Genomic DNA, 72089 nt, shown 5'->3' on the forward strand with positions numbered 1-72089 from the left:
ACTTTGTAGCGATCCTGGCCAGGTTGGGATCGCTGGTGGGATCGCTAGAAAGTCTGTATGTAAAGGGGCCTTAACTGTGTAAATAATGTTGGAAAGGTTGCAGTCCATAATGTCCAAGTCCCTTTATTTAGTGACATTGTAAGATACGTCAGGACCAATATGCACCCAGAACCACAAGCAGTTCTGGGTGTATATTAGTAATTTCTACCTAACAGTCCCTGTATATGTGGCGTCCCTGAGACTTCAGTCGCCAAAGAGTATTTCATCTGTTTTAAGATTGTAATTCTCTCCCGAGTGAGAGGAGGTTAATCACTGGTTTGTTTCACTTACACTAAATTCTGAGCTCATAACTTACATAAACACCCAGATAGTGAGCCAGTCACCACACACAGGAAACCAGGCTGGGGAAATCCCCCAGCACTGCTGAGTCATTCCTGAGGTGGGGGCCACTCTCAGAGAGTAGCAAGACAAGCAGTTTCACTTTTATTCATAGAACAGCCCAGGACAGAGAACAAAGCAGACAGCCTTGAGGGAGCAGCGTTCAACAGGTTAGCGCTGGGACGGAAAACAGGTAGAGATAGTCCCAGGGCCAGGGGCCACAACACTGCACTGATTCTGCAGGAGTGAGACTGAAAGAGGGCGAGAGACAGAGGCAGCAGATGGAGATGTTGAGACAAGAGGAGATGGTAGTTGAGGTCGAGCCTAACCGTTCCCACAGTGACAGCGCAACACAGGGTGCAGGACCCTTGGTTGGGGACACCTTCACGGACTCCAACAAATCTGCAGGAGATGGGGATTTTATGTCCCAACGTCCACTACACACTTTCCCGGAGCACAGTGACATATATGATCCGGGGTCAGGGCTACGGTTGGACCCCATGGCGAGGACCCGCGTCACCTGCATACAGGATGGGACACTTAACACCGACAGTGGGGTCCCCAAATTGCTTCAGGCTACGACTAACCATGTGTCAGCCAAGGAGGAAGGTCTCACACATTTCCACAGACTCCGGTGATTGCCTCTGATTCACCCGGGATCAGCTGGAGTCCATCCATGGCGGCGGAGAGCGGCACTTCCGGGCACCTTAAGAACTGTGAGTAAACGGAACTTTGAACTGCAGCCCCCTGTGTCGTTCTTGTCATTGCAGGCGCAGCCACCTCGTGCTTCGGTGCCATCAGCCGTCTCCATCGTCCTCATCCTCCCTGAGGCTCGCTCCACCTGTGGGGAGCTGAACTTTCTGAGCTGCATTAACATCAGCCAAAGAGGAGAGCAACAACTCGCAGCGGTGGCTAATCCCTGGCCGCACACCACAGGTGCTGCTGCAAAGCATTCCCCATTCCCATCCAACACTGCCCCTGGAAGAGGAAAAGTCACAGGAAGGGTCGGTGGCGGAGGAGGCCGAGACCCTAGTCACCGCTGCAACCGGTGACATGCTTCCCAGGGACCCTTCGCCCTCCTTCCATCCCCCCTTTACACTGGACACCTTGCATCTGTTTGTTTGTCATTTACATGTAGCCCACGAGGCCACAGAGCCGGGTCAGACAAGTCACAGCAGATCCCCCAAAAAAACACTGTCCCGGTGACGAGTAACCCCTTAGGCCCCGTGGGACGTGACATATACACTAGCATAGATGTGAGTCAATGCCAAACAATAAAATATTGTTTAATTTGTCATTTGTTTGCTGAACTGCATGTAGTACGACCAATATAGATAACTTAGGGATATTATCAAAAGTAGTAGACCCGAACCATATAACTAACCCATAATTTTTTTTTTTACTTTATTTGTTAATACAAGATTCACAATCAGACAGACAAACAGTGCTGTGTGTGAGAAGTACATACTGGATGTACAGTATAAGGCAGGGGTGGGCAATTAATTTTCCCATGGGGCCGCATGAGAAATTGGGATTGGTTTAGAGGGCCGGACTAATATAATTACCTCAGTTCTACCCAATATACTACATCACTACACCCCCTCCATATACTACACCTGTAATAAACTACACCACTACACCCCTATATACTATACCTGTATTATACTACACTCCCTCCATATACCTGTAATATACTACACCCCCATATACACCTGTATTATACTACACCACTATATAATACACCTCCGATATACTACATCATTACACCCCTATATACTACACCTGTAATATACTACATCACTACACCCCATATACTACACCTGTAATATATTACACCTCCATATAGCACACCTGTAATATACTACATCACTACATCCCATATAGCACACCTGTAATATACTACAACTCCATATAGCACACCTGTAATATACTACAACTCCATATAGTACACCTGTAATATACTACATCACTACACCCCTATATACACCTGTAATATACTACATCACTACACCCCTATATACACCTGTAATATACTACATCACTACACCCCTATATACACCTGTAATATACTACATCACTACACCCCTATATACACCTGTAATATACTACATCACTACACCCCATATACTACACCTGTAATATACTACACCTCAATATAGCACACCTGTAATATACTACACCTCCATATAGCACACCTGTAATATACTACATCACTACACCCCTATATAGCACACCTGTAATATACTACACCTCCATATAGCACACCTGTAATATACTACATCACTACACCCCTATATAGCACACCTGTAATATACTACACCTCCATATAGCACACCTGTAATATACTACACCTCCATAGAGCACACCTGTAATATACTACGCCTCCATATAGCACACCTGTAATATACTACGGCTCCATATAGCACACCTGTAATATACTACATCACTACACCCCTATATAGCACACCTGTAATATACTACGCCTCCATATAGCACACCTGTAATATACTACACCTCCATAGAGCTCACCTGTAATATACACCTTCATATAGCACACTTGTAATATACTACACCTCCATATAGCACACCTGTAATATACTACACCTCCATATAGCACACCTGTAATATACTACATCACTACACGCCTATATAGCACACCTGTAATATACTACGCCTCCATATAGCACACCTGTAATATACTACATCACTACACCCCTATATAGCACACCTGTAATATACTACGCCTCCATATAGCACACCTGTAATATACTACACCTCCATAGAGCACACCTGTAATATACACCTCCATATAGCACACCTGTAATATACTACACCTCCATATAGCACACCTGTAATATACTACACCTCCATATAGCACACCTGTAATATACTACACCTCCATATAGCACACCTGTAATATACTACACCTCCATAGAGCACACCTGTAATATACACCTCCATATAGCACACCTGTAATATACTACACCTCCATATAGCACACCTGTAATATACTACACCTCCATATAGCACACCTGTAATATACTACACCTCCATATAGCACACCTGTAATATACTACACCCCTATATAGCACACCTGTAATATACTACGCCTCCATAGAGCACACCTGTAATATACACCTTCATATAGCACACCTGTAATATACTACACCTCCATATAGCACACCTGTAATATACTACATCACTACACCCCTATATAGCACACCTGTAATATACTACGCCTCCATATAGCACACCTGTAATATACTACATCACTACACCCCTATATAGCACACCTGTAATATACTACACCTCCATAGAGCACACCTGTAATATACACCTTCATATAGCACACCTGTAATATACTACACCTCCATATAGCACACCTGTAATATACTACATCACTACACCCCTATATAGCACACCTGTAATATACTACGCCTCCATATAGCACACCTGTAATATACTACATCACTACACCCCTATATAGCACACCTGTAATATACTACGCCTCCATATAGCACACCTGTAATATACTACACCTCCATAGAGCACACCTGTAATATACACCTCCATATAGCACACCTGTAATATACTACACCTCCATATAGTACACCTGTAATATACTACACCTCCATATAGCACACCTGTAATATACACCTCCATATAGCACACCTGTAATATACTACACCTCCATATAGGACACCTGTAATATACTACACCTCCATAGAGCACACCTGTAATATACACCTCCATATAGCACACCTGTAATATACTACACCTCCATATAGCACACCTGTAATATACTACACCTCCATTTATTATTATTATTATTATTATTTATTTATAGAGCACCATTAATTCCATGGTGCTGTACATGAGAAGGGGGTTACATACAAAATACGTATACAAGTTACAGTAGACAGACTAGTACAGAGGGAAGAGGGCCCTACCCTTGCGGGCTTACATTCTATAGGATTATGGGGAGGAGACAATAGGTGGGGTGTAGGTCAGGCGGCAGCTCCGCACGGTGGTCGGGCGGCAGCTCCGCACGGTGGTCGGGCGGCAGCTCCGCACGGTGGTCGGGCGGCAGCTCCGCACGGTGGTCGGGCGGCAGCTCCGCACGGTGGTCGGGCGGCAGCTCCGCACGGTGGTCGGGCGGCAGCTCCGCACGGTGGTCGGGCGGCAGCGAGTTCATTGTAGATTGTAGGCATTTCGGAACAGGTGCGTTTTCAGGTTCCGTTTGAAGTTTGCAAGGGTAGGGGATAGTCTGACGTGTTGAGGCAGCGAGTTCCAGGAGTTCCATATAGCACACCTGTAATATACACCTCCATATAGCACACCTGTAATATACTACACCTCCATATAGGACACCTGTAATATACTACACCTCCATATAGCACACCTGTAATATACTACAAGTCCATATAGCACACCTGTAATATACTACACCTCCATATAGTACACCTGTAATATACTACACCTCCATATAGCACACCTGTAATATACTACACCTCCATATAGTACACCTGTAATATACTACACCTCCATATAGCACACCTGTAATATACTACACCTCCATATAGCACACCTGTAATATACTACACCTCCATATAGCACACCTGTAATATACACCTCCATATAGTACACCTGTAATATACTACACCTCCATATAGCACACCTGTAATATACTACACCTCCATATAGCACACCTGTAATATACTACACCTCCATATAGTACACCTGTAATATATTACACCTCCATATAGCACACCTGTAATATACTACATCACTATACCCCCATATACTACACCACTATATACACCTCCATATAGCACACCTGTAATATACTACACCCCCATATGTCACACACCCTGCTCCCCATACAGCCTGCACCCCCATATCACACACACTACACCCCATACAGCCTGCACCCCCATATCACACACACTACACCCCCATATGTCACACACCCTGCCCACATATCTCACCCTGCCTGTACCCCAACTTACCCCTCTCAAACACTCTGCACCCCTTCACATCCTTCTGTCAGTCTGCAGCCCTCATATGCCACTCACCCTGCAGCTCCATCTTCCCTCATATGCACTCACCCTGCAGCCCCCCTCCCCCTCATGTCCCCTCTTTTCTTATTACCAGTCATCATGTGTCCACATCTCCTTCAGGATTCAGTATCTTTGCTTTCTGCCCGGCCTCCTGTGTCTCCTCCCACACAGTCACATGGGCGTGACATCATCGCAGGTCCTGCAAGATGAATTATTCCGTCTGCTCTGCTGTGCTGCTCCTTCTCCTGCACTGACTGTGCGGACCTGCACAGGATCTCTTCCTGCTCGGCACGTTGCAGCCCGGCTCCACTGCACCGGCTGAAGACAGGCGGGCCGGTCACAGAGAGCAGGCGGGCCGGATGTGGCCCGCGGGCCGCCCCTTGCCCAGGTCTGGTATAAGGTATCCTGGGTTCTAGGGACGTGAGGTGATGTAGTCACAGATAGGATATAGTCCTCAAGATTAGGGCAGCAAAGGGAAATATCTGTCCCTCCACTATATCCTGCCTAACAATGGGGTTTAAGCACCCAAAATGGAGTGGCGCCCCCATTCAACGGTGGCTGTCCCTGATAGACTCTGTCTACCCTCTAATACCCTTCACCAACCTCTATAAAGTGCAAGACAATAAAAACACTTAAACACGCATCCACACCAATAAGGAGGGGAGGGGGTTTTACAAAACCATGAATAAAAACCTCCCGTCAAGGTGTTCTAACGCAATGATAGTATTGCATGTTCAGAAATCGTTCATAATAATGATACAAAAGGCCAATCTCAGAGCAATAACCATATATAGAATATAGCTCTCAGAATCAGATCATTGTCAATAAATATCTGATAAAATAAACCAGTGTACTTCACGGTTTGTTGGTAGTCCTCCTGGGCTACAGGGAGGGTTCGCACGTGAAGGTATGTTCCTACAATCGGTACGGACGGTTGAATGTTGGTACCGCAATAGCAATAGCAATAGGAATCAACAAAAAACTTCCCAACGCGTTATATAAATACTATTTCTAAGGATCTCTTTATCTATGCTAGTGTATACAGGGACAGTTAGGCAGGGATTAGCAATATGCACCCAGAACTGCTCATATGCACCCAGAACTGCTCATGGTTCTGGGTGCATTTGGCACCTGACAGGTTCCCTTTAAATATCTTTTACAAAAAGGTGTCTGAACCCCTCTATTTTTTATATCTAGTCAAAGTAAAGCTAACAGCTGAGGTTTGCAGCCCCCAGCTGTCTCCTTTTCCTGCACTGTTTATCAAAACTAGGCGGGAGCCCACATAATTTTTTTTCCATATTTGTTCACAGCAGCGTATAGGCAACTTCCGCATCCAATAAAGCTAGTCAATTGGCTGTGCTGCAGCCTTTCAACAGCATTTATTAGCGTACGAACAGTACTCAAACTCCGACATGGACTATTTTTAAAAGTTTGCCTTCAAGTCTGAGACCTGGACACCCTTTGTCTGGTACTAACCCTGATCTAACCCATTCACTCATCCCTACTGATAGTGTGACGCCCTGGACCAGCCAGGTAGTCACAGATAGAGCCCCGCACAACACCAGTCCCCTAACAAGGTGTCAGCAGCCAAACCATTAAAACTCTAGTCACCTCCCTCAGTGCTGGATGGACACACCAGGGGGCGGAGCCAGAGGAGTTCAGAGAGCCTGAGGCAGGAAACACAGTCAGTTCCTAGTGAGAGTCTGCTAGTGGAGGTGAAGTTAAGTGGAAGCAGGCCTGTGTGTCAGGCCTGAAGCTAACTGACAGGTGCCAGGGTAGGAGCCCTGGTATCTTTGGCTAGGAGGCATACGGTGGCCTAGCCTGCAGGAGCCGGGAAGACGGCTCGGTGGAACCGTGGTGGACCGGGACAGGGTAGTGGCTCGCCGGTACCGACCCGGGGAACCGACTGGAAACTGGAGCACAAAGGGGGGTACTCAGACCCTGAAGCTAGGTCCAGAAGCTTCTGGGGGCAAGCTAATTAACTGATTGCGGCCAGGACTACAGGTCCTTTCCCACCCAAAGTCCCGACTGAAGACAACAGCCCAACGAGGAGGATTGAAAGCCACCGCCACAGCAGAGAGATCCTACGGGCCAGCGTCTGCGGGCAAAGGGCTCTTCCAACATCTACAAGCCGGGGATCGGACTTCTGTATTGCAAGTTCAGGTAGTCTATCATCACAAACAGGTGCAGGAGAAAGGCAGAGACCACCAACCGGGTGGGGGACCAGACTGCAGCCGGCTGTGGGCGCCAACCACCATCACCTTGGTTTACCAGAGACTTGTGTGTCTTTCTAATCGTGAGTACACCAGTGCCCTCCGGCCGCCCATCTCCCTGCACCGCCAAACACCCCCCCAACGGGTCCCGGGGCCACCATCCCTACCTACGGAGGGGTTAACAACTTGCTGCGTAACATCTCCCCCGGGTACCCCGTAAACCGCACCGGTGGTGTCCACCTTCACCACATCCCATGGGTGGTATCACAAACTTAACCACGGCTCCGGCCGTACACCTACGTCCCCTAAACCGCCAGCCCCTTTCAGATCAAAGTGACCACAGGGCCCCCGGGTCCGGAGACGCTCGAGCCACCCACCAGCGAGCCCGGATCCGAGCGGCTTGGCTGCAGCCGAGCAAGGGGCGGTACAATAGCATAATATTATATGGGGACAGATTGATCTACTGGTGATCGTTCTGTACCCTTCATTCTTCGTCAGCCTGTGTAAAGAGTCCATTAAAAACGTAATGATAGACTTCAGTTTTGTCAATCACGCTCGTTTAATGGCCTGAACTCAGCAAATGTAGACGCAACTTAAATGTTTGTGCAGGATTCTGCAATATTTGGGGCCCCACTTTACATTTTTGCCCACAACTCCACTTTTGACCACATCATCATTTTTAAGATTTGCCAACTCCAAAATGTATTTGAATGCTTGTTGGATGAAGCACATCATGTGATGTGTATTTGTGTAATGATGGAGCTTGAGTCCTAAGGCTATCACCACCGTTTATCACAGATGCAGAAATATTAGGCAGCTTGTTTTTCCTGAGTCTAATTAATGTGCCCAAAAAAAGATTTCACTGACTCTGAAAAGTCAACAATTGTTAAAAGTCTTACACAGGGATGAGCACTTTTGGAATTGCTAAGATATTGGGGCGAGATCAGAGAACCCTCAAAAATTTTGTTGCAAATAGTCAACAGTGTCGCAAAAACTGTTGAGAAAAAAATGAAAATTAACTGCCAAAGGTTTGAGAAGAATCAAACATGAAATGACCAGGAGCCCATTATCTTCCAGTGCTGTCGTATTCCAGAACTGCAACATCCCTGGAGGCCAAGAAGTACAAGGTGTTTAGTGCTCAGAGACACGGCCAAGGTGAGTAGAGTCAAACCGACCATCAATGAGCAAGACACAGAAGGTGAAACATCAAGACTGGGCCAAGAAATGTCTGAAAAGAGATTTTTAAAACGTTTTATGGACTGACGAGATGAGAGTGACTCTTGACGGACCAGATGGATGGGCAAATGACTGGATCAGTGACGGGCAGAGACCTCCAATTCCACCAGCAAGGGGGAGGTGTGTACTGCTATGGGTTGGAATTATTAAAGACCCTTTCGGGATGAAGATGGTCTCAAAATCAATTCCCAAGCCTGCCTACTTTTCAAAATACATTTTCTTCAAGCACTGGTACAGAAACAAGTCTGCATCTTTCAAGAAAACTATGGTTTAAATGTAGGATAATGCTCCAAAGTCTCCACTGCTTAGTAAAAGGCTTAAAGATGAATGGTGACCCAGCCTCTTTCTCACCTGGCATAAACCCTATTGAGAATTTGTTGGCCCTTCTTAAACTGGAGATTTACTGTGAAGGAAAACAGTCACCTCTGTGAGCAGTATCTGTGAGGCTGTGCTTGGTGCTGTCCAAAAAGTTTATCATCAACAGATTAAGAGATTGAGAGACTCCATGGATGGAAGACGTATGACTATTATTGAATAGAAGGGAGGCTATATCGATTACTCATATTTTTTTAAATTTCAGAAATGTATTTTTGTACATGTTTAGTTGTTTGGTTACTATTCTCACTTGAGGTGTCGTGCAGACAACAGTATTTTCAGTCTGAGTGCAAGCCATATATTCAGTTGAAACCAGAAGTTTACATACACTATCTAGAAAGACACATCTGCATGTTGTTTTTTCACTATCTGATATGAAATCAGAATAAACCTTTCATGTGTTAAGCATACCAAAATTATTAATATTTGCCAAATGCTAGTGTGGCGCCCCCACGTCAATAGCAGCCGGGATGCTCGGATCGGGATCCGCTGTGTGGCTCGAGGGATTCTCCGGACCCGGGAGTCACGCGGACACTTAAAGGGGACGTATTTGTACGGGATTTGCCGTACGCAGTCTGTGACGCCACCCACGGTGTCTGGTGAAGTATGGCACCACCGCTGCTGTTGTGGGGCACCCGGGGGCGATGGGATGGCAGCTGGTTGTTAACCCCTCCGTGGGTAGGGATGGTTGCCCCGGGGCCCAGTGACTCGATGCAGGGGATGGTGATGGAAGGGGTCGGCGCGCCTGATCAGACCAGGGAGTCTCAGTTTACTCATGATTAAATGAATCAGACAAGTCCAATGGTTAACCAAGGTGCTGGTTGCCGGCTGCCGTGGCCAGGTGTATTCTGGTTCCTCACCTGGGGTGATGGTCAGTGTTACTTTCCTCTGCACTGTGTTTTTGGTGTGGTGAACTTCCTGGTGTGGAACACGGGAGTCCGCTCCCGGTACTTCTGCTGGGAGCCTTCCCGCTGACGCTGACCAGTGGGATCTACCGGGCCCTGGCGGATGCCCTATCCCTCTGGGTGGGTGGTTGTCTGCTTTTGGGACTTTGGTTGGGACAGGACCTATAATCCTGCCCTCAATTGGTTAATTAGCTAGGCCGTTGGTTCCGAACCTGGCTTCAGGGTCCAAGTACCTCCTCTGTGCACGGTTTCCGGTTCGGGTCTCTGGTGTCGGTAGCGGCGGGCTCCAACCCTGTCCCGGTCTACCTCAGATCTCCGCCTGTCGTCTTCCCGTCTCCTGACAGACACGGACCACCGTCTGCCACCTAGCCAATACGCCGGGGCTCCAACCCCGACAACTCTGCTCTCTGTACTGGAGCTTCAGACTTTCTCTTCGTGCTCCTCTCCAACTCAACTGAACTCAAAACTCGACTTAACTGACTCCTTTTCCCGCCCCGGGTTCTCTAGACCCCTAGGTGGGCATTCTCCATCCGCCTGGTCCCGCTCACTGGTGTTACTTTCCTACCCTGGGGGGAGTGTGACTAGGATTTGGTTGTCAAGGTTTAACCCTGTGAGGGATGGTGTTGTGCGGGGGCCTACACTGTGTGACCACCTGGCGGTGCCAGGGCGTCATACTAGAATAATGAGAGAGAAAAAATGTTTTATGCATTTTTATTACTTTCTGCCAAGTCAAACGTTTACATACAGTTTATTAGTATTTTATACCATTGCCTTTAACCCCTTAACGACCCATGACGTACTAGATACGTCATGGATCGTGTGCCGGTAAGCCCCGCCCCCTGCCGCCGGCAGGCGGCGGCGATCGGCGCACATATCAGCTGTTATCAACAGCTGATATGTGTGCCTGCTAGCCGCGGGTGGAATCGCTTCCACCCGCGGCCATTAACCCCTTACATTTCGCTGCCAAAGTCTTGGCAGCGATATGTATATGGGCGCCGCCATGACAGTGACTTACCCCGCCCCCACCGGAAGTCACGTGACATGATCACGTGACTTTCGGCGGTTGCCATGGTAGCAAAGGGTCATGTGATGACGCCTGTAGCTAACATGAGTCACTTCCTCTCAATGCTGGAATACAGCCGGCATTGAAAGTGAAGCAGCAAATCTGCAGTTCTCAGCTCTGTAGCTGGGATCTGCAGATAGTGCAGAGTGATCGGATTGCTGATCGCAATAGCCCCCTAGGGGGACTAGTAAAATAAAAAAAAAAAAGTAAATAAAAAAGTTTTAAAAAATTAAAAAAAAATAAAAAAACCTAAAAGTTCAAATCACCCCCCTTTCACCCCATTGAAAATTAAAGGGTTAAAAAAATAAAAAATACACACATATTTGGCATCGCCACCTTCAGAAATGCCCGATCTATCAAAATATAAAATCAATGAATCTGATCAGTAAACGGCGTAGCGGCAAAAAAATTCCAAACGCCAAAATTACGTTTTTTGGTCACCGCAAATTTTGCGCAAAATGCAATAACAGGCGATCAAAACGTAGCATCTGCGCAAAAATGGTACCGTTAAGAACGTCAGGTCAAGACGCAAAAAATAAGCCATCACTGAGCCTCAGATCCTGAAAAATGAGAACGCTACGGGTTTTGGAAAATGGCGCAAAACGTGCGCCACGTTTTTTGGACAAGCTTGTGAATTTTTTTTAACCCCTTAGATACAAGTAAACCTATACATGTTTGGTGTCTACAAACTCGCACCGACCTGAGGCATCATACCCACACATCAGTTTTACCATATAGTGAACACGGTGAATAAAATATCCCAAAAACTATTGTACAATCCCACTTTTTTTGCAATTTTTCCGCACTTGGAATTTTTTTGCCGTTTTCCAGTACACTATATGGTAAAACTTATGGTTTCATTTAAAAGTACAACTCGTCCCGCAAAAAACAAGCCCTCATATGGCAAGATTGATGGAAAAATAAAAAAGTTACGCCTCTCAGAAGAAGGGGAGCAAAAAACAAAAACGCAAAAACGGAAAGTGCCCGGGGGCTGAAGGGGTTAAACTGGATGACTTGGATCAAACGTTTTGGATATCCTTCCACAAGCTTCTCACAATAGTTGGTAGGAATTTAGGCCCATTCCTCCTGACAGAACTGGTATAGCTCTGCCATGTTTGTAGGTTGCCTTTTAAACTTTGCGCATACATTTTCAATAGGATTGAGATCAGGGCTTTATGATGGCCACTCCAAAACATTGACTTTGTTATTCTTAAGCTACTTTGTAACCAGTTTGTCAGTATGCTTCAAGTCATTGTCCATTTGGAAGACCCATTTCCGTGCAAGCTCTAAGTTCCTGGCTGATGTCTTGAGATGTTGCTTCAGTATTACCACATAATCTTCTTTCCTCATGATGCCATCTGTGTTGTGAAGTGCACCAGTCCCTCCTGCAGCAAACTAGCCGCACATCATGATGCTGCCACCCCCTTATATCACAGTTGGGATGGTGTTCTTAGGCTTTATAGCTTCTCAATTTTTATTACAAACGTAACAATGGTCATTATGACCAAACAGTTCAATTTTAGTTTTGTCAGACACCAGGACATGTCTCCAAAAATTAACATGTTTGTTCCTGTGTGCATTTTCAAACATTAATCTTGCTTTTTTATGTTTCTTTTGGTGTAATGGCTTCTTCCTGGCAGAGTGGCGTTTCAGCCCATGTTCATACAGTACTCGTTTCACTGTGGATAATGATACAATCTTACCATTTTCCACCAGCATCTCCACAAGGTCTTTTGCTTTTGTTCTTGGGTTGATATGCCCATGTTTGACCAAAACACGTTCATCTCTGGTACTCAGAACCCGTCTCCTTCCTGAGCGGTATGATGGCTGGACATTCCCATCTTGTTTGCACTTGTGTATAATTGTTTGTACAGATGAACGAGGCATCTTCAGGTATCTGGAAATTGTACCCACACAAAGAAGCAGTGCATTTCAGGTGTGCATTAAAATACATCCAAAGGTGTGTCTCTAATTAACTCAGATGTTGCCAATAAACCTATCAGAAGCTTCCAGAGACATGACATCATCATATGGACTGTCCCATATTGTTTAAAGGCATAGTACTCTTAGTGTATGTAAACTTGACTTAGCAGAAAGTAATAAAAATGCCTTAAACATTCTCTCTCTTTCTCTCTCTCAATATTCTGACATTTGGCAAATATAAATAATTTTTGTAATCCTAATTGACCTAAAACAAGAAAGGTTTATTCGGATTTCATGTGTATGTGTGTGTGTGTATATATCTATATATATAATTGCCTTATTCTGTCTGTCTGTCTGTCTTGCTCCAAAATTGTGTCCTTACGGTGACACAAAGCTGATTGGCCGCTGGGCTCGCCATGGCCCCGCCCCCCGCACGGATTGGCCGCTCGCCTCGGCTCCGCCCCCCACGGATTGGTCGCTCGCCTCGGCCTGGCCCCGCCCTCCGCATGGATTGGCCACTCGCCCCGGCCCTCCGCACGCATCGCCAGACATAACCTTGCGCTGCTGGGATCGTGACGGAGCCGGTGAATGCTGGTAACCATTATACACATCGGGTAACTAAGGTCCCTTAATTACCCGATGTGTATCATAGTTACCAGTGTACACCGGCTCCGTCACAATCCCAGCAGCGCCAGACATAACCTTGCGATGCTGGGATCTTGACGGAGCCGGTGAACGCTGGTAACCATTATACACATCGGGTAACTAAGGTCCCTTGGTTACCCGATGTGTATCATAGTTACCAGTGTACACCGGCTCCGTCACGATCCCAGCAGCGCCAGACATAACCTTGCGATGCTTGGATCTTGACGGAGCCGGTGAACGCTGGTAACCATTATACACATCGGGTAACTAAGGTCCCTTAGTTACCCGATGTGTATCATAGTTACCAGCGTACACCGGCTCCCGGTACACATGTGCAGGGAGCCGGCATTATACTCCTCTCCCCCCAGGACTACTCCTCCTATTATAGTCCTCCTATTATACTCCTCTCTGAGTATAATAGGAGAACTATTATAGCATGGGGGATGGAGCACGATGGGGTGCGCAGCATGGGGGATGGAGCACGATGGGGGGTGCGCAGCATGGGGGATGGAGCACGATGGGGAGTGCGCAGCATGGAGGATGGAGCACGATGGGGAGTGCGCAGCATGGGGGATGGAGCACGATGGGGGGTGCGCAGCATCGGGGATGGAGCACGATGGGGAATGCGCAGCATAGGGGATGGAGCACGATGGGGGGTGGGCAGCATGGGGGATGGAGCACGATGGGGGGTGCGCAGCATGGGGGATGGGGCACGATGGGGGGTGCGCAGCATGGGGGATGGAGCACGATGGGAGGTGCACACCTCCCCCCAACACACACACACAACACACCACACACACACTGGGAACCACAAACACCGCCATACACAGACACCCACACACACAGACAACCCCGCACACACACAACACCCAACACACAAACACCGCGGCATACATAAATATACGCACATACCGCACAACACACACATTGCACAAAACATACCTCCCCCCAAAACACACCACACCCACACAAACCGCGCAACACACACACACACAACGCTACAGACACACAGCGCTCCACAAACAACGCAACACACGCAACACACATACAACACCGCTCTCACCCCCCGCCACACCCAGAAAACACCCAGAACATGTACAGCGCCCTACACAAACACTTGGTAACTACACACAACAACATCTATATATATATATATATATATATATATATATATATATATATATATATATAACAAAAATCATACATGAACTACACAATACGTAAATTCTAGAATACTCGATGCGTAGAATCGGGCCACCTTCTAGTATATATATATACATATATATATATATATATATATATATATATATATATATACATATATATATATATATATATATATATATATATATATATATATATACACACTAGCTTTTGTATCCGGCATTGCCTGGGATATTATATTCATAGTACTTATTTTTTCGTAGGTCCTATTTTATAGAATTATCACAGAGGGTATCTACTTTAAAAGGTTTTTATTGTATTATAGACTCACTCAACAAAGAAAACAAATGCCTGTGTATAACCCACCCTTCGTGACACAATCCCTGTGATTGTAATAACCCTAGTCTTTCCCTTTGTTTCTGGTACTGCCTATCTTGTGGGGGTCGGCACCCTAGATTAATGAATTGGTGCCCCCACTCCTCGATGGCTCGCCCTTCCTACTTATTCCCTACTGCTGTATGCTAGGGATTGAGGAGTAGGTATAGGCACCTGTGCAGACTAGATGAAAAGATGTGACAGGTATTTAAAAGGTTTAGAATAGTTTTCTTCTCACCACCAGTATAGAATAGATATAGGGTAATTTAAAACAAGTGTTGACCCACTTAATGAGTTGACCCAAATCTGTAATGAACCAACGCGTTTCTCCCTACACTTCTGGGGTTCATCAGGGGTTTATTTTAATTCATAGACAACACTCAATAAAAGGATCTTTTCTGTGGATTTTTCTTTTTTAGTCCAAAGCGTTCTATTCCTTTTATTCTTAATATTTTTCCTTTGTGTAGATATGCTTATTCTGTCATGTTCAACTCCTTAACTTAGTATGTTCCTCTCTTTGCAGTGGGAGTTTATGTTTGTGCCCTGGTGCATAGGATTGTTTTCCGGAATGGTTTCTTATGTCCACAGAGGAGAATCCCTCCTTTTGTTAGAATACCTGGGGTCAAAAAATCTTCACTTTCTTATCCCATGAAGGGTAGTAGGTTCCAGTACTGTTTGGTTGTAGATGTTTTCTGCGTTTCCTTGGGGTTTCCAGGTGTCGCTGTCCACTGCAGGGACATAAACCCCCACTGTAAAGAAAGGAACATACTAAGTAAAGGAGTTGAACATGACAGAATAAGCATATCTACAGAAAGGAAAAATATTAAGAATAAAAGGAAAAGAAGTGAATCACGCTATCAACGCTTTGGACTAAAAAAGAAAAATCCACAGAAAATATCCTTTTATTGAGTGTTGTCTATGAATTAAAATAAACCCATGATGAACCCAAGAAGTGTGGGGAGAAACACGTCAGTTCATTACAGATTTGGGTCAACTCATTAAGTTGGTCAACACTTGTTTTAAATCACCCTATATCTCTCCTATACTGGTGGTGAGAAGAAAACTATTCTAAACCTTTTAAATACCTATCACATCTTTTCATCTAGTCTGCACAGGTGCCTATACCTACTCCTCAATCCCTAGCATACAGCAGTAGGGAATAAGTAGGAAGGGCGAGCCATCGAGGAGTGGGGGCACCAATTCATTAATCTAGCGTGCCGACCCCAGGATAGGCAGTACCAGAACCAAAGGGAAAGAATAGGGTTTTTAAAATCACAGGGATTGTGTCACGAAGGGTGGGTTATACACAGGCATTTGTTTTGTTTGTTAAGTGAGTCTGCCTCTGTCTGTCTCTTTCCTGTCTGCCTGTGCCTATGCTCTCCGTGCCTATGCTGTCTGTGTCTGTCTCTTCACAGAAATCATATTACCTCACACATAACTCTCTCTCTCTATATATATATATAGAGAGAGAGAGAGAGAAAGAGAGAGAATGTCCTTTGTTGCCTACCTAAAAAAACAATCACAGCTCCTATGTAGCTACCCACTCCATTGATTTTAATGGGGGCCGTTTTTTGGAGAGTAACTGTAAAGCACGGGGTTAAAAGTTCCCCTCAAAACATTTTCTTTGACGTTCCCTGAGTCAAATGGGGTGTCTTTGAAAAATTTCGTGATTGTTCATGCGACGGTGCGGATTCCCTCTGCGGACATACACACACATACATACACTCAGCTTTATATATTAAGCTGGGTTTACACACTGCAACATCTCAAACGACATTGCTGTAACGTCACCGGTTTTGTGACGCAATAGCGATGTCGTTCGCGATGTTGCAGTGTGTGAAACACATCAGCGACCTGGCCCCTGCTGTGAAGTTACTGATCGCTACAAATTGTTCAGGACCATTCCTAGGTCCTTTGTTTCCCGCTGTGCAGCAAGCATCGCTACAAAGTTTCAGTGTGTGAAAGACTTTGCAGCGACTTTGTTAGCAACTTCCCTTTCAAAAAGCTGCTTATCAACGTCCCCAACAACCAGCTAGGTCGCTCTGCAGGTCCGGATCGCTGTTGCGTTGTTGGCCAGGTTTGCCTGTTTGACAGCTCACCAGCGACTTAGCAGAGACTTAGGGAGGTCGCTGTTACGTCACAAAACCGGTGACGTTACAGCGATGTCCTTTGCGATGTTGCAGTGTGTAAACCCAGCTTTAGAGGTAGACACAGAAATGCTTTCTGTTTAACTTTCAGCTGGTTTATTGACTTCATAAACCAGCAAGCACAAAAAGAAAACACAACAGCCTTACCAGCATAAAAGAAAACAAAAGAAAATAAAAGAACAATACACAGTCCGTACACTGCGGGTTCCACTCTATTCACCTCAGAGCAACACAGAGCGGGGAGGATCTGCTTCCTCCAAAACACAGAACAGTGAGTGTGTCCAGAGGCCTGGCTTTTACCTTCTGGACCACACCCCGAGGTAGAGATATGGTGAACAGCCGTCCCACCCATCTCTTTAGCTGTTCACAAAAGCCTGGCCCTGTTAAAAGCCATTTAATCGTCTCAGCAGTTAGTATGCATTACATCCAGGTTCTCATCACTGAATTTAATCATCTCAGCAACAAATACCTCCTCTCTTGTACTTTACCAGTGATCATATCACAATGTATGCATAGACAGGACCCCTGATCACACACAGTGAGTACTGTCAATATTAAAGTGATTTTCCCTCTAACAAAGAACATTTTAATCAATGGATCTTGGAATAATACTGTAATACTTTCCAACATGAAAGAAGAACGAAATGCCACTCACCATAGTAAAGCCAGCTTTACACGCTGCAATGTATCTTACAATGTGTCGGCGGGGTCACGTCGTAAGTGACGCACATCCGGCATCGTAAGGTACATTGCAGTGTGTAACAGCTACGTGCAATTGCGATTGAACGTTAAAACGTTCATTGTATACACATCGTACCTTTCTCTAGAATTGCACGTCAGGTTGTTCATCGTACCCGGGGTAGCACACATCGCAGGGTGTGACACCCCGGGAACGATGAACAGATCTTACCTGCGTCCCCGGCTCCTGGCCAGCAATGCGTAAGGAAGGAGGTGGGCGGGATGTTTACATCCCGCTCAGCTCCGCCCCTCCGCTTCTATTGGCCGGCTGCCGCGTGACGTCGATGTGACGCCGAACGTCTCTCCCACTCCAGGAAGTGGACGTTCGCCGCCCACATCGAGGTCGTATGGACGGGTAAGTACGTGTGACGGGGGTTAATCGTTTGTGTGGCACGTTCAACAAATTGAACGTGCCACACATACGATGGGGGCGTTGCAAATCGCATACGATTTCGAATGCGAAATTGCAACGTATAAAGCAGGCTTTAATCTCAGTGTTCCAGAACTGCCGTTTTTTCGCTTTGATAATACTGTAATAAGTTCCACAATCAGATGTGTGAATTTTTTTTCTTGTGCTGAGATAACCTTCCTCTACTATGCACTATGTAATGGCCGTGTATGACCGTACAGGAACATGGTGTGATCATACCACATCTCATGGGCCGGGGAGGAAGCAAAAGAGACAATACAGACAAGACATGATGGGATCACAGCTGATTCTTTCTGTGAGGTAAAACATTTCTCTGTTTTTATACTTTTTTTTTACCTCACAGAAATCATCATCTGCAGTCCCATGCAGTCCTGTCTGTATACTCTGTTTTGCATGTTCCCTAGCCCAGGAGATGTGGTATGATCAGACTATGTTCCTGTACGGTCAGACACGGTAATTACACAAAGCAGGGGCACATATGTAAGATTATCTCAGCACTAGAGCTGTTCGGACTCGCAAAAAAACGGCAGATCACTGCTCAATAAAAAAAAAAACGATCCGCTCCGGATTCTAGTGCCCAACTGCCCATATCAGTCAATGGAGATCAGAATCCGGAAATTAAAAACATTGGTGGAAGGGATAGTGGGGTAGGAGCGCGCACGGTATACTCATCGAGGCTGTGTCATGGCGGCAAACTTCCCGCTTTTCCCTTCTGGTATTATTATTATTATGGAGCCAACAATTCAATATTCACTGTTTTGCCTGCCCACCGGTGCTTGTAATTGGTTGCAGTTAGATGCGCCCCCACCCTGAGTGGCAGCGTGGCAGCTGACAGCAACCAATCACAGGCGCCAGGATGGCCAGTGGGCGGGGAAAGCAGTGCAAGTGTCTGCGGGTCAGTATGGTGAGCGTGCATGTAGACAGAAACACATGCGCCCCTGACAGAAGAGTGTGTGGCTGTGCCGGTGATGCGATGCCAGATCTGGAATGACATCACCCGGTACGCCCTGCCGCTCTCTGAATATGAGTGTGCATGTACCTAGAAACACATGCACGCTCCTGTCAGAAGTGTGTGTGGCTGTGCCAATGATGCGATGTCAGACTCATGCGAGTCTGGCATGACATCACCTGGCATGGCCTGCCGTTCTCTGAATATGAGCGTGCATGTACCTAGAAACACATGCATGCTCCTGTCAGAAGAGTGCGCGGCTGTGGAGGTGACACGATGTCAGACTCATGCGAGTCGGGCATGACCACCCGGCACGGCCTGCCGCTCTCTGAACACGAGCATGCATGTACCTAGAAATACATGCACGCTCCTGTCAGAAGAGTGCGCGGCTGTGCCGGTGATACGATGTCAGACTCGTGCGAGTCTTGCATGACATCACTCGGCACGACATGCCACTCTCTGAATATGAGCGTGCATGTAGACAGAAACACATGCACGCTTGTTATGACTCAGTGTCCGAGGAGGATCAGAAAGGGCACAAAAAATGCGGAAACCCAAAAGTAACCAGAGTGGCTGGTACCTCAACGGACTGCAGACTACTGACACACAACTAGAAGTAGCCATGGGGCGTCCCTACGATGACTTGGACGCCTCGACAAAGCCAGAGAACTAAATAATCTTAAAGAGAGAAATATTAGAAAAGCTAATCTGCCTCGGAGCAGTTCTCAAAGATATAGATAGCGCCCCCCACAAGTAAAGACTACGATGATATAAGAAAACACAACACACAGCTAGAGAACAGATTCAGCAAAGATGAGGCCCAAGCTAGGAAAAGGATAGGAAAGAGCTCTGTCTGCAGCCGTAACCCTAATAAATCTCAGCACGCCAGATATGAAAAAATGCCCTGAGCCCACTAAGGCTCACCCCCACTAAATCAGGACTCTGGTGTTACTGAGATCCAAAAAACACTAATCTAGTGAGGAACTGAATTTAATACCAAGCATGACAAAACACAATACATAGCAGAACATGGAGCTAGGTATACAGACACTCCCAGCAAGGAATGATCCTACTCCACCAAGAACTCCACACAGACAAAATAGGAATCAAGCATTAGTATCAAAACAGAAAAAAACATAAGAAAGTGAAAACAATAAGCAGAGGTACAAAGACCAACTTATCTGAGAGGAGTTCTGGCTGTGAGCAGGGCTGGTTACAGAATGTCCTTTAGCACACAGGAGACCATTGGGCACCGGCAAGTAACAGGAGAAAACTACTCAGTTATATAGCCCAATCTGAATGGCCTGATTGCCAGTCTTCAACAGGTGTCTGGCTCTCATTCCACAAATCAACTGCACTTCCAGCACTGACCACAAGAGGGAGCCCTAAACTGGAAAATGTATTCACAACACACGCTCCTGTCAGAAGTGTGCGCGGCTGTGTCGGTGATGCGATGTCAGACTCGTGCGAGTCCCTCGCAAGTGTGATTCTGGCCTAAACCGCATGTGGCTTTTTTTATTTAAATAAATCATTTTTAAAAAAAAATTACATACAGTCCCCCTTAATTTTGATTCCCAGCCAAGATAAAGCCAGCTGGGGGTTGGTATTCTCAGCCCTCAGCCGCCCCAATTTGCCGCATCCATTAGATGTGAATCCCGGTGCTTTACCGGCTCTTCCCGAATTGCCCTGGTGTGGTGGCAATCGGGGTAATAGCAGGGGTTAATAACAGTGCACAGCTGCTACTAAACCCTAGGTTATTGATGACACAGGTGTCTATAAGATACCTGCATCATTAATCAGTATATGAAAGTAAATAAGCACAAAAAAAAGAAAAAAAATCCTTTATTTGGAAAAAAAAAATACAAAAAGACGCCCTCCTTCACCACTTTATTAACCCCCAACACACCCCTCCAGGTATGGCATTATCCACACGAGGTCGCACGGTGATGCATCCAGCTCTGCTACATTTCACAGCCAGCGGCCATAGAACACGACCGCAGGCTGTGATTGTAGACAATGACTGAGCCGTGATGAGCTGTGATGAGGATGTGTTTAAAAAAATGTTCCAATTGTGGAACTTATTATTACTAGATCTATTAAATAAAATGTACTTTATGGGAAAACCACCCCTTTAAGTAATAATGTAGGCACCATAATAAATGGACTAAAAAACGAAAACTTTAGAACACGTCATTCCTAAGTAACCCTTTCCTTGTCTCGCCCCAGCCAACTGCGTCATTGACCAGGGCTCTGTGGGAGAAAGGGCAAGTGAAGTTCCCCTCCGAACACACAGGCGCCGGCCCCTGAATTATTTATAAGGAGATTTGACATTCCCCAGAGAATAATGGACAAGGCTCGGCGTATGAATAATACACAAGAACTGCAGTGTCGTCCCTGTATCATCAGGAATGTGATACATGCTTATTAGCTGCCGCCCCGCGCACACCACTCACACAGAGGGCTCACTGGGATGACATGTCTCGTTTCGGCAGCTGGTGCCTGTGGAATTTCTGGAGCTCACACACCCTGCATGTAAATATTGCATTTGGGTTTGGGTTAGTGTGGAGATTTCACCATTGGAGAGAGAGAATCAGTGGCATATGTGGGTCACTTTACCCACAATCCAACAGGCATCCTATGATTTTCGGCTAATTAAAAGCAATGTGAAATTACATATGGAAAATTGATTTTTTTTTAAACATAACGGGGTTGACCCCAATCAGAACATTCTGGTCCCCGAGCGCAGTGTATTATAAAAATATAAACCGTGCTTCATTCACCTTCCCCAGGTCCAGCGCTGAGTCTCTGTGTGATATTGGCTGCAGTGCTGATGTCACATTGACATTGTAGCAACCAATCATTGAGCTCTCTGCGTGAGAGGTTTCATTTACATGGGCAGAGCCGCTAAGCCTGAACAGTGTTAACGTGATGTTAGCACTGAAAACAATATCAGATATCTGGAGCAATGGTGGAGACTCAGCACTGGACCTGGGGAGGTGCAAAAAGTTCAGATTGCTGTTATATAACAAAATGCAACAGGGGACTAGAATTTTCTGAACAGGGCAGCCCCTTATAGATCTTTTTCTGGACTTAAACTTTCTGTTCAGTACAGATTACTTTTCAGCAGTTTCATGATCATCACAGACAGAATTGCAGTATTAGATAACACATCTATATACAGTACTAGCTGTACTACCCGGCTTCGCCCGGGTTAATAACTGCTGTTAACAAAATAGAATGTATTAACAAAAATGTATTCTGCACACAAAAACCACAAAACAAATAGATATAAATGTAATTATAATCTCTGTCTCCCCCTCTGTATATATCTCTCTGTCTCTCTCTTTATCTCTTTGTCTGTATGTCTCTTTCCCTGTCTGTCTCTGACTGTCTCTGTCTCTTTCTCCGTCTGTCTCAATCTCTTTCCCTGTCTGTCTATCTCTTTCCCTGTCTATCTCTGTCACTTTCCCTGTCTGTCTCTTTCCCTCTCTTCCCGTCTGTTTCTTTCCCTCTTTCCCTCTGTCTCTTTCCCTGTGTCTGTCTCTTTGTCTGTCTCTTTACCTGTCTTTGTCTGTCTCTTACCCTGTCTGTCTCTTTCCCTCTCTTTCCCTGTCTGTCTGTTTCCCTGTGTCTGTCTCTGTCTCTTTGTCTGTCTGTCTCTTTACCTGTCTGTGTCTGTCTCTTAACCTGTCTCTCTCTTTACCTCTCTTTCCCTGTCTGTCTCTTTCCCTGTCAGTCTGTCTCTTTGTCTGTCTCTTGTGTCTGTCTCTTTGTCTCTGTCTCTTACCCTGTCTATGCCTGTTTCTTACCCTGTCTGTGTCTGTCTCTTTCCCTGGCTGCATTGTGACATGCCAAAATTCCATTTAAGGGCATGGCTGCGCATTCTTCTGAAGTTCTGGCTGCACTGTGGCTCCCAGCTCCATTCACTTTAATGGAGGCAGGTTTATTGGTGAATAACTGTAAAGCGCGGGGTTAAAAATTCCCCTCAAAACATAGCCTATGACGCTCTCGGGGTCCAGAAGTGTGAGTGTGCAAAATGTTGTGGCTGTAGTTGCAACGGTGCAGATGCCAATCCCGGACATACATACACATACACACATACATACATACACACATTCAGCTTTATATATTAGATATAACACAGGATCCAACATTCACTCCCTAATCCTTGGACCTCTAGAGCATGCATACTGTCCCAGCAAAGTAAATGAGATTCTTATTTTTCTTGCTTTGTTTTGAAGTAGTTTCAGATCTGCACCATGTTGTCTCCTTCTGCGTTTTTGCAGCCCATTCTGATGACTGGGGGTGGTGGAAATCTCATCAAAAACGCGTTTGGATGACCCCTTTAACATCTTTGTCTTCCTGAATGAGGGGGTTGCAATTACTACGTTGACCAGCAGGGGCACTATTCCATAAGGATAAACAGGTAATCAACATAATCGTGTTATCGAAACTCCAAATAAATCTTATTACTTGGAGATATGGAGAGAAGAAAGCGTTCTCTGTGCTGTTCGCCTTTTTTTTTAGATGTTTTTCTATCCTTTTGTACAAACAGATCCTTCTTTTCCACGTGCCCATGAAGTCTGCGATGAAGTCCAACGTGCTGCGATGACAGAGGACTGCACGGTATGACAGCAGCTGAATACATTACTGAGCTGAGCCGATCAGGCCTGTATGGAAGGAGTTAATCCCATTCAGATAATCAGCTCTGTCTGAAACGTCAAACTGCTACATTGTCCCGGCCGCAGTAATGAGGATAAACACAATGGCGCTCCGGAAAGCAGATTGCTAACTTTCTAGTGGATCATTCCTCGCCAGCGCAGATACACGACGACAGGCATCAGGGGCCTGGCAGATGCGCGGATCCGAGTTGCGGATTAGTGCTCAGGATCTCTGCGTACACTTGCCCTGCCGCCATTCACAATTCCCTGCGAGAAACGAGCAGCTTAGCCTGGGAGAATAAGACATTTGCATATGGACAGTATCACACATGATAGGCTCAGATACAGCGGCTCAGCAGACAGTATCACACATATTAGGCTTAGGTACATTGGCTGACTAGAAAATATCACACATAATAGCCTTAGATGCAGCAGCATAGTGGACAGACAGTATCACCCATGAAGGCTTAGATACCACAGCTAAGTAGACAGTATCACGCTAGACTTAGGTACACAGCTCAGCAAACAGTTCCACCCATAATAAACGTAGATACTCTGCTCACCAGACAGAATACAAAATCCAAACACATCAATATCATTGATCTCCTCCGCCCATTACTCAGTGGTTGTTTTTTTAATCTGTTTTCCAACTCAAAGTAAAAATATCAATAATAATAATAATAAAAAATATCACCCTACTATACAAATATCATATTATTTGTCCTCCTCAGTAAGCCATGGATCCAGGCGTCTACCCAGCTCTCAATACAGTGTCAGGCCTCTTTTACACGTCCGTGAAAATCACGCACGTGTTTCACGGACATGTCAAAGGTGCGTATTTCCCTCGGTGTGCTGTGTGCATGGCCTACGTGTGTTCTCCGTGTGTTATCCGTGATAACACAAGGAGAACGGGAACTTTCTCCTCACCTGTCCCTGGCGTCGCTGTCCGTGGTGCTGATCTTCGGTCTCCGGTCCTGCTGACGCCCCACTGCTGCTGCTTCTCGCCGCAGTGAAGTGAATATTCAATTAGCATAATGAGCGGCGGTCGGCAGCAAGTGACAGCAGCGGCAGAGTCAGGAGGGCTGGAGAAGGTGAGTAATGTTTTGTTTTTTTTCTCGCAGACACATGTCTTCTCTCCGGTGGGTGTCACACGGAACATATCCGTGTGATCTGTGTGTGTTACGTGTGACCTTATTGCGTTCCGTGTGACACCCGTGATGCCGGAGATAAAACGGACATGTCAGCGTGAGAAACAAACGGACACACGTATGTATGGAACGGACACACGTTCCATGCGAAAATACATACGTGTGTCCGACAGCATAGGAAGACATAGGTCTATGTGTGTACGTGTCTCCGGTACGTGAGGAAACGAACCATACACATACCGGAGGCACGTACGTGTGATAGAGACCTCAGGCCACAAAGGCTTAGATACAGAGATCCAGCAGTATCACACATGATGGGCTTAGATCTTAAGGGTGCTTTACACGCTGCGACATTGCTAGCGATTGCTAGCGATGTCGCGAGCGATAGCACCCGACCCCGTCGTTCGTGCAACATGTGGTGATCGCTGCCGTAGTGAACAATATCGCTACGGCAGTGTCACACGCACATACCTGTTCAGCGACGTCGCTGTGACCGCCGAACAATCCCTCCTTCAAGGGGGAGGTGCGTTGGCATCATAGCGATGTCACAAAACGGCCGCCCAATAGAAGAGGAGGGGAGGAGATGAGCGGCCGGAACATGCCGCCCGCCTCCTTCCTTCCTCATTGCCGGTGGATGCGTGTAGTATGATGTTCGTCGTTCCTACGGTGTTGAAGCGATGGCCGAGAGGACCACCGCAGTGCAGAGTAGGTTACAGTACACAAGACGAGGTGCGAACAACAAGGGTGTATTTATTAACAGGCGGGGAAAGATGTGGAGAAGGCAGGTTCAGGCACGGGGTATACAGTGGCAAAACGTGATTTAACAACACTTTTGTATTCTCTAGCTGGTCCGCTCAATAGCACGGTGCTCCAACTATTACAGGTTCAAGAAACACAAAACCAGTCAGGTACAATGCTACTCTACACGTAACCTCTCTGGCCTCTGCTAAACGGGCCACACGGATGCCGTGTTCTACCTACTGAAGCCTACTTTAGCCCCTAGTATGTGCACAATATTCAACTCACAGTGATGCTGGGGACGTGGATCCAGTCCCGGGGGCCCCCAACAGCAGTCTCATCTGAAGGTGCGCACGTCTCCTGGGCCGGGTTAAGGAGATCAAAATCTTCTTCTTGCTTCAGATTCCTCGCTTGTTCCCTGTTATCTGCAAGTCTCTCTCTCGATTCAGAAGAAAAACTCCAATCCTCCGAGACACACCGGCTGTGTGTTCCTTCACACGCTTCTCAAATCAAAACAGAAACTCACTTCTCTTCTTACACTCGAGCTGTCCATTAGCACACTTTCTGCAGGGGGAGCAGAACATTTCATTACCCCTCAACACAGGGAGGTTTCTGTCTCTTAAAGTGGCAGCGTGTTTATTATTGTCCATAGCAGTAGCACCCCCCAATATGCCTCCACACTTAATGATGGTCGTCCTCGGCCATCACAGCTTCGAGCCCACTGTGTTTTGAAGGAAGGTTCAAACCTGTAGAGGAGACAACAATGGCAGTACAGGAGACCTAGTACATTGTTCAACATATCGGATTGGTGGAACCCCTGCAGTAGACATGTGAGATCTTCTAAGATCTTGACTATCAGGCCCGGCTTGACTAGCTTCCGGCGGAACACTTGCTGTGGGAGCTGCAGTGGAATCTTGGCTGGTCTCTTCTTCTCGTGGCGGTAGTGGCTCATCCATGGGATCTCCGTTTCCGTAAGGCTGAGGATCCCCCCCTGCATCGGGGGCTGTCCACCAGTCATCATCGACTTCACACACAGATGACGTATGTTCAGGGAGTGGGGCAGAGACTGCAGGAGATCTTGGCATAGAAAGAGCTTCAGACCGGCATGGTCGCAACATATTTCTGTGTAGTATTCTAGGGCCGGACGCTCCATTCTCAATTTGCACCTTGTAGACTGGGCCGTCAGCATACACCCGTTCAATTACTCTGTAGGGTTGAACTTCCCATCTTTCACTCAGTTTACCCTTGGGGCGTTTCTCTCTGACTAACACTCGATCTCCAGGTTGAAGCGGTATCTCTTGAATCGGTTTAGGGCTCATATGTTCTTTCTTCTGTAGCTGTTGACAAGCCAACCGACGTATCGTCTGTAATCGTTGTCGATATTCTTTCACCCACGAAGTGACAGTTCGTTCCATGAAATCCTCTGGCTGCTCCAAATTCAGCTCGATGATTTCTCGCCCAACTCTTCCAAACAGCAGTAGATATGGGGTGTAACCTGTAGTGGAGTGAACTCGGTTATTGTAGGCCCAGACCAGTTCTGCCAGGTAATCCGGCCAACATGCCTTCTTATCTTCCTCTAATGTTCTCAGCATTTGAAGTAGAGTTCGGTTGAAGCGTTCACATGCTCCATTGCCTTGGGGATGGTAAGGTGTAGTCCGAGATCGCTCAATGTCATACATACGACATAATTCCTCCATCACCTTGCCTTGAAAACATGCACCTTGATCGGAGTGGATCCGCTTCAGGCATCCATACACTCGGATGAAGTCTTGGCAGATGGCCCGTGCCGCCAACTCAGCAGTCTGATCTCTAGTCGGGGTGACTACAGCGAACTTGGAGAAATGGTCGGTCATAACCAAACAGTATTGTAGTCCCCGAGTGGAGTGTCCCACGAGGAGATAATCAATCATCAACAGTTCTAGCGGTTCTTTGGTCTGTATGGTCTGAAAGGGTGCCCTTTGTTCGGTGCTTTTAACGAGGTCGCATACTCGACATTGCCGGCAAACCTCTTCCACCACAGACTCCAACCTGGGGCAGTACACGTACTGCTGTAACCATTGGTAGGTCTTTGCAGGTCCAAAGTGAGCGCCAAACTCGTGAGCTTCCTTAGCTACCTCTTGAGCCATTTTTCCGGGGATGACCACCTGCCATCTTGCTTCTATATCTTTTGGCTGTTGTCTCTTACGATATAACACTGATCCTCGAACTTCCAGTCTATCCCACTGGTGTAAGACACTCTTCATCTCGGCGTCCAGGTTAGCCCTTTCTTGTTTGTCTGGCTTCTGCTTCTCAGTTACCCAGTGTTTCATCTGTTGCAGCCCTTCGTCTGCATCTTGAGCACGTCCCCATTCTTCATTGGTTCTCCCCAGGGACCGGGGCAGTGTGCAAGCCTGCCTACTCAACTGGGACGCAACCACCGAGGGCCCAAACTTGCTAAAGTCTGGCGTTTCTTCCTCCTCTAATCGTTCATCGAGATCCCCCACTGGGGTCTCCACCGTCACTCTTGACAGCCCATCCGCATTTGCGTTTTTGGTAGCAGGGCGATAACAGATGGTAAAGTCAAACTTTGCAAGGCGAGCCACCCACCGTTGTTCCAAGGCTCCCAATTTGGTATTCTCAAGGTGGGCCAGAGGATTATTGTCTGTCCGGACCTGGATCTTGGTTCCTGTCAGGAAGCCAGCAAATTTCTCTGTCATGGCCCACACTAGGGCCAGGAGCTCTAGTCGAAAGGAGCTGTAATTGTGGGGGTTTCTTTCGCTGTCCCGCAGGGACCTACTGGCGTAGCCAATGACACTCTCATGTCCATTTTGCATCTGAGACAATACGGCACCGAGTCCATGAAGGCTACCATCTGTGTACAGCAGGAATGGTCGGTCGAAGTCCGCATAGGCCAGGATCGGGGCTGAAGTAAGGGCATTCTTCAAAGCGTGAAAAGCCTCATCTTGTCTTTGAGCCCAAGAGATGCCCTGGTTCTTCGACACTCCGGCGGTCCCCCTCAGCAGCTCGTTCAAAGGACCCGCCACCTTTGCGAAGTCTTTGACGAACCGGCGGTAATACCCGGCGAGTCCAAGAAATGCCTTGAGTTACCTCACCATTCAAGGGACTGGCCACTTCTGAATAGCCGCCACCTTTTCTGCGGAGGGTAGGACTCCATCTTGTGACACTGTGTGGCCCAGGTACTCGATCTCTCTCTTGAAGAGGTGGCATTTTTTGGGCTTCACCTTCAGGTTATGAGCCTGCAGTCTCCCGAGTACCTGTCCAAGCCGGTCAAGGTGTTCTTTGAACGTGGCCGAGAACACGATGATGTCATCCAGATAGATCAGGGTTGCTTCAAAATTTAGGTCTCCCAAGCACTTTTCCATCAGCCGTTGAAACGTGCCCGGAGCATTGGAGAGTCCGAAGGGCATCTGGTTAAACTCAAACAATCCCATCGGGAGGATGAACGCGGTCTTGGCTTTGTCTTTTTCCGCCACAGGTACTTGCCAGTACCCGCTTGCTAAATCCAAGGTGGAGAAGTACTTGGCCTTCCCCAAGGCCTTCAAGGATTCTTCGATTCGTGGTAATGGGTACGAGTCGCGAATGGTACAAGCGTTGAGTTTTCTGTAGTCTACACAGAACCGGATGGTTCCATCCTTTTTCTTGACGAGTACCACCGGGGCCGCCCAAGGGCTCTGGCTGCCCTGCACTATTCCTGAATCCAGCATCTGCTTCAGTAACGTCTTTACCTCTTGGTACATCTTGGGAGGGATCTGTCGGTACCGTTCTCGAATCGGGCGAGCTTCCCCAGTCGGTATCTCATGCATGATGGCTTCAGTGCAGCCGAAATCTTCAGCGTGGCGAGCGAATGCGGCCTGGTTCTCCCACAGCATAGCTTCTACTGCTTGCACACGCTCAGGGCCCAGCGAATTCACATCCACTTCCATCTGATCGAGGATGGCCTTTCCACTCCACTCTGGGGATGGCATCTCTTTGGCCCTCGCAGAGACTGCTAGGGCCCAACCCACACCTTCTATCGGCGATAAGGATATCTCTTTATGACTCATTACCTCGCCTTTATGTACGTAAACCAGGGCCAGATCCGTCCCTCGAGGCAAGGTGGCCTCACCGGGGCCCACATTCAAGGCTCTGATAGGGACGCGTCCTTGTTGGACCACAGCTGCCGTACGAGCTATCATAACTTCTTGGTCCACTCTTCCGGTTGCTACAGGCTGAACAATCACTTCTATCCCATCGAGATTGCGATAGGTTCCCACTGGGAGGTGTAATATACTTTCTCGGCCGGGAGGCAGGATTATAGGTTCCTTCCCAGGAGCCCTGATGACCCCTACCGTCTGATGAGATGGCACACTCTTCTGCGTCCCACAGACGCGGATCAGCCGTTGAAGTGCTTCCTGTGTAGGCTTATGTGTAGTAGCTTGCTTCCAGTATCCGGGTCCCCGTTTGGTGAACATAATCTGATCTAATTCACGTAGGACATTCATCCCCAATATTACAGGTACATCTTCGTTGATGGGCTCGGGGACTAGTAAGATCCCTTTTTTCCTCACTTCTTGCCCACAGATTCGAACATTCATCCACACAACTCCTGTGACCGGGATCGGTTGTTGATTAGCAGCAATCAGCCGGATCAGGGTCTCTTTCTCTGGCCTGGCCAGTGTCTGGATATGTTGATTGAAATATGCTTCTGGCATCGTCGTCACTTGTGACCCAGTATCTATCAAGCAATTCACTGGGACACTCTCGAATTCAGCACGTAGGGTGGGACAACTAGCGATCAAATGTTCGTTATGATACAGAGTGGCCTCCCTTCTCGCCTCCCCCGCAGAGTGCCGCACTACTGTGGGGGTTGGTAGTTTAACGATGGCTTCCGTTGGCTTTGAGTGTTATTCCGGCACCCCCTGGCAATATGCCCCCGACCTCCACATCCCCAGCAGTGGATGTCTTCTCCTCGCTGGGGAATACCCGTGCCTCTGGTGGCTGACGAGAGGAAGCCTGCAGCCTCCAGTCCCCCATTGGTAGAGCCGAGGAATTATTGCGTGAGTATGATGGGCCAGGTTGGAAGGAGGAGGATGCAGCTGGGTAGGGATGTTCACCAGACAAGTCCCTCATTCTTTGCTCCATCTGGGTCAGCTTCTCCTGTACGTTGAGAACGGATTTCTGTAAATCTTGCACCACCTGGACCAGTCCCACCTGGCAGTTTGGGTCCACTCTGGAGGTGGCGGTTTGGACGCGCACCACTCCAGATGCGTAACTTTCTTCTTTACTTCGGGCTACTGCTTCTGCTAGGATTTGACGAAAAGTAAGAGCCGGATTCGCTCGGACCCGTTCTGCCAGGGCTCGCCGCAAGGATACGCTATGCAATCCCAGAATAAACTGTTCCCGGAGTATCCGGTCGGTAGAGGGTATGCCGCCAAGTCCATCTGACTCCTTTCTCTGGACCTCCGCTAACACTTCTTGTAGTGCTGTTGCATACTGAGAGATCCCTTCTTCTTCCCGCTGCAGCCTCGAAAAAAATTTGGCGCGAAGATGTCCCGCGCTAGCAGTCTCGCCATAGATCTCTTCCAAGAATCCAACTAACTCTTTCAGGGTACTACGGGTGGGTTCTGGTTGTAGACAGACATTTCTACGTGCTTCTCCCTCTAGGGCAGTCAAAGCGATGTCCACCTCAAGCTCTGGGCCGATGTTATACACTTTCAGGGTGCTCTGCAGCCGGGACACCCAGTCGCACAGTGCCATGTTATTGCCATCGAATTTTGGTAGCACACTGAATATGGTGCCCATTGGAAGTGTCCTTGCAGGGGTTCCACCATTGCCCACAGCACCCCCATTAATATTAGCGTTCCCGCCGTTGCTGTCTGCTGCCTCCATCTTGGTGACCGTACTCTGCTCGCAGCGCCACTTGAAGCGATGGCCGAGAGGACCACCGCGGTGCAGAGTAGGTTACAGTACACAAGACGAGGTGCGAACAACAAGGGTGTATTTATTAACAGGCGGGGAAAGATGTGGAGAAGGCAGGTTCAGGCACGGGGTATACAGTGGCAAAACGTGATTTAACAACACTTTTGTATTCTCTAGCTGGTCCGCTCAATAACACGGTGCTCCAACTATTACAGGTTCAAGAAACACAAAAACAGTCAGGTACAATGCTACTCTACACATAACCTCTCTGGCCTCTGCTAACCGGGCCACACGGATGCCGTGTTCTACCTACTGAAGCCTACTTTAGCCCCTAGTATGTGCACAATATTCAACTCACAGTGATGCTGGGGACGTGGATCCAGTCCCGGGGACCCCCCAACAACAGTCTCATCTGAAGGTGCGCACTTCTCCTGGGCCAGGGTAAGGAGATCAAAATCTTCTTCTTGCTTCAGATTCCTCGCTTGTTCCCTGTTATCTGCAAGTCTCTCTCTCGATTCAGAAGAAAAACTCCAATCCTCAGAGACACACCGGCTGTGTGTTCCTTCACACGGTTCTAAAATCAAAACAGAAAGTCACTTCTCTTCTTACACTCGGGCTGTCCATTAGCACACTTTCTGCAGGGGGAGCAGAACATTCCATTACCCCTCAACACGGGGAGGTATCTGTCTCTTAAAGTGGCAGCGTGTTTCTTATTGTCCATAGCAGTAGCACCCCCCAATAGTGTCACACACAGCGATGTGTGGTGCCGCAGGAACGACGAACAACCTGTGGAATGAAACACCAACGACATTATGATTAGGAGCAACGTGTCAGCGATCAATGATTTTTGCCGTTTTTGCGATCGTTGATCGTCGCTCCTAGCTGTCACACGCTGTGATGTCGCTAACGACGCCAGATGTGCGTCACAAACACCGTGGCCCGGACGATATATCGTTAGCGATGTCGCAGCGTGTAAAGCACCCTTAAGATACATAGCTCAGGAAATGGTATCACTCATGAAGGTCTTCGATACTCCAATTGAACACTGAGAATTAGATACATTGGTTCAGCAAATACTGTAGTAGCAAACTTATTTTATGCAATGGCTCAACACAGTGTTATAAATGAAAATCTTAGTTACTGCAGTTCAGCAGACGGTATCACACATGATAGATTAGATAAATGGCTCTGAAAATAGTATCAGATATGATATACTTAACACTAGAACTACTGGACTCGTGACACCTATATAGAAATACATGGTGCAAAGTAGTCAAAATGACTACCTCAGTAGTTCTAGTGTTAAAACTAGGGCTCAGCAGACGGTATCACCATGATGTGCTTAGGCTATGTGCGCACTTTGCGTCGAGGTAGTTGCAGTTCAAAAAGAATCCTCTGACAGAAAGGACAATGCTTTTGGCTTTAAAAATACATGTTAAACGCAAAGAAAGTAGCCTATGCGCACCTTGCGGTTTTCATGAGTTTTTAGTGCTTTTCCGGTGCTTTTAGAAACGCTGCAGTTTTGTATTAAATTGAATGTATGGGAAACGCAGCCAAAATGGCAAAAACAATTGACATGCTGCTTCTTTGAACGCTGAGTTTTTACCCAAATTTATGCAAATTAAACGCAGTGTTTTGAACAGCATGATGTGCACAAGAAAGCTCAATGTCCCATTGACTTCGCTTGAAAAGCATAATGCAAGCATTTTGGCATGAAAACGCTGCAGTTGAAAAAGCAGTGGAAAAGCAGGTAAAAAAGCAAAGTGCGCACATAGCCTTAGATACATGGCTGAGCTGATTACAAATACACCTCAATAAATTAGAATATCATCAAAAAGTTAATTTATTTCAGTAATTCAATACAAAAAGGGGAAACGCATATATTATATAGAGTCATTACGCACAGAAGGATCTATTCCTATATATTATACTAGCTGTACTACCCGGCTTCGCAAAACAAACAAAATAGAATGCATTAGTATTCTGCACACAAAAACCACAAAACAAATAGATATAAATGTAATTATAATCTCTGTCTCCCCCTCTGTATATATCTCTCTGTCTCTCTCTTTATCTCTTTGTCTGTCTGTCTCTTTCCCTGTCTGTCTCTGACTGTCTCTGTCTCTTTCTCTGGCTGTCTCAATCTCTTTCCCTGTCTGTCTATCTATCTCTTTCCCTGTCTGTCTATCTATCTCTGTCACTTTCCCTGTCTGTCTCTTTCCCTCTCTTTCCCTGTCTGTCGCTTTCCCTCTCTTTCCCTGTCTGTCTGTTTCCCTGTGTCTGTCTCTGTCTCTTTGTTTGTGTCTGTCTCTTTACCTGTCTGTGTCTGTCTCTTTACCTGTCTCTCTCTTTCCCTTTCTTTCCCTGTCTGTCTCTTTCCCTGTCAGTCTGTCTCTTTGTCTGTGTCTGTCTCTTTGTGTCTGTCTCTCACCCTGTCTATGTCTGTTTCTTATCCTGTGTGTGTCTGCCTCTTTCCCTGTCTGTGTCTGTCTCTTTCCCTGGCTGCATTGTGACATGCCAACATTCCATTTAAGGGCGTGGTTGCGCATTCTTCTGAAGTTCTGGCTGCACTGTGGCTCCCAGCTCCATTCACTTTAATGGAGGTAGGTTTTTTGGTGAATAACTGTAAAGTGCGGGGTTAAAATTTCTTCTGCAAACATAGCCTATGACGCTCTCGGGGTCCAGAAGTGTGAGTGTGCAAAATTTTGTGGCTGTAGCTGCGACGGTGCAGATGCCAATCCTGGACATACACACACACACACACACACACACACACACACACATACATACACACATTCAGCTTTATATATTAGATAGAGTCATTACACACAGAGTGATCGATTCCTATATATTATATAAAGTCATTACACACAGAGTGATCTATTCCTATATATTATATAGTCATTACACACAGAGCGATCGATTCCTATATGTTATATAGAGTCATTACACACAGAGTGATCTATTTCACGTGTTTATTTCTGTTAATGTTGATGATTATGGCTTACAGCCAATGAAAACCCAAAAGGCATTATCTCAGAAAATTAAAATATTATATAAGATCAACTGAAAAAAATGATTTTACACTCAGAAATGTTGGCGCCTACTGAAAAGTCTGTACAGTAAATGCTTGGTCGGGGCTCTTTTTGCATGAATTACTGCATCAATGCGGCGTGGCATGGAGGCGATCAGCCTGTGGCACTGCTGAGGTGTTATGGAAGCCCAGGTTGCTTTGATAGCAGCCTTCAGCTCGTCTGCATTGTTGGGTCCAGTGTCTCTCATCTTCCTCTTGACAATACCCCATAGATTCTCTATGGGGTTTAGGTCAGGCGAGTTTGCTGGCCAATCAAGCAAAGTGATACTGTGGTTATCAAACCAGGTATCAGTAATTTTGACAGTGTGTACAGGTGCCAAGTCCTGCTGGAAAATGAAATTTCCATCTCCAAAAAAGCTTGTCAGCAGAGGGAAGCATGAAGTGTTCGAACATTTCCTGGTAGACGGCTGTGCTGACTTGGTTTTAATAAAACACAGTGGGTCTGCACCAGCAGAGGACATGGCTCCCCAAACCATCACTGATTGTGGAAACTTCACACTAGACCTCAAGCAGCTTGGATTGTGGCCTCTCCACTCTTCCTCCAGACTCTGGGGGCTTGATTTCCAAATAAAATGCAAAATTTACTTTCATCTGAAAACAACACCTTGGACCACTGAGCAACAGTCCAGTCCTTTTTCTCCTCGGCCCAGGTAAGATGCTTCTGGCGTTGTTAATTGGTCATGAGTGACTTGCAACAAGGAATGTGACAGTTGTAGCCCATGTCCTGGATATGTCTGTGTGTGGTGGCTCTTGAAGCATTGACTCCAGCAGTAGTCCACTCCTTGTGAATCTCCCCCAAATTTTTGAATGGCCTTTTCTTAACAATTCTATCAAGGCTGCGGTTATCCCGGTTGCTTGTGCACTTTTTTCTACTACACTTTTTCTTTCCACTCAACTTTCCATTGATATGCTTAGATACAGCACTCTGTGAACAGCTATTTTCTTTAGCAATGACCTTTTGTGGCTTGTGGAGTGTGTCAATGACTGCCTTCTGGACAAGTCATTGTCAAGTCGGCAGTCTTCTCCATGATTGTGTAGCATACTGAACCAGACTAAGGGACCATTTTAAAAGCTTAGGAAGGCTTTTCAAGTGTTTTGTGGTAATTATTCTAATGTTTTGAGATAATGATATTTGGGTTTTTATTGGCTGTAAGTGTGCCGCCTACGGTACGGCTCGAGGGGTTCTCCGGACCCGGGGGTCCCGCGGTCACTCCGTATAAAAGGGGGACATATTTGTACGGGATTGATTGTAGAATGTCTGTGACGCCACCCATGGTGTGTGGTGAAGTGGGACACCACCGCTGCTGTTGTGGGATACCCGGGGGAGATGTAATGGCAGCCGGATGTTAACCCCTCCATGGATAGGGATGGTTGCCCTGGGGCCCAGTGTCTCTGTGCAGGGTATGGCGACGGCAGGGGCTTGCACGCCCAGATGGACCAGGGGGTACTTGTTTACTCACAATTGAATGAAACGCACGAGTCTTTTGGTAAACCATGGTGCTGGTGGCCGGCCACTGCGGGCGGTTTTACTCTGGTCCCCTACCCAGGCTGGTGGTCGCTGTCCTTTCCTCTGCACTGTTTTTGTGTATTGTGGGCTGCCTGGTTTGGAACTCAGGAGTCTACTCCCGCCTTGCTGTGTGCCTAAGGAGCCGTGCCTGCAGACGCTGACCCATGGGATCTATGGGCCCTGGCGGTTGCCCTATCCCTCTCTGTGGGTGGTTGTCTTCTTTCGGGACTTTGGTTGGGACAGGACCTGTAATCCTGCCCTCAATCGGTTAATTAGCTCGTCCGCTGGTTTCGGTCCTGGCTTCAGGGTCCGAGTACCCCCTCTGTGCACGGTTTCCGGTCGGGTCTCTGGTGTCGGTACCGGTGGGCTCCAACCCTTTTCCGGTCCTCCTCGGATCTGCCGAGCCGTCTTCCCGTCTCCTGCTGACGGAGACCACCGTCTGCCACCTAGCCAAGGTACCAGGGCTCCGACCCTGGCACCGTTCAACTTGAACTTCCTCTGCTGGAGCTACACCTAGCCCCAGCCCACACTCCTCTCCACTTGAACTCCAAAACTGAACTAACGCTTAACTCAACTGCTTGCTTTTCCGCTCTGGGCTGTCTAGACCGCTAGGTGGGCGTTCCCTAACCACCTGGTCCCGCCCACTGGCGTGCCTGTCTTGCCCTAAGGGGGGGTGACTAGGGTTTCAGGTCGGCTGTGTGTAACCTAGGTGAGGGAAGGTGTTATGCGGGGGCCTATGTGTGACTACCTGGTTTTGCCAGGGCGTCACATTAGCCATGATCATCAACATTAACAGAAATAAACACTTGAAATAGATCACTCTTTAATGACTATATAATATGTGTTTCACTTCTTGTAATGAATTACTGAAACAAATTAACTTTTTGATGATATTCTATTTTATTGAGATGCACTTGTATATCATACATAACATGCTTAGATACAGAGGTTTAACAGAAAGTATCACATCTGATGGGCTAAGATAACCTCAGCTGATAGTTTCACAGATACAAAACTTAGATACACAGCTCAGCAGACACACTCCTACATGACTGGCTTAGATACATGCGGTTGTTTTTTCTGTTGTCTTTTCCTGCTGTCATCTCCTCCCCGGGGGAGGGAATTCTCAGTGGCCATTTTGGGTCTCCACTTTCCTTCACTTTCTTCTCATCCCACAGAAAGATGAAAATAAACAGCTGTATCTCGGTATCGGAAGGGTCTGTGGGACGCCAAGGGCGTTCTAAATATAAAGACGAAGTTTCCTACCATCTCCAATGTAAATCAGTGACTTCTCCAGGCGCTCCATTTCACTCAGGGTCTTGAGGTCTTTCCTGTAGTAAATCCATTTATTTTTGGTAATTTTTTTTCTACTTGTAAAGTAATCTGAGTCCAATTTTAGTCTAGTAACAGCACAGGCCAAACTCCTACGGGAATATAAAGGGGCTTTCTGGATTCAGAAACAAATGGATAAAGGCGGGAAGTGGCATAAATTAAAAAGAACTATTATTTACCTCATAAACTTTTTTTTACTCTAACAACGCTGACTCTGCTCCATGACTTGGCCCTGTGTGACGCCCTGGACTATTCAGGTCGTCACACGGTTCTGCACGCTCTTTTTCTTAGTAAAGGATTCTGGACCTAGAGGAGTCGGACCCCCGGTCGCAGTGTTTCGCCCGGGGACCAGGGGTACTCAGATCCGGGCCACAGAGTCACTTCTGTGGGTATCACGGTGGCGTGACCCGGTCTGTGATCCCAGGCTCCACAGTAAAAGGGGTTTTGTTAGGGGAGATTGTCCGTGACGCCACCCACGGTTGTGGTGATGGTGGAACACCACCGCTGCTCTGGAAGGGGATCCCGGGAGCGATGACAGGGAGCAGCGTAGTTGTTATGTCCCCTCCGTGGGTAGGGGGGTTGGTTGTCCCGGGGCCCGGTGATGGGGTAAGCAGGGGGCAGGGCGCAGTGCTGCAGTGCGGTGCCCGAGGGCACGGGTGTACTCACAAGAAAGTCACACGGAGTCACTGGTGAACTAAGAATTGCCGGTGTCCGCGGCCTCCGGTACGGGGGGTGTTAGAGTCCCACACACGGTGCAGCAGCCCTTGTTGTTTCCTTCCCTGCAGCAAAGTGCCTTTTTCTCCTCTCTCTCTTCCTCTTTCTCCTCAGCCGGGAACGGGGAATCTACTCCCCTGTAGTGATCCGGGTACCCAGGTACCGAGGGGCCACCGCCCGGCTCCGGCTACCTGTTCTGGCCCCTTCCTCACTACGGCCTGCCCCGGCCCTTTTGGAGAACGCTTCACTCCCAGCCTGGGAGCTAACTCCAAACCTCTGTCCTGTCTGCCCTCCACACACTCTCTGCTCCAGCCCCTCCCCTCTCCTCTGCTTTTCCCTTACACTGGGGGCTGTGCTTGTCTGGCTGCACCGGTGTGAGATCAGATTACCAAGGAGGATTAACTCTTTCTGTGACAATCTGGCTGTGCCAGGGCGTCACACACCCCCTTGGTAAAACACGGCCCGTCCTCGGGCCGTCTAGGCACCGACATTTATTAAAACTGGAAAAGAATAAAACATTTTAAACATTTTCAATCTTCCCACAGCGGGATGTACATTGCTTCAACGTTGCAACAACAAATAACACTTTTAATAATATTAACGTAACGGGTCCTTTAGTCACCCACCCAAACAACCTAGCCTTGGTGCTGCCCCTAAAACCCAGGCAGCACCCCTTGACCCCAGTCCAGAAACGGCTCCAGATTGGTCAACGGGACTGGTACTTCGCTGCCGTTGCGGCCGGGCGGACTGCCGGGGCCGTCGTCATCTCCGTCGCGGCCGGGCGGACTGCCGGGGCCGGTGGCAGGGTGGTGACAAAGGTGAGGCCTGGGGACCCCAGGTCTGGGTACTCCCCAACAGGCGCTGCGGGCTCCGCTACCGGTAACAGGGGTAACGGGTCGGTGCATCGCTGCGGCGGCCTCTCCAGGAACCAAATGTTGGCAGAGTCCTGGCGTCCCTGCCTTTACAGTCCTTGTCACATAAGCTGCGGTTCCTTCCTACTGCTCCCCCTTGGTACTCGGGAGCAGTCCTTCCAGCAACTTTTAAAGTTTCTCTTTTCGCTTCCGGTCCTCCGGAGCTTCACTTCCGCCCACGTTCTCAGGGGGCGGAGCCTCTTTTTCGCGCCCACCGCTCGGAGAAGAAGGCGCCAAGTTGTTGTTTTTGGCGCCTAAAATGGCGGCTAAAATGGCGGACTTCGGGATTTTTCCTCAGCGGGACGCCGCTGACGGACGGGGCAAGGCGCACTTCCTCCAGGTAACTGGATGGGTTCGATCCTGTTCGTGACGCCAAATGTTTCGCCCGGGGACCAGGGGTACTCAGATCCGGGCCACAGAGTCACTTCTGTGGGTATCACGGTGGCGTGACCCGGTCTGTGATCCCAGGCTCCACAGTAAAAGGGGTTTTGTTAGGGGAGATTGTCCGTGACGCCACCCACGGTTGTGGTGATGGTGGAACACCACCGCTGCTCTGGAAGGGGATCCCGGGAGCGATGACAGGGAGCAGCGTAGTTGTTATGTCCCCTCCGTGGGTAGGGGGGTTGGTTGTCCCGGGGCCCGGTGATGGGGTAAGCAGGGGGCAGGGCGCAGTGCTGCAGTGCGGTGCCCGAGGGCACGGTTGTACTCACAAGAAAGTCACACGGAGTCGCTGGTGAACTAAGAATTGCCGGTGTCCGCGGCCTCCGGTACGGGGGGTGTTAGAGTCCCACACACGGTGCAGCAGCCCTTGTTGTTTCCTTCCCTGCAGCAAAGTGCCTTTTTCTCCTCTCTCTCTTCCTCTTTCTCCTCAGCCGGGAACGGGGAATCTACTCCCCTGTAGTGATCCGGGTACCCAGGTACCGAGGGGCCACCGCCCGGCTCCGGCTACCTGTTCTGGCCCCTTCCTCACAACGGCCTGCCCCGGCCCTTTTGGAGAACGCTTCACTCCCAGCCTGGGAGCTAACTCCAGACCTCTGTCCTGTCTGCCCTCCACACACTCTCTGCTCCAGCCCCTCCCCTCTCCTCTGCTTTTCCCTTACACTGGGGGCTGTGCTTGTCTGGCTGCACCGGTGTGAGATCAGATTACCAAGGAGGATTAACTCTTTCTGTGACAACCTGGCTGTGCCAGGGCGTCACAGCAGGGGATTGAGGCTAGGTGCCTGGAACCTGTCTTGGAGGACGGTCAGCAGCCTGGTCCTATCACCGGTCCAGGACCAAAGGCACGTAGGGGTACACGGACCCTAGGTCGGGGAGAAGCTTTAGGCGACCCGGCAATTAACCTGCGGAGGACAGAGCCTTTATGGACTGTTCCCAAGAGCTCAGAGATCGGGGGCACTAGCGCAACGAGGGGGATAGGGCTTTCCCAAGCAAGCGGTCCACTAACCCTACCCGTGGAGGGTAACGTCATCTTCCTGCAGCACTCCATCGCCCCGGGTACTACCAACGGCAGCGGCGATACTCCCAATTACCGTACACCATGGGTGGCGTCAGGAACTATATCGATTTCCCCTGTAAATACCCCATTTTTCATTTGAGTGTGGCCCCTAGCCCCCGGGTCCGGAGACCCTCGAGCCACGAGTAATCACCAACCCCGGATCCGAGCCATTCGATCCGCTGCAGGGGCGGCACACCTGCAGCAATGGCCGTCTACTCATCTGAGCAGTACAGGCAATCTCTGGCCCCAGGGGTGGCCGAGGTTGACGGCACGTGCCCAGTATAATATTATATACAAAGATTTTGGTGTTGAGTACAGAATAATGATACTGACATTTGGGGTACAGAAGAATGACACCGGGACTTGGGGTCCAGGACAATGACACTGCCACTTTGGAGGTACAGGACAGTGACACATGGGGTACAGGACAATGACATTGACACTTGGGGTAAAGGACAATGACACTAACACTTGGGGTACAGGACAATCACACCTGAGGTACAGGACAATGACACTGACACTTGGGGTACAGGATAATGACACTGGCACTAGGGGTACAGGATAATGACACTGATACGTGGGGTACGGGATAACAACACAGACACTTGGGGTACAGGATAATGACACTGACACTTGGGGTACAGGATAATGACACTAACACTTGGGGTACAGGATAATGACGCTAACACTTGGGGTACAGGATAATGACACTGATATTTGGGGTACAGGATAATGACACTTACACTTGGAGTACAGTATTATCACGCTGACACTTGGGGTACAGTATAATGACTCACACTTGGGGTACATTATAACGACACAGACACTTGGGGTACAGGATAATGACACTGACACTTGGGGTACAGTATTATCACGCTGACACTTGTGGTACAGTATAATGACACTCATATTTGGGGTACAGGATAATGACACTGATATTTGGAGTACAGGATAATGACACTGACACTTGGGGTACAGGATAATGACGCTAACACTTGGGGTACAGGATAACGACACAGACACTTGGCGTACAGGATAATGACACTGATATTTGGGGTACAGGATAATGACACTGACACTTGGGGTACAGGACAATGACACTGACACTTGAGGCCCCGTCACACTAAGCAACATCGCTAGCAACATCGCTGGTAACGAACAACTTTTGTGACGTTGCTAGCGATGTTGCTGTGTGTGACATCCAGCAACAACCTGGCCCCTGCTGTGAGGTCGTTGGTTGTTGCTGAATGTCCTGGGCCATTTTTTAGTTGTTGCTGTCCTGCTGTGAAGCACAGATCGCTGTGTGTGACTGCGAGACAGCAACAACTAAATGTGCAGGCAGCAGGAGCCGGCTTCTGCGGAGGCTGGTAACCACAGTAAACATCGGGTAACCAAGAAGCCCTGTCCTTGGTTACCCGATATTTACCTTTGATACCAGCCTCAGCCGCTCTCACTGTCAGTGCCAGCTCCTGCTCTGTGCACGTGTAGCTGCAGGACACATCGGGTAATTAACCCGATGTGTGCTGTAGCTAGGAGAGCAAGGAGCCAGCGCTAAGCATTGTGCACTGCTCCCTGCTCTGTGCACATTTAGCTGCAGCACACATCGGGTAATTAACCCGATGTGTGCTGTACTAGGAGAGCAGGGAGCCAGCGCTCAGTGTGCGCTGCTCCCTGCTCTCTGCACGTATGGCTGGTCACTGGTTGCTGGTGAGCTCACCAGCAACTCGTGTAGTGACGCTCCAGCGATCCCTGCCAGGTCAGGTTGCTGGTGGGATCGCTGGAGCGTCAAAGTGTGACATCTCACCAGCAACCTCCTAGCAACTTACCAGCGATCCCTATCGTTGTTGGGATCGCTGGTAAGTTGCTTAGTGTGACTGGACCTTTGGGGTACAGTATAATGACACTGATATTTTGGGTACAGGATAATGACACTGATATTTGGGGTACAGGACAATGAAGTAACAGCACAATCTTAGGCCTCTGCCACACTCACGTGTAAAAAACGTACGTTTGCTGTAGTCCGTTTTTTGTATCCGTGTCCCGTATTTGCAGTCCGTTTTTCCCCTCCGTGTAGTGTCCGTATGCATATCGTGTGTCATACGTGTGTACGTGTGTGCGTTTTCCTGTGCGTGAAATACGTCAGTGTGTGTTCCGTGTGCAGTCCGTTTTTTGTGCGTGTTTAACATGTTTCACACATTGAGATAATGGTGATTACTTGGAATTAAATGACACATAGGTGTATGTGATTAGGACATAAATATAAGTTAACTATAAACTGTTTCCTGCTTGTATTTTGCCTTGGAGCACCTATGTGTTGAGACAAAAATTGTCGCAATGCCATTATCCACGGAGGCCTTAGTGTTTTTATGTTGGATTATATCTCGTCGTTTTGGCGTTAGACGGCACATGTTGCATTATGATAATGTAAGAAGAACCAGATTGTGGGTGCATCCACTAATGATGATGCGACCTATGCATGGTCATTTCCATACTTTATTTTTTGAGTTACGGAATTTCCCAGATAAGTTTTTTTCATACTGCCGTTTGTCAGTTGATAGTTTTGATTACTTACTAAATATTTTACGACCTCATTTGCAACATCAGGACACTTGGATGCGGCTTTCCATTTCCCCAGAGGAGAGATTCATGGTGACTCTGAGGTATATATTTTTTTTTTTTAAATTGTTTTTAAATGTGTTATTTTTCACATTGAAATGTGTAATTGATCTTTATTGATCTAATATCTGTGTTGAATCAATGTTTGTGTTTTATTTTGATTGGTTTAATTTAAAATAACATATTGTTGTTAATTGTAAATCATTGTTTGTCTTGTTTTCATAGATTCTTGGCGACTGGTCAATCTTTTAGTGCTTTACATTTTGATTTTTTGTTGGGGAGATCAACCATTGCCGTTATAGTACGTCACACATGCGACATGATATGGCAACATTTAAAAGAACAAATGATGCCTCAGCCAAACAGAGAAGATTGGTTGAAAATCTCTAAGGGCTTCAAGGACTCTGTTGACTTTCCTAACTGCATAGGAGCTTTGGATGGCAAGCATTTCAGAGTTAAAAAGCCACCAAACTCTGGGTCACGTTATTTCAATTTTCATAGGTTTTTTTCCGTTGTTATTTTGGCATTGGTTGACACAGAATACCGTTTTATTTAAGCAGACATTGGGGCCTATGGTAGTGCCTCAGATGCCCGTATTTTCCGTTCATCAAGATTAGCCCAACGCCTGCAAGAAAATGCATTATTGATCCCCCCACCAGTTGCCCTACCTGGTACATCTGGACCGTTGGCACCATATGTGATGGTAGCAGATGCAGGATTTGCATTATCCAAACATGTTATGCGACCATATCCAAGGAGATCCATTGATGACAGGAAACAGTACTTTAATAATCGGCTAACTAAAGCAAGACGTTATGTGGAGTGTGCATTTGGTATTTTAGCTAACAAATGGCGCATTTATCAGACAACTATTCAGTTGCACCCAAACTTTGTCACATCTGTCCTCAAGGCTACCATAGTGCTTCACAATTTCTGTCGGATACATGAAGGAGGAAGTTATGTGGATGATGAATTGCAGATAAACCATGTTGTTAATCCAACAGGTGAACCTATGTCTCATAATTCCGTGACATCTGGTTTACAAATTAGAAATTTATTTACTGATTACTTTAATTGTTTTGATGATAATAATAATCGTGATGTATGTTAAGATTGTCTTGGATTTATTTAGATAACAATTTAATATTTTTTCTTATACGAAAATGTTTAATTATTTCTAAACATCTAAGAGCTTAAATCTTACTTGTATTAAAGTGAAAATGCGTTAATCATCAACTGACATTTATGTTAACAACATGGATTTCTGAATGTTGTATGTATGTTTTTGTAAATTTCTGTGTTACTATCATGTTTTTTTTGTTATTTGACACTTACAACATTAATAATGTTAAACGTCTATAGAAAAAATGCAATATTATTTTTAAATTTAAATAATAAACATGATAGTTTTTTTCACAAACATATTTTTTTATTAATAATAAGCATATTAATCCATAAAGTAATGGTGTTCTTTTGTCACATAAAAATAATAAATGAACATATTGTTCATCTTCTGTTAAATTTTACAAAAAGTAAATTTTTATGGTATTCTTTCGAAAATTAAAAATATAATTTACTTACAAGAGTACATTTTCAAAATTGTGTCCATTGGTTACAATGTTGTAAAATTGACGACCAATTAAGTTGCTCTCATGTTGGACATTGACATAGACATAATAAATGTAAACTGTGTTTTGAGAATATAAGAAGTAATCTAACCATCAAATTGGTTGGGTACAAATGTGTTCCTAACACTAAAAAAAAAACCATGCCATCAAACATATATGTGATCCGTCACTAAATATAATCACACATGTGTTTTTTTTTGTTTTAAACTCAGAGTTGACACATTTTTGGAAATCCCTCTTTTTAGAAATTTTGACTCATTCATCATATATTTTATTTGAATGTCAAGATTACCAAAAATGTGTATCATAAGTCAACAAGATCTTCTAGTGAAGTAACCTGAGTGTTGCTGAGTATGTTGTTTTGTGTGGCCTCAGAAATAGTATTTTCAGGAATGGAAGCAGTTGTTTGCTGAACAACATTCCTATTACTAACTACAGTATTGTGTGGAACAGTCTGTTGCATGCTTGTTTGTCCCAACACATTGCCTGATGTTGAGTACACCTGTGGATCTACATGGGTAATTGGGTATTGTGTGTGTGTGTATGTTGTTGACCTTGTGGATAGTTGACTGTTGTTTGTAAGTGTGGTGTAGGTAACATAGTTGTGATTGGATAATGAGGCATCATGAATGATTGTGGGTATGTTGAACCAGGAAACAAGTTAGGTAAACCACCAATATTTGTGGGTTGAGTAAAGTAACTAGTACTTGGAGTGGGTTGTAAATTCATATAGTTGATGGGTTGCTGTGAGGTTGCACTTTGTACAGTGCTTAAGGCACCAGTATTGGTTGCAACATACCCTTGTCTAATTGGTGTTGGGAATAACGTACTTGAAGCAATTGAAGGTTGACCAGATTGTTGTAATACTGGATTATTGACTATTACAGTTGCCATTGTTGTTTGTGTTGAAATTGTATTTTGATTGTCTGTTGTGTTTGGGACTGTATGTTGTTGCATAATGGTACGCCAATTTTCTATGGCCTCATATACTCTCACTGGTTCCTGTTCTGCCTGACTAGCTGAAAGTAGGGTCAGCATAGCAGCACGTACACGTTCCTGCCTATCGGATGGAATTTTGGTTAGGCTAGAAGATAAAGACCGACAAAAGCGCTCGGCATCTGTTTCAGGAATCAGAGTGTTCATTATGTGAATAATGCGTGTGTCAATTATTTCCGGTAAGGATCTCATTTCCTCAGGTCTGCGGATTCTTCTTGCACGTAGAGGTTGTGGTGCAAAACGTGGAAGTACATTTGTTTGTGTTGATTGTGTAGCTGGTGTGGTTGTTTGTTGTGTTGATGAGGCTTGGGTGTTGGTTTGTGCACTCTCTGTCCCACCCTCATGTGATTCAGTTGCTGCATCTTGTTGAATCTCTGGATTTTCACTGTCTTCTCTGCCAGGTTCTTGTTCTGATGCTGAGGTGGCTGTAGCAGAGGGACCAGCTGTTGGTTGATCATCTGAATCGTCTAGATTATCCTCCGTTCTATAAGAAAAGAGACAACATATTACAATCTTAACATTTATATTTGTACAATTATCTTCATGAAGTAAAGTTTTTTTTTTTTTTTTTTTTTTTTAAAAAAAAAAAAAAACTTACTGTGTTACTTCTAAGATGGGTGCTAGGAAGCTTATTTGTTGATAATAAACATATCTGCGTTTGCGGCCTTGGCTGGATGAGGATGGTATAGGGTTGTACTCCCTTCGGTACTGATCACGTGCAGAACGCCAACGCCTTTTCACCAAGTCAACTGTGTAATTTTTAAAAATATGTCACTTGCAACATTCACCATAAATCTGCACACATTAATTAAAATAATGTTTGCTAAATGTAATATACTATTTAACCAAATCATGTTGGCCAAATACTTTTGAGGACAAAAATGTTTGTAATATATTCTTCATTCAAAACCATTTTTAGACATTCACACATAACAAAATAATATTTCTGTTAAATTATCTTTGAAGTAATTGTCATATATATTTAAATTTTCCTTTTTTTTTTTTTGTCCAATAAAATTTGGCAAAAAAGTCCTAGAAATATTATTTTATTCATGTAGGTCATGATATTGAAATGTCATTTAACTAAATTAAATAAAAATATTAAAATTAAAAAAACATGATTTGAAATTGTGATACGAAACTTAGACTCATAAAACAGGGAAATTAAAAACACATGACAGTTTAATCAGTTAGTTAATTAACTTCATGAAGAATTCAAAGGCAGATTACAAAAATAAGTATCCTTTGATTTTTGTAAGTTATGAAATGTTTGGTTACCTTTTTAAAAATTTAACATGAACTCAATATATAGAGTAGGACATATACCAATTCTTCACAAATATTTTTTAACTAAAAGACAACATAACTATAACAACACATTCACAGTTTGTAATTATTTTAAAAATCCTAATATATATATTAAATAAAAAAATATAAAAACATACAACAACTTACCATATTTAGCACGCTTTGCAGGCGAACATCTAGCCCATGCATTATTGGGGTACACTTCCTCAGCTACTTGATTCCAATGGCGGTCAACTGTCAGTCGGTCATGGTAACCATCAACACGTGTATCCCATAATGGTGGGTGAGTCTCGACAGCTGTTATCAGTTTCTCCGTGTCCACCCGTGGTGCCATTATTATATTTCGTAGGCGAAATTTTCCTCAAAATATATCTTTCAATACACAGAACTACAACTGCTTGCTTGCTCACTCCTTCTGCAAATGCATAGTTAGTTTTGTGGAAAAAAAATATGTTAGCTACGCCACCTGAAAGTATTTGAGATTGTAACAACCTTTCTAATGAAAACACGGACACGGACCACACGGATAGCATACGGAGGCCATCCGTATCACGTACGTGTAAACACGGACCCATAGGATTTAATGGATCCGTGAGGACGTTATGCCGGTGGAAAACGGACATGTCAGCGCTTTTTCGGCACGCTCATACGTACGCACGGAACGGACACACGCTCCGTGCGCAAACACTGACGTGAGGCTTTTTATATTACAAATAATGTGTCAACATCAGCACGTGTCTCCGGTACGTGTAAAAAATGCCAAAAACGTACCGGAGACACGGATGTGTGGCGCAGGCCTTAAGGTGAGCAGATTATTCCTGATATATATAGTTGGTACACTCATGTTGTGGTTACCACTGGTTGCAGGACGCTTCTCTCTGTTTCCTCTCATGTTGCAGGCATTTTGTGTTTGCTTTAGCAGTGCCCTGCTTTCTATCTACCCATTCCTGGGAAGAAGCTCTGCTCAGGACATCTGACTGCCCTTCACAATATAAAGTGCTGGGTATACTGATCACAGCTGATAAAGTCATGGTTTCCTTGTAACTTCAAAGATCTAAAGCACAAATCCAGTGTCTTATAGCTTCCAAAAAGTGGGAATCACTTTGTAAATGCACATTACTTATCACCTACTGATCCCAAGTTACATTCTGCAGATCTTTTATTATAAAAATGAAGAACATAACAATTATACAACATAATAACAGAAACACAAAATATCAAAAAGAAAATACCATTCATATTAACAATACACACACCTAAGCTAAAGGGCTCATGCAGGCTTCGGTGAAAATCGTTCCGGACATGGACCGCAATGCACAGACTGGCATATATGAGGCTGCGGAGTTCAGGTCAGGAGACCCCTCGGCCAGTCCGTGCATTGCGGGGTCCGTGCATGGACTGGTTTTCTCAGACGCTTGAGCCACAATAAAAAGGAATTATATGAAATGAAATACGACAAGAAAACACCCCAGCCGACAACCCCCTACCCCACACTGGTCTGAGAGGTGCTCCTGTGTATCATGCCTTACTCCGCATCGTTAAGCCCTGCAGGCCAGCGCCAGTCGTTCACCCAAATATGTATATGTGGCACCCTGAGACTCTGGTCGCTATTGGGTACTGTCAAGGAGGAACTCCGGCACACTACCCCAAGGGGAGGAAAAGAACAAGAAAAAGAATAACAACGTCCTTGCAGTCAAATAAATTTTATTGGTGTACCAGTTGAAAAAAATGGTCAATCTGACATATTGATCAGTCTGAAAAATGACGTTTCAGCCTATTCGGCTTTCATCAGACAGGGCTTAATTGGGTCTCTTACAGTGAAGGTGAGTAGTACTCGGGTGGGGTTGGGGGGGGGGGTAGCCAGACGTTTCAGCCTATTTGGCTTTCATCAGACAGGGCTATATGAATATAAGTAAAACAAAAATACACCAATTATTACAGATAAAAATCTGTGAAAAATAGCACAAAACATATCCCATATCATGGAGAGAAATATCATAGATAGATATATCAAAATCATACAGGGCACAAAAATGAAAATATTCAATGTATGGAAAATTCCATTATGAGAGTATTCATTGTCCCCCTGGACAATCCAAAAAAACAAAATGGGGAATGTGAGTGAATTCAGCGCATGAAATGACCAATCTAAGGGGCCCTTTGCAAGCCGATGCTGCGATGCCGAGCGCGATAGTCCCGGCCCCCGTCGCAGCTGTGATATCTTGTGATAGCTGCCGTAGCGAATATTATCGCTACGGCAGCTTCACATGCACTTACCTGCCCTGCGAAGTTGCTCTGGCCGGCGACCCGCCTCCTTCCTAAGGGGGTGGGTCGTGTGGCGTCACAGCGACGTCACTCGGCAGGCGGCCAATAGAAGCGGAGGGGCGGAGATGAGCAGGACATAAACATCCCGCCCACCTCTTTCCTTCCGCATTACAGAAGGGACGCAGGTAGGAGATGTTCCTCGCTCCTGCGACTTCACACACAGCGATGTGTGCTGCCGCAGGAACGAGGAACAACATCGTACCGTAGCTGCAGCCAAAATAATGAAAATGACCGACACTACACCGATCATATGATACTGACGCTTTTGCGCTCGGTGATCGTAGTTAAAACGATTTACACACTACGATGTCGAGAGCGACGCCGGAAGTGCGTCACTTTCGATTTGACCCCACGGACATCGCACCTGCGATGTCGTAGTGTGCAAAGGGCCCCTAAGTGTATAGCACAGTGAAATTTATACCTTAATTGGGTCTCTTACAGTAAAGGTGAGTAGTACCCGGGGGGGGGGGCAGCCAGACGCTTCTCAACCAACCGTTATTTGTTTGGGAAGGAGCCAAAATAAAGATAGCTAATTAAAGAATAGACAAGATCATGTAAGGATATAAAGAAGGAGGATGTCAGTCAAGAATATGACAATACACGGGATGCAGGACTCACCACTTAAAGATATGTAATGAAATGCCCAAGAAGGATGTATTTTTATAATATGCGGGTCTGCGACGGAGTACCGTCACTCGATTTGAAACCTGCTGGGTACACAGGACAGATAGAAGTACAATCATACAATCCTGAGATCACCGTCTGTAATAAAGCTATTGTGCTAGAAAAATTGCATACCTGTTAATTAGATCAGACTCAGGAGCCTGCTGTTAAGGCTAAATATGCCTAAGGGTGGATTCTCACTTGCGAGTTTCTCGCAGTAGAGCAATGCGAGAAAAACTCGCATTGGAATCGGACACATGTTAGTGAATGATTCAGCTCGCATTTGCGATTTTTTTCTCAGTCCAAATCAGGCTGAAAAAAAAAAATCGCAGCATGCTGCTTTTTTGCGAGTTTCTCGGCGAGTCTCTCCAATGCAAGTCTATGGGAACATGTAAAAAAAATCGGATGTCACGGGACGGCACTCACACCATCCTAGTGACATCCGATTTTCTAAATACATTTCTCGCATGTTTCCTAAAACACTGGAAACGAGTGATGTGTCACAATGTCTGTCAATCACTATTCTCTGTCAGTCGGTCTCTCCCTCTCGGTCTCTATTCTCTCTCTGTCGATCGGTCTGTCAGTCGGTCTGTCGGTCGGTCACTATCTCTGTCCCTCTCTCTCTGTTCATGTCGGTCTATCCCTTTGCCCCCCCTCTCTCATACTCACCGATCCCCGATCACCGTCGCGGCGCTGCACGGCGTTCACACTGCTCTGGTGGCTTCTCCTCTTTAGAAAAAGCCGGACGCTCATTATTCAATCTTGTATTCTCTGCTTTCCACGCCCACCGGCACCTATGAGTGGTTGCAGTCAGACACGCCCCCACGATGAGTGACAGCTGTCTCACTGCAACCAATCACAGCAGCCGGTGGGCGTGTCTATGCTGTGCAGTTAAAAAAAATAAATAAATGAATAAAAAAACTGGCGTGCGGTCCCCCCCAATTTTAATACCAGCCATATAAAGCCATACGGCTGAAGGCTGGTATTCTCAGGATGGGGAGCTCCACCTTATGGGGAGCCCCCCAGCCTAACAATATCAGTCAGCAGCCGCCCAGAATTGCCGCATCCATTAGATGCCCTGGTGCGTTGGCAAATGGGGTAATAAGGACTTAATGGCAGCCCATAGCTGCCAATAAGTCCTAGATTAATCATTGCAGGCGTCTATGAGACACCCACAATGATTAACCTGTAAATTAAAGTTAATAAACACACAAACAGTTAAAAAATCCTTTATTAGAAATAATAAACAATAACAAAGACTCTCGTTCACCACTTTATTAAGTACCCAAAAAACCCATCCATGTCCGACGTAATCCACGGAGGTCCCGCGTCGCATCCAGCTCTGCTACATGAAGGTGAAAGGAGCTGCAGAAGACATCACGGCTCCTGTCAGCTCCACGCAGCAACTGAGGTGAGTATCGCGGTCAGCTGATGATGTCAGTCAGGTAAATCCCGGCCACCGCTGGATCATCCAACAGTGACAGCAAGTCACCCGAGTGACAGCGATGAAGGTCACAGGTGAGTTGCGGTCACGGGGGGAGAATACAGCTAGCCGCGTGTAACCTGAGTGACAGCAGCGCTAATCGCGCTGCTCAATTCAGTCACTCAGGAGATTAGAGGTCACCGGTGAATCCTTCACGGGTGACCTCTAATCAGGACGCGACACAGACAGAGCGGCGGTATGACAATGAAGTCGTGTGAAGTTCACCCGAGTTCATTCTGATCGTGCGGCTCTGTCTCTATCTGCTGTCTTCTGCCATTCAGCTCTGCTACATGGCTGTCTGTGTCTGCTGTCAGCGGCCATGTAGCAGAGCTGAATGGCAGATGACATAGTAAAAACGGATCCCCTACGCATTACACACGCATTACACACGCTCTGCTATCCTTGAAATAATTAAAAAAAAGCAACGCACTTGCATTGCACACTGACCTAACGTGAACTAAAATCGGTCGAGCTTTTTTCAGCCTAGTCGGACCGATTTTACACGCATAGGTATGTTTCCAGCCTAACAAGGACAACAGCCTGTGTGCAGAGTGAAAATCTATTAAGCTAAAGGGCCAAAACTTAGAATTGTATAGTATTATATGTGTGTATCTCATATGATAAACATACCTGCAGATCAAGCAGGTTAAGATGAATATGAGCTATAGCTATTGGGTACTGCACTCCACTTAGGGTGTAGTGCTGGTCATGGATCCAAGGCAGGTCGGTGCCGGTGTCATGAAACACAATCACATATACACAGGTGTTGCCCCTTCCCCACTGGGGACTGGGCTAGGGTAGGTATAAAAGGAGTTTCCAACAGTGTGGCATTTACAGGATGCCATCACAACAGGGGCTCCAATCCCCTAGCTTAGGACCTGGGTAGGGGGAGGAGCAGCCACCAGGGGGAGTTAGGAGTCACACACAGAGCAATTTAGAGAGTTCTCCTGGTAGCTCCTGTGGGACATAGGAGTTTAACGGTCGCTGTGGAGATACCGAGTCAGTTCTCCTGGGGCCAGCGCAGTTCAGGGTGCAGCACCCTAGGGTGGTGTAATTCCACGTTGTGTGACGCCCTGGCCGGGCCAGGTAGTCACAAATAGGGCCCCGCATTACACCCTTCCCTCATAGGTAACACACAGCCAACCATAAAACCCTAGTCACCCCCCTAAGGACTTGATAGACACACCAGGAGGCGGAACCAGGCGGTTGGAAGACGCCCACCTAGCAGTTTTAGCTAGCCCGGGGCGGGAAAAACTGAGTTTGTGTTTAGAGTTCAAGTTGGAGAGCAGTGTAGGCTGGAGCGGTGTCCAGCTCCAGCAGAGGCGAATACCCAAATTGGACAGGTACCAGGGTAGGAGCCCTGGTGCCTTTGGCTAGGAGGCAGACGGCGGTCTCCGTCTGCAGGAGCCGGGAAGACGGCTCGGTGGAACCGAGGTGGATCGGGATAGGGTAGTAGCCCGCCGGTACCAACCTGGGGAACCAACTCAGAAACCGGAGCACACAGGGGGGTACTCAGACCCTGAAGCTAGGCCCAGAAGCGACTGGAACTAGTTAATTAACTGATTGCGGCCAGGACTAGAGGTCCTGTCCCACCCAAAGTCCCGATTGAAGGCAACAGCCCACTGAGGGGGATAATAGGCCACCGCCACGGCTCAGAGATCCCACGGGCCAGAGTCTGCGGGCAAAGGGCTCCGTAGGCCACAGCCAGCCGGGAGCGGACTCCTGAAGTTGCAAGCATAGGCAGTCCACCATTCTAAACAGGTGCAGGAGAAAGACAGAGACCACCAGCCGGGTGGGGGAACCCGAACGCAGCCGGCTGCGGGCACCGACCACCATCACCTTGGTTTACCAGAGACTCGTGTGCTTTTCTAATAGTGAGTACATCAGCACCCTGCGGTCGCCCATCTCCCTGCACCACCAAACCCCAACGGGTCTCGGGGCCACCATCCCTGCCCACGGAGGGGTTAACAACTTGCTGCGCAACATCTCCCCCGGGTGCCCCGTAGCTGCAGCGGTGGTGTCCAATATCACCACATACCGTGGGTGGCGTCACGAACTCCGTACGGCTCAGCCCATACATATACGTCCTACACCCACCATCCCATCACTCCCCTTTTCATTTGAAGTGACCGCGAGACCCCCGGGTCCGGAGACCCTCGAGCCACCCACAGAAGGACCGGATCCGAGCAGCTCGGCTGCTGAGAGCGGAGCGGTACCATCACCAGATTCTGCCGGACGGAGGAGTTCCATGTTTCTCTGACCACACAGGTTTCCAGAGCCAAGTGTCACCTAGGATGACGGGGCCTTGATCACGGTCGGACTCATGGCGATCCACGCTACTGGCATAGGGAACAGTACTCTACCTAGTACAGAAGGGACTCTAAGTGCTTTTAGCTACAGGGACCTGCACTAAAAAGTGCAGTGAGGAAAGGCCCACAGACTACCGCACCGATTCTGACCTCCCACGTATCCAGGATCGACCTGAGCCCATCACGGCAGTGACCAGTACTACTGGGCTGGCGACTGAAGCTGTGAAAAAACTACATCTTGAACCCGCAGAGACTGTGTTGGCTTGTCCTTACCAGCGTCGCCGCCCAGCGCTTAGGCGCCAACCGCCATTACCTCCCGTCATCATCCACCCAGGGCCCGCTTCGCCTCTGGGGAGCTACACCCGGGCTGCACTACCACCAGCCCCAGCAAGGAACCCTGCAGCAGAGGCTACTCCCTGGCCGCGTACCACAGGTGGCGTCACAACAAACTTTCCCAAATACCCCGCTTTTCGCTTTCCCCTAGATTTGCTGTAAGCCTCGGGGCAACAGAACCGGGCAAGGCCACCAGTGACATCGCCTGACCTGACCCAAAACGGCTCGGCAACGAGTAAGTTAACCACCTGCTCCATGGGGCGCCACATACAGTATATATACACTCATAAGCTATATACAGTATACTGTATATGTAGCGCCCCTGAACACCTCGGGGTGCTACAAGGTTCTGCATGCCCACCAGGATGCAGGGCCTACCCTCTTAGGGATCCAGAACCCCAGTGCCGGTAACACCAAGAACCCAGGTGAACCCAGTTTTCCCCAACAGTCCCCCATACAATGGTACTTAGCTAGGGTGGGACCAATGGATGTCCGCCTAGAGGTGAAGCCACTCTAGTCCACTAGTTGACCAGGTGGGAGGGGCAGACTGTGGACAGGGAGAACACAGGAAGTCAGTAGTCAGAACTGCAGAGACTGTGGAGAGCAGTGAGACAAGAGTTGACAGTGGAGGTGTAAAGGTGGAAGAGAAGTGACTCCCTGACTCGGGTTAATGGTGACCTGGTGAGGTGGTTGCCGGTGGAGTACGCTGGAGTACTCCCGGAACTACACACCGACGGGGTACAGGACCCTAGGACAGGAAAGAGCTTCAAGCCAACCTGTTAACACCTGCACAGCAACGGGGACCATCAAGGACCTTGCTGACCCTAAAGAATCCGAAGACTCAGTAGCAAAGAGAGAACCGGGGACAGGACCAGTGACTCCATCCCCACAGAGTTCACGCTACCGTCAGGCGGACAGAAGTGGACAAACCACAGACCGGGGGACCCCCAGTGTTTCATACCACGGGGACCCACTTACCAGAGACAGGTGTGTGGCGCCCCTGAGGCTTCCGTCGCCACAGGTCATTGCACCCCATCCAGCGGTGTGATGCCCCATTCTGGGTGAGGAAGGGAGTGAACACCGGTCCCCTGGTAAATCTACACTACACCCATTGCTAGGAACACACTGGGACCAGGGATAGAGGCAGTTACCCTCCCATGCTGCATGCTGGGAGGGGCCGTAAGACCCATCCCTGCTCCTATAGGGTAGATCAGAGCAACTGGGGAGGTGGGAGGAGCCACAAGAGTGCAGACAAAGAAAGGAAGGTCAAGTTTAGTCGGTCGAAGAGAGAGAGAGAGTGGCGAAGGAGGAGGAGGCCTGCAGGAGGCAGGCAAGGAGGAGAAGTGAAAGGAAAGAGAGCTCCAAGTCAGTCAGGAGCTGAAAAGAAGAAATAGACGCTTCCTGGTGAAGATCCTGGGACTCAGAGGGTCCAGGTGCCACCAAGCAGAGAACAGAAGGGGTCCCAGGGCCACGGGTAGCTGTAGAGCTGCGGTGGCCTGTTCCACAGGAACATCGGTGGAGGGATCAAGCTGCAACAGGGGACGGTCCCTAGAAACCGGAGGAGTGCAAAATCATCTCCAAACAGTAAAAACCGAGGCCCAGGGAAAGTTATAAGCTCCCCGGAGCACAGCCCACAGCAGCACCTCTAGAAAAGGGGTAATCAGCCGACAGGTGACCCCCCAGCCTGGAGGCTGTTGTGGAGGCCAAGCCAGGTTTACCCTACAAAAGGCAAGGCTTAGGAAGACAGCGGAAGACAGAGACACTTAAGAGAAGGGCACCGGGTTTTGCTCCAAGAATCACCCAGAAACGGCGGAGGTCCCTGACAGTGGTCCCAGCAGTCCAAGGGTTCCTGCCGGCCTTGACAAGAATTGTGAGTAAAGAACTTGAACTGCACCCTTGGAGTGGTCTCTGTTATTTTAGCTGCGTAGACTTCCACTACACCATAGACTCTCACGAGCACCAACAGTGCCCCGGGCATTGCTCCACCTGTGGGGAGCAGTATCATCATTGCTGCCACTTCATCACCCCGGAGGCCTTACACAGCAGCGGCGGCTTAATAGCCGCATACCACAGGTGGCGTCACGAACACAAACTTTATTAGCCACATATTCTACTGACACCCACCAGGGCCACGGAGTCGGGCCCCGCCACCACTGACGACCCCCGAACTAGTCCGGCCTGGCACCGGGTGTCCCATAGCCCTGGGGTGGGCGAGTCAATTTTGGCGTCACGAACAGGATTTCGTGCCCGGTCCCACCGGGTACTGTGCGCCTGAAGAATCGTGAAATAGCCTGTGTTTTACTGTGAGAGACTGCCGCCATTGAAGCCACTGAGCGCGGGAAGAAGGGGGCGTGCCTGCAGAAAGGGCGCGAAGCGAAGCCCCGCCCCCTTGTCCAAGAAAAAGAGCGCGAAGCGGTGCCCGCCATGGAAGGCGGAAGAAGAAGATATGGCGACTAGAAAAGCTGGCCGGCTGGCAGCAAGAGTCTAGATGCCAGACCAGACAAGAGCCAGAATGTACCTCATCGCAAGCGGAGCGGTGCCGGCCGTGATGGGCTGGGCGCCAGTGTGGCGCCAGATACTAGTGCAGCCTCCGGCCCCGCCTCCGAGAAGGGAAAGGGACCAGCCGAGTGGCGTGGTCGAGCACCCGAGCAGTGATCCAGCAAGCGTTCCCCAGGTCGGCAGCATGGCAGAGAGGCTGCAGAAGTGCGCACCAGGGACCGGGAAGATGGATCCGGAGCTGGACCTGCTCAGGGAGGAGATGAAGATCTTGGCCCGGAGGCTGTACAGCATGCAGACGGAGGTGGACCGGCGGAGAGAAAATCCGATGGTGCCGGAGAGCGTGGGCCACAGGATGGAGGCCGCCGAGCATCGCCCGGGTGAGCTATTTGAAACCCTGACCCGTCCGGACCCGCTGCCCCACCAAGCGCCACCGCCCAGTCCCTCCACCGTCCCGCAAGCCTTCCCCGCCAGCCCTGCTGATGCCCGGTGGGGCACCGGAGGCCTGCCTGAAACCCCCGAAGACGGAGCCTGGGGAGGGGTGGACCCCGAGCAGCTAGTGGGCCCCCTACCGAGTCCCCCTGTGAGCCTCCTGGGAACAACATCCCCGGGAGTGAACTGGGACGCAGCGCCCATAGAGAGTGGGAGACTGCAGCAGCCACTGCGGCCCAAGGAGACTCCCCTGGCAAATGAGCTGACCTGCCAGAGATTGGTGAAGGAGTACCAGCGGGAGTGGGAGGCCCGGGAGGAGAAGCGGAGGGCCGAGGAGGCGTCCAACCTGGCCTCCAAAGAACAAATCCGAAAGGCCCTCAAGGGGTCACAGGGCTCAGTGAGACGGGGCCTAGTGATAGACTTTCAGCAGAAAGGAGGCTGGAGCTTCATTAGAGAGCCCAGACTGGGCAAAGATGTTTTTGTGGCCCGCCGGGATATCGAGGAGCATTTGCCCAAAGGTCACCCAGGGCGGGATGCTAAGCCGGGTGACGCTGTGGAGTACACCCGGCTGATGGAGAGCCGGGGCTGGTACGCTCTACATGTACACATCCTGCGGGAAGAGGCAGCCCCAGAAGAACCGGAGTGGCGCCTCACTATGCCAGCGTGCAGCGTCTCCCCTGTCAGCAGCAGCCGCAGCACTTCCTCAAAGCAGGCCCAAGCTGCAGAACTGTGCAGCGGGCCTGCAACAGCCACGCAGGAGACACAGACCCGGATTTCTATGGCCTGTCTGATGCAAGGTGCACGGCCAAAGCAAGACCCCAAAGATCACAGCAACAGCCCCCTGCAAACAAGCAGCCCTTTGCTGGAACGCCGTGTTGTGCCTGCAAGCAGCCCCACTTCTACCCAGGCTGCAGCGCCTCGCAGTAGGTCAGTGACCAGCGCCCAGGGGACCCAGACAATGATCTCATCGGCATACCTGTTGCCTGGAGCAATGCCGGAGTGGGACCCCCGCATCTATCCTCGTGAGTGAAAAGGAGAAGAAATGATGCTGAACTGTAAATAGCCCCTGTCTGCCCCTCATTCTTTTTGAAGATGTCCCTTTTGTGCTGCCCTAATGTGCTTTTTGAAGATGACACCCTTTCCTGCCTTACTGCCCCTTGTGCTTTTTGAAGAAGTCACCCCCCATGTTTATATGTACCGGGCCACGGAACTGGAATATGGTCACCGGTGAATGTGAATGTGATGTTGTATGTGTCCTGTGTAACCAGGCCACTGGACTTAGTGGCTGGTTTAGTTTTTGCACTTTTGTTGATTGAAAAAGAAACGAACTGTCGGGCTACTGGACTTGTTGTAGCCAAAAATGTAATTAGTTGCACCCGTTGTGCCCCCTACCAGAATTATGGGGGATGTGCCCAAACTGTGCAATAGACTGAAAGTGCACATATAGAGTTTCTTCATAAGAAAGTTTGCAACGTTAAAGTACTTGTGCCTTCCATAAAGGGAAGAAATGTTTAATTGTTTTACTGTTTTTCATCACAAAAATGTTTTTGCAGTTCTTCCACATGTTTTTGTTGTCTTTTCAGCCCGAGGACGTGCTGGGATTCGCTGTGGGGGAGTGTGGCGCCCCTGAGGCTTCCGTCGCCACAGGTCATTGCACCCCATCCAGCGGTGTGATGCCCCATTCTGGGTGAGGAAGGGAGTGAACACCGGTCCCCTGGTAAATCTACACTACACCCATTGCTAGGAACACACTGGGACCAGGGATAGAGGCAGTTACACTCCCATGCTGCATGCTGGGAGGGGCCGTAAGACCCATCCCTGCTCCTATAGGGTAGATCAGAGCAACTGGGGAGGTGGGATGAGCCACAAGAGTGCAGACAAAGAAAGGAAGGTCAAGTTTAGTCGGTCGAAGAGAGAGAGAGAGTGGTGAAGGAGGAGGAGGCCTGCAGGAGGCAGGCAAGGAGGAGAAGTGAAAGGAAAGAGAGCTCCAAGTCAGTCAGGAGCTGAAAAGAAGAAAGAGACGCTTCCTGGTGAAGATCCTGGGACTCAGAGGGTCCAGGTGCCACCAAGCAGAGAACAGAAGGGGTCCCAGGGCCACGGGTAGCTGTAGAGCTGCGGTGGCCTGTTCCACAGGAACATCGGTGGAGGGATCAAGCTGCAACAGGGGACGGTCCCTAGAAACCGGAGGAGTGCAAAATCATCTCCAAACAGTAAAAACCGAGGCCCAGGGAAAGTTGTAAGCTCCCCGGGCCACAGCCCACAGCAGCACCTCTAGAAAAGGGGTAATCCGACAGGTGACCCCCCAGCCTGGAGGCTGTTGTGGAGGCCAAGCCAGGTTTACCCTACAAAAGGCAAGGCTTAGGAAGACAGTGGAAGACAGAGACACTTAAGAGAAGGGCACCGGGTTTTGCTCCAAGAATCACCCAGAAACGGCGGAGGTCCCTGACAGTGGTCCCAGCAGTCCAAGGGTTCCTGCCGGCCTTGACAAGAATTGTGAGTAAAGAACTTGAACTGCACCCTTGGAGTGGTCTCTGTTATTTTAGCTGCGTAGACTTCCATTACACCATAGACTCTCACGAGCACCAACAGTGCCCCGGGCATTGCTCCACCTGTGGGGAGCAGTATCATCATTGCTGCCACTTCATCACCCCGGAGGCCTTACACAGCAGCGGCGGCTTAATAGCCGCATACCACAGGTGGCGTCACGAACACAAACTTTATTAGCCACATATTCTACTGACACCCACCAGGGCCACGGAGTCGGGCCCCGCCACCACTGACGACTCCCGGACTAGTCCGGCCCGGCACCGGGTGTCCCATAGCCCTGGGGTGGGCGAGTCAGGTGCAGGGGAACAAGGTACCAGAAAACCAGACTGGCACTGGGACGAAGGAGACCTGGAGGCGAAACCAGCCGGCCTCGGGCAACCAGTTAACATCCCAAAGTGAGTAAACCAGTTGCACTGAATACCTGTCTGTACTACTTCTTCCGATGCCCACCGCACCATACACCTGCTGGGGCAATACCTTACTTGTGGAGGGACTACCATACTAGCTACTAATACCATCAGCCCCAGTAGAGACATTCTGCAGCGGCGGCTCCCTATACTTGGCCGCAACACCGCAAGTAGCGTCACGAATAAACTCTATTCACAAAACCCTTGTAAATATTCCCATTACAAAAAGGGCCCAGGGCACGGAACCGGGTAACCGCCATAATCGTGACATTCTCAATAGGGACACTGCCCAGAACCGAGTACCCCATATTCCTGGGTGCTACATATATGTAAGATTATACAGCATAAATCAGAACAATACGGTGTCAGCAGCAGCCCACCACCAGAAAACCAGATGACCAGGACACATTAAAAGAAAAGCCCCTCGAAAGAGAAGGGGTCCAACTTGTGCCCAGTCCCTTATACTACAGCGAGCGCCCCTTCACCAAGTCACCAAATATGGTCTCAATCACATTGGAGCGTTTTCAATTGCATTGATACTAAGCACTGTGTATTCCTCGTGTAGTGCATAATACTAGGATAACTAGAAATAAGGTGCAGTGTTCCCAACCACCCAGGTTTCTGAATGCTCCATTGGCCCATTCTGCATAAAAGAGACCGGACAGCCAATGGAGGCTCCCACCCTGTTATATACCTCTATGTAAAGGAACACTGAGGAAGGATGAGCTCCATGCTTTCCAGCCAAATACCACACTCCTCCCTGCATTACTACCTTACGGTTTCTCAAAGCTCCTGTATTGCAGGTTGTCTTTTACAAATAAATTCCCATGGAAGCATCACCAAGCAAGTCCTTACACTTCAAGTGAGTACAATCATTCCTCCTTCTGCCTTGCCTCCTTTTCTTTACCTAAATTTTGCGCTTCCGTCATTACGGCTGTTGGCGGCGCATGCGTATTTCTATTGTAACGTTGTCTTCAAAAAATGGCGCAGGAATCAGCGCATGCATGTACTGCACCATTTTACTGAGGACACTGTGGAGATAACTATCAGCGGCAGTGGCGCATGTGCTGAAAAAAAAAATTAATCTGCACATGCACCGACACTGCTCATATTCGTCTCCACAGTGTCCTCAATAAAATGGTGCCGGAGATCACGGTACACATATATCCCGATTCCGGCACCATTTTATTGAAAACAACTTCACAAAAGCAATGCGCGTGTGCCGCCAACAGCAGTAATGGCGGCAGCACAAAATGTCAATAAAGAAAAGGAGGCAAGGGAGGAGGAGAAATGATAAAAGAGGACCCGTCCAACAAATTCCCGCCCCGAAGCTCAAGCCTGTGCACAAATTATGTCATTTTGGGAAGATTAAGTAAAGATTGCTCTGCAATAAAGCCTCGGATTTCTCAATTAAGGGTATCATTTTAATCAGCATCCTAGCGCCATTATGGCCCTGCCTCTAGTTTAAAGGGCAAAAACCTGGTAGATGGTTCCCTTTAAGCGGGAAACTTCTGCTCCACTACTTACTGGACAGCGAGCACAGCACTAATTGTACTGCAGCCTGGAACCGAGAAATGCTGATCCCCCACAAGGTGTAAAACAGTGCAAACTTCAGAGTAAATGCAACTTTGCAGCTCAGATTCTGTTTAAGGCTATGTGCGCACAGTGCGTTTTTCGCGGCGTTTTTGCCCGTTTTTCGGGTGCGTTTTTGGCCTCAAAACTGCATGACTTTGCTTCCCCAGCAAAGTCTATGAGTTTTCAATTTTGCTGTCCGCACACAACTGTTTTTTTAAGCTGTGTTTTTGAGCTTGAAAAAAAAAATGGACATGTCAATTCTTTCCTGCGTTTTTCTGCGTTTTCCCCTCATGCAATGCATTGGAAAAATGCAGCAAAACGCAGAGATCAAAAACGTAGCAAAACGCAGCCAAAAACGCACCAAATCGCGGTAAAAACGCATGCGTTTTTTACGCGTTTTTTCGACGCAGGTGCGTTTTTGTGCATTTTTAGCGTCCAAAAACGCACAAAAACGCAGCGTCAAAAAGACGCAGTGTGCGAACCTAGCCTAATGTAGATCAGACCCTCCCTATATTGTATCAAGTCCTCAGTATTGGTGCAGTTTTTTATTTGTGTTGTCTTATGTAGCTTAGTAAGCTATCTTCCCAGGTCATGCCGAGGCCAGTGGTGTCATAAGGATTAGCCTTACACCTCTTTACTGCAGTAACCATTGTAAATAACAAATTATACATAGAGCAGTAAGTAAGTAAGGCTATGTCCGCACGTTGCTTTTTACCTGCTTTTTACCTGCTTTTTTGCTGCTTTTTCAACTGCAGCGTTTAATGCCAAAATGGTTGTGTTCTGCTTTTCAAGCAAAGTCTATGGGAATTTGTGTTTCTTGTCCGCACTATGCAGTTCAAACTGCAGCCTTTTTGTTGCAGAACTTTGGTCTAAAACTCAGCTTTGCAGTGCAAAACCCAAATGGCAAAAACATATGACATGTCAATTGTTTTTGCCATTTGCGTTTTGAACTGCAAAGCTGAGTTTTTGACCAAAGTTCTGCAACAAAAAGGCTGCAGTTTGAACTGCATAGTGTGCACAAGAAACCCAAATTCCCATAGACTTTGCTTGAAAAGCAGAACACAACCATTTTGGCATTAAACGCTGCAGTTGAAAAAGCAGCAAAAAAGCAGGCAAAAAGCAGGTAAAAAGCAACGTGCGGACATAGCCTAACATCGGATGTACATAAAATGGGTTTATACTATGCAAAAACATCAGAGTTAAAATATGTACATAAGCAGATTTAAAAAAACCACATCCCATGCTAGTCTCCTACCCGACCTTGGGTTTCGCCAGTAAACTTCTTCTGGGCCATGCAGTTTTGATATTTGGCATTTTAAAAATCTTCTAAATGCAGGCAGGAAAGCTCTTGCAAACAAAGTTTTTAATCAGCTGGGGAAATCCATACAGGATGATTAGGGCTGACCTACTGAAAAGCTTTGGAGGAGAGCCTGTCAGACACTGAAGGGTGCTTTACACGCTGCGACATCGCTAACGATATATTGTCGGGGTCACAGTGTTTGTGACGCACATCCGGCGTCGTTAGCGACATCACAGCCTGTGACAGCTAGGAGCGACGATCAACGATCGCAAAAACGTCAAAAATCATTGATCGTTGACACGTCGCTCCTTTTCATAATATCGTTGGTGGTGCATGCCGCTAGTTGTTCGTCGTTCCTGCGGCATCACACATTGCTATGTGTGACACTGCAGGAACGACGAACATCTCCTTACCTGCGTCCACCGGCCATGAGGAAGGAAGGAGGTGGGCGGGATATTCCGCCCGCTCATCTCCGCCCCTCCACTTCTATTGGACGGCTGCCGTGTGATGTCACTGTGACGCCGCACAAACCGCCCCCCCTAGAAAAGAGACGGTTCGCCGGCTACAGTGACATCGCAGGGAAGATAAGTCCGTGTGACGAATGTAAGCGATGTTGTGCGCCATGGGCAGCGATTTGCACGTGACGCACAACCTATGGGGGCGGTTACGCTAGCTAGCGATATCGATAGCGATATTGCAGCGTGTAAAGTGCCCTTTATTGAATACCTTGGTAGGAGGGGAAGCTAAAGGCCACTTTACACGCAGCGATCTTGCTAGTGAGATCGCTAGCGACCGTACCCACCCCCGCAAATCGCTGCCCGTGGCGCACAACATTGTTAGTCCCCGTCACACATACTTACTTTCCCTGCGACGTCGCTGTGGCCGGCGAACCGCCTCCTTTCTAAGGGGGCGGTTCGTTGGGCGTCACAGCGACGTCACTAAGCGGCCGCCCAATAGAAGCAGAGGGGCGGAGATGAGCGAGACGAACATCCCGCCCAACTCCTTCCCTCCCCATTGCTGGCGACCGCAGGTACGGTGTTGTTCCTCGTTCCTGCGGTGTCACACATAGCGATGTGTGCTGCTGCAGGAACGACGAACAACCTGCGTCCTGCAACAGCAACGATATTTGGGAAATGGACGGCGTGTCAACGATCAACAATTAGGTGAGTAATTTGATCGTTAACGGTCGTTCATGCGTTTCACACGCAACGACGTCGCTAACGAGGCCGGATGTGCGTTACGAATTCCGTGACCCCAACGACATCTCGTTAGCAATGTCGTTGCGTGTAAAGCGGCCTTTAGTCTCATAGAATTCAGTTGCAAAGCTACCTTTATTCACCAACCCAACTTCCTCTTTCTTGCTCACGTCTGTCAGATCATCGCGAGGGGTCTTCCATGGTTCAGGAGCAGTTTTAGCCAGGAAAATCAACATCACATTCTAAAGATCCCTTTACACCAAGAAGTGTGCTACAGTGAACTTCTGAATAATACCTCAAGGCTGCACTCACTATTCTGCTGATGTAGTTACTGTGTAAATACATTATTTATCCTGTACAGATTCTGAGTTACATCCAGTGTTATACTCCAGAGCTGCACTCACTATTCTGCTGGTGCAGTCACAGTGTACATACTTTACATTACTTACCCTGTACTGATCCTGAGTTACATCCTGTATTATACTCCAGAGCTGCACTCACTATGCTGCTGGTGGAGTCATTGTGTACATACATTACATTACGTATCCTGTGTTATTCTCCAGAGCTGCACTCACTGTTCTGCTAGAGGAACACTGTGTGTATACCTCACATTACTTATCCTGTACTGATCCTAAGTTACATCCTGATTTATCCTCCAGAGCTGTACTCACTATTCTTCTTGTGGAGTTACTGTGTACATACATTACATTTCTTATCCTGTAACTGATCCTGAGTTACAACCTGTATTATACTCCAGAGCTGTACTCACTATTCTGCTGGAGGAGTCACTGTTACATACATTACATTACTGATCCTGAGTTACATCCTATATTATATTCCAGAGCTGCACTCTCTATTCTGCTGGAGGAGTCACTGTGAACATACATTACATTACTGATCCTACGTTTTATCCTGTATTATATACCAGAGCTGCACTCACTATTTTACTGGTGTAGTCACTGTGTACATACATTACATTACGTATCCTGTAGTGATCCTGAGTTACATCCTGTATTATACTCCAGAGCTGCACTCTCTATTCTGCTGGTGCAGTCACTGTGTACATATATTAATTATCCTGTACTGACTCTGACTTACAACCTGTATTATACTCCAGAGCTGCACTCACTATTCTGCTGGTGAAGTCACTCTATACATGTATGCTATGACCCCAGCAGTCAGGGTCCAACTGAAGGCCTCCCATCTTAGTATGCCGGCACAGCTGGCTCAAATTCCCTAGGAAGACTAAAGTAAAAATGAAGAAAAAATCTTAAGAAAGAAAAATCTAAGCGTTTGAGTCACTCAAACTCCCTCTTTTCCAGTTAAAAAATAAAGAAATACAAAAAACAACCATATTTGCTATTGTCACATCCATAAGAATCAAAGCTATGGAAAAAGAAAATAAATTAGTAGTAAACAATTCAAAGAAAAAACTAAATGTTGGGACTCCACCTGAAACAAAGCAATAATAAAGCAAGTATTGTATGTAAGCCAAAGGGTTTTACGAAGTTCGGAATGTCTTTTTAGCGACTAAACTATAAAAAATTGTACAAGTGTGAATTCCGCTGTAATCATACTGATCTGAAACATCAGCTACCAGGTCATTATTACTACAAAATGAACATAATAAAAATGAAACCCAAATAATAAGGGTGGAACTGTGGCTTCTTTTTTTTTTTTTTTTTTTTTTTTTAAACTATTTCAGTTTGGATTTTTTTTTTCTTATTTTTCAATGCATTATGTCGTAAAAGGATTAATGGAAAAATGGAAAAAAAAGAGCCATAGTCTGAAAAAGGAAAAAATGAAAGCGCTAGAATGAAAAGTGTCTGCATCCCTAAGGGGTTAATGCTATAATTCTGTGCCCATTTAGTATCAGCAGCTCCAGAGGATATATAGGAGATGCGGGGGGATATCTCCTCGCTGCTCTGAGCTCTTCGTCCGTGTGACGTACGAGACTGGATTTGGAATACAGTTATAATTGGATCTGAGAGTTCGAGCTGAGTTCCCATACTGACTGATGGGTTCTCCCGGAGGATCCAGTGATGAGTCTGACACCAGCCCCCTACATGGGGGAAGGAGGGGAGGCAGAGAGCCAAGTTCAGGCACTTCTATAATGAGGGGTTCCCCTGGGACCTGGTAATAGTTCTTACATATCAGAGCTGGGAGTTCACATAGGACCCATCTCTTAGGTTAATTGTGAAAACATCAATAGACTGTTCTATAGGGTAGGTGTACTTATTCTTATACTCCAGTCACCTCCACAGCTTCATTTACAATTCTGCTGATACGGCCGGTGTTACACTTGCGAATGACTTCCGCGAGAATTGAGTTGTATGACCGGTGCGGCCTGCCGCTCACAAGCCTACCTGTTAGCAAAGGCGTAACGATCACAGTCACAAAGTGTGACCACGATCGGGCCGTGCAAGAGGGGGCCCTATCGATGACAGCCCCATTTTTCAGCTGAACATGCTTCATCACACGCACATTCAGCTGAAGTATATTGTGACGCAAAAAGCCACCAACTTCCTGTGCCACAATAGCTATACTGTCTGCTGGATTATCAGCATGTCCATCGTGGGTGTCGCATGATGTCACTACAATGTCCTACCTGCTCCTTCTGTATGGAAGAGGAACATAGCGTCGCTCACAGCGGTAGCATGAATTTATTTGAGGAGACCAAAAGAACGGGAGCCATTATTATAGGAAGGGGCCAGGATAGGGGCTATTACTACAGGATAGGGCTAGGATGGGGGACATTTTTATACTAAGGGGCCAGAAAAGATGCCATTATTACAGAATGGGGGACATTATTATAGAATGGGGCCAGGATGATGGACATTATTATAGGAAGGGGCCAGAATGGGGGACATTATAAAAGAATGAGGCCCAGGATGGAGGACATTATTATAAGTTGGGGGACATTTTATAGGAAGGGGCCAGGATGTGGACATTATTACAGGATAGGGCTAGTATGGGGGACAATATTTGACTAAGGGTCCAAAATAAATGCCATTATTACAGGATGAGGGACATTACTATAGGAAGGGACCAGGATGGGGGACATTATTATCGAAGGGGCCAGAATGGGGGACATTACAAAAGAATGAGGCCCAAGATGGGGGACATTATTAGAGGATGGGGAACATTATTATAGGAAGTGGCCAAGATGGGGACATTATTACAGGATAGGGCTACGATGGGGGACTTTATTTGACTAAGGGTCCAGAATAAATGCCATTATTACAGGATAAGGGACATTATTATAGAAAGGAGCCATGATGGGGGACATTATTATAGGAACAAGTCAGGATGGGGGATATTATAGGAAGGGGACAGAATGGGGGACATTATAAAAAAAATGAGGCCCACGATGGGGACATTATTACAGGATGGGTGTTAGGGCCAGGTGGACGGGCAGACCCAGGAGGTGGATCCACTGGGCCGAACTCCTTGATGATGGTAAGGGGTCCGGTAGCTGGAGCACTACAGGTAGCAGGACAGTCCGTGCACAAGAGTATAATGGAGAAGTCCCTGGGACCACGGAGTCACTGATGGTAGTCCGGGTGACGGAGCTCAGGTTCGGAAGCCGAGATGATGTCAGGCGGAGTCCGGAACCGTTGGAGCGAGATGACGGGTCACCACAGGGATCAGAGATGGTACGGACTGTCAGGATGGCAGATAGGCAGCGTTTGGGGTGCGGGATTCGGCAGGACCGGATGGCAAGGCAGGATCGGCTCTAGAAGAGAGAGAGGTGAGTATCTCACAGGAACACAAGGAGACCTGACTCCTAGCTTGGGAAACACGAAGAACAGTAAAATAAAGCAGGAGAGAAGCAAAGTCCTGCACCACCGCAGATTACCTGCAATATCGCTTGCGGTACCGCCTGTGCCTGTGCTCGGGTGGAGAGCCTGGAGGGTCCGACACGAAGAACAGGCCCCGCCCACTTGGACACTAAACCCCTTTATACCCTGTACCTGTGTGCTTCATTTCCTGTCAGTGGACGCTGGCCCTTTAAGAAAGGGTCAATGACCGCGCGCGCGCCCTAATGCGCATGCGCGCGGCCCGGGTGCCAGAAGCCAGAGCAGGAAGCTGTGAGGAGGAAGCAGCAGAGCCGGGCTGGGGCTGAGAAGCCGACGGGCGCCGGGAGCGGGGACCAGGACGCCTGGGAAGCGCAGGCAATGGAGGCTGGAGAGCGGGGAGCGGCGGAGACCGGACCGAAGAACCGGGGAGCGAGGCAGGGGAGCCGAGGAGCGTGGCAGGTGAGCCGGGGAGCAGGGCAGGGGACCCGGGGAGCGTGACAGTACCCCCCCCACGCCCCCCTCCCCGCAACCGGGACAGGAAGGCACGGATCAGAGGAGTGCCCACATTCTCCCGAGGCTCCCAGGACCTATCCTCAGGACCATACCCTGCCCAGACCACCAGGAAGAACTGTCGACCCCGTACGGTCTTCATGGCCACGATATCCCTTACCGCATAGATGTCGTCATCGGCAATAGGAGGAGGAGCCGAACTGGCAGCAGCGGAGAAGGGACCAAGGACAACCGGCTTGAGCAGGGAGACGTGGAAGGAGTTGGGTATCCTCATCGTGGCCGGGAGCTGTAGCTTGTAGGAGACCTCATTGATCTTGCTGAGGACTTTAAACGGCCCGATGTAGCGAGGACCCAGCTTGTAGGATGGTAGCTTCAATCGGACGTACTTGGAGGCAAGCCAGACGAGATCTCCAGGAGAGAAACACGGAGGGTCCAGACGTCTCTTGTCCGCGTGTCTCTTCATCCGCAGGGAAGCACGTTCAAGGGACGTCTTGACAGAGTCCCAAATCGTAGAAAAGTCACGGACTACAGCATCAGCAGCAGGAACATCCGAGGAAGAGGATACAGGTAAAGGGACGGAAGGCTGAAGTCCGTAAACGACATGGAAGGGAGAGCTGGAGGAGGACTCACTGATGTGGTGGATATGGGAGAATTCAGCCCAAGGAAGAAGCGTGGACCAGTCGTCATGATGGGCGTTGACGTAGTGACATAAGAAGGAGGTCAAGATCTGATTGACCCGTTCCACTTGGCCGTTCGACTGAGGATGGTAAGCTGAAGAAAAGTCCAGAGTCACTCCCAGATGTTTGCAGAGAGCCCTCCAGAAGCGGGAGGTGAACTGAGTTCCTCTGTCGGACACAATGTGTGATGGAAAGCTATGCAAGCGGAAGATGTGAAGTATATAGGCGTCCGCGAGTTCTTGGGCAGAGGGCAGTCCAGTCATAGGGACGAAATGAGCCATTTTAGAGAATCGATCCACCACGACCCATATGACTGTGTGTCCGGAGGACAATGGCAAGTCCGTAATAAAGTCCATCGCAATGTGTTGCCACGGAACTGAGGGTATAGGCAGAGGCAGAAGACGGCCATATGGCAGGTGTTTGGGCGTCTTGTTCCTGGCACAAGAGGAGCAGGCAGAGACAAAAGAAGCGACGTCCGTGTGAAGGGATGGCCACCAGTAATGACGTACAATCGCACTCCATGTTCTCTTCTGACCAGCATGACCGGCTGTTTTCGAGGCATGGCCCCAGTGTAACACTTTTTGCCTGTCAGTCTCAGAGACATAGGTCTTCCCGGGCGGTATCTGGGCCAGGGTGACAGGAGCCACCGGAATGATTTTACTAGGACAGATGATGGGTTGAGATGTCTCCTCCTCCTGCTCCATGGGCATGAAAGACCTGGACAAGGCATCAGCGCGTACATTCTTGTCCGTGGGTCGGAAATGGAGCTGGAAATCGAATCTGGCAAAGAACAAGGACCACCTGGCTTGCCGTGGGTTCAGTCGCTGAGCAGACCGCAGGTATTCCAGGTTCTTGTGGTCCGTGTAAATAATAACGGGGTACACTGCTCCTTCCAGAAGGTAGCGCCATTCCTCCAGAGCCAGTTTGACTGCCAATAGTTCTCGGTCACCGATGGTGTAGTTGCGTTCAGGCGCTGAGAAGCTCTTGGAGAAAAAACCGCAAGTCACCATCTTCCCGGAGGAGGACTTCTGCATGAGCACTGCTCCGGCTCCCGAGGAGGAGGCATCCACCTCCAAGGTGAACTGGCGGTTTAACTCCGGACGGTGGAGTACAGGAGAGGAGGCAAATGCCCGCTTCAGAGAGCCAAATGCGGCGTCGGCCGCAGGTGACCAGTCCTTTGGATTAGCCCCCTTCTTGGTCAAGGCGGAGAGAGGAGCAGTCAGAGCAGAGAAGTGAGGGATGAACTGGCGGTAGTAGTTGGCGAATCCCAGAAAGCGTTGGATTGCCTTCAGTCCAGAAGGAGGAGGCCAGTTGAGAATGGAGGAGACCTTCTTTGGATCCATCTGCAGTCCGGTATCGGAGATGATGTAACCCAGGAAGGGGAGAGAAGACTGCTCAAAGACACACTTCTCGTACTTGGCGTACAGACGATTCTCTCTCAGTCTTTGTAGAACCAGCTGCACGTTCTCTCTGTGGGTCTGGAGGTCCGGAGAGAAGACAAGGATATCATCCAGATACACCACCACACAGACGTAGAGAAGGTCCCGGAAAACGTCGTTCACCAATTCTTGAAAGACTGCTGGTGCGTTACACAGGCCGAAGGGCATCACGCAGTATTCATAGTGCCCATCGCGAGTATTGAACGCGGTCTTCCATTCGTCCCCAGAGCGGATGTGGACCAGGTTGTAGGCACCCCGAAGATCCAACTTGGTGAACACACGAGCTCCTCTAAGCCGATCAAACAATTCGGGGATGAGCGGCAGGGGATACTTGTTTTTCACGGTGATTTGGTTCAATCCCCGGTAGTCTATGCATGGGCGTAAGTCGCCTTCTTTCTTCTTAACGAAGAAGAAGCCTGCTCCAGCAGGAGAGGAGGATCTCCGAATGAATCCCCTTGCCAGGCTCTCTGTGATGTAGGTAGACATGGCCCTTGTCTCGGCTGGAGACAGCGGATATATCCGTCCTCGAGGAGGTGTAGTTCCCGGGAGCAGGTCGATGGCACAATCGTATGGACGATGTGGCGGAAGTACCTCTGATTCCTTTTTATCGAAGACATCCGCAAAGGACCAATAGGCCGAGGGCAGTCCCGGTAGGGACTCTGGAACCGGAGGTCGTCGGATGGGTTGTATGGTCTTCAGACAGTTTTCATGGCAAGAAGAGCCCCATCGGGTGATTTCACCAGTGCCCCAGCTGACTGATGGCTCGTGTGTCCGTAACCAGGGAAGTCCCAGCAGGATTTGATGGGACATGTGTGGAAGGACGTAGAGAGCGATGGTCTCGGTGTGCAGGGCACGATACGCAGTTCGACCGGCTTGGTGATCCATGAGATGGTGTCAGAGAGGGGTCTCCCATCCACAGAGGCAATCACGAGGGGTTTGTCGAGTGGAGT

At 48.0% G+C, this 72089-nt stretch overlaps 1 protein-coding gene and 1 long non-coding RNA gene across 3 annotated transcripts; one reads left to right on the forward strand and one right to left on the reverse strand.

Annotated features, from left to right (window-relative positions):
* Positions 1-5629: 5629 nt before the first annotated feature.
* Positions 5630-44810, forward strand: LOC142310314 (uncharacterized). Of its 2 annotated transcripts, XR_012754125.1 has the most exons (4): positions 5630-7734; positions 23888-24027; positions 24157-24227; positions 43941-44810. It is a non-coding gene; the product is annotated as an uncharacterized LOC142310314 (long non-coding RNA). The 2 variants fall into 2 exon arrangements; XR_012754124.1 differs by lacking the exon at positions 43941-44810 and having other exon boundaries at positions 24157-24953.
* Positions 44811-44908: 98 nt separating this feature from the next.
* LOC142312793 (uncharacterized) lies at positions 44909-47981 on the reverse strand. Its single transcript, XM_075351782.1, has 4 exons — positions 47795-47981; positions 46938-47088; positions 45942-46823; positions 44909-44918 (listed from the first exon to the last, which is right to left on the reverse strand). Exons 1-4 carry the CDS (start codon positions 47979-47981, stop codon positions 44909-44911), a joined length of 1230 nt encoding a protein of 409 aa, XP_075207897.1.
* Between the last annotated feature and the right edge of the window lie 24108 nt (positions 47982-72089).

Source organism: Anomaloglossus baeobatrachus, chromosome 5 (genome assembly GCF_048569485.1).
Source record: "Anomaloglossus baeobatrachus isolate aAnoBae1 chromosome 5, aAnoBae1.hap1, whole genome shotgun sequence".
Taxonomy (NCBI): domain Eukaryota; kingdom Metazoa; phylum Chordata; class Amphibia; order Anura; family Aromobatidae; genus Anomaloglossus; species Anomaloglossus baeobatrachus.

Coding starts and splice junctions, on each gene's coding strand:
- LOC142312793 (XM_075351782.1), bottom strand. CDS start 47,981: ATGGCACCACGGGTGGACACGGAGAAACTGATAACAGCTGTCGAGACT. Junction 47,089..47,794: donor TGCAAAGCGTGCTAAATATG/GTAAGTTGTTGT, acceptor AAAATTACACAG/TTGACTTGGTGAAAAGGCGT. Junction 46,824..46,937: donor CCCATCTTAGAAGTAACACA/GTAAGTTTTTTT, acceptor CTTTTCTTATAG/AACGGAGGATAATCTAGACG.